The 60,851-nt window shown below is 40.2% G+C and overlaps 1 protein-coding gene across 1 annotated transcript; it reads left to right on the forward strand.

Annotated features, from left to right (window-relative positions):
• Positions 1 to 596: 596 nt before the first annotated feature.
• LOC122550720 (adrenodoxin-like) lies at positions 597 to 31,719 on the forward strand. Its single transcript, XM_043691870.2, has 5 exons — positions 597 to 878; positions 12,249 to 12,373; positions 14,042 to 14,171; positions 19,734 to 29,353; positions 30,594 to 31,719. The coding sequence occupies exons 1-4, from the start codon at positions 673 to 675 to the stop codon at positions 19,846 to 19,848; spliced, it is 576 nt and encodes a 191-aa protein (XP_043547805.1). The 5' UTR covers positions 597 to 672; the 3' UTR covers positions 19,849 to 29,353; positions 30,594 to 31,719.
• The last annotated feature ends 29,132 nt before the right edge of the window (positions 31,720 to 60,851 follow it).

Raw genomic sequence — 60,851 nt, forward strand, 5'->3', positions numbered from 1 at the left:
AACACTGAATTCTACCCAATGAGAGCACTGACACCTCTCTGCTCATTCCTGAAGAAGAGCCTGTGCCCGAAACGTCGAATCTCCTGTTCCCTGGATGCTGCCTGACCTGCTGTGCTGTTCCAGCAATAAAGTTTCAACTAACCAATCACCACGCTGAAAACCAAAACATTCCGAACACAAGTCCAAAACTGACAGGACACTAAACTTTCGACCAATCAGAAACTGAAACCCCCAACTAATCAGAACACTGTAACCTTTTAACCAATCAACGCACTGAAACCCCAACCAATCAAGGCCCCAAATGCCAATCGATCAGTGCACTGAAACCTCAACCAATCCGAGCACAGAAACCCAAACAGCAACCAATCAGGGTTAGAAATCCCACCCAATCAGAAGACCGAAACCGCAACCAATCAAGGAACAGAATCCCAACCAATCAGGATGTTGTATAAAAGAAAGCACAGAAGTGTGTGTTGCAAATAAAAGCCAAAACAGAAAATTCTGGAAAAGCCGAGCAGGTCTGGGAGCATCTGTGAGGGATGAAAGAGAGTTAACATTTCGGGACTCTGGGCTGGGCGATGCAGTCAATGAAGCTCCGCTCCGCCCCGCCCCGCCCCGCTCCATTGGCAGCCCGGGACTTGCGGTTGTGACGTCAGTGGTAGCAACCGCAACATGGCGGTGACTGGGTTCGGACGGCTCTTGGTGACCAGTGAGTGTGTCTTACTAAAGCGATTGTGTCAGCCTGCCCCTTCCAGGAGCAGGGACCTGAGCATTTCCCGGTGCGGGAGTAACGGTCTCTTTTCAAGCACCAGTCGCGGTGCGAGCATCAATGATACGTGGGGCCGACGTTTGCTCAACACTGGGGCCCGATTACAGAGGTGAGAGAAGCCAGGGCAACGGCACCATACCCCTGTCATGGGCCTGGGTAGTGTTTGAGGAAAGCAGAGACGTGGTAACTGTGGGTGTCATTGTGTAATGTGCAACAAAGGAGCGTTAACCTATTAGTTGTTGACGGACCTCCTATCATGTTGCTTCTGTGAGGTAGAGATTTGTGAATGGCGGATTATGTCAAAGGTTGTGGAGATGCCTCTGTTGGACTAAATCAGAAGTCGCACAACACCAGGTTATAGTCCAGTAAGTTTATTTATATACTATATATCTGGTGTCGTATGACTTTTGTTTGTCAAAGTTAGTAGCGATATTGACATCGTATTGAGCGATCAGATGTCACACTGCAATTCTGCTTCTTGCCTCAGTTGGACATAAATATCGCATGGATCTATTCGAAGAGGAAAGGGCACTTCCAATATTTATTCTTCAGCACAAGGTCATTAAAACAAGTAATCTGGCTATTGCAATTAATATTAATTTGACCTTGCTGTATGCGCGGGGGCTAACGCCGTTTCCCATATTCCAACAGTACAAGTGGTTGCCGAGCGCTTTTGGACACCCTGCGGTGATACGTGACGGAAATATAATTTAGTTATGATTTAAAGTTGAGATAAACTTTTTTGTACTTTGACATAGCTTCCTTTGCAGTATAAGTGTAATTTAGTCAGGAACTATTCTGGGAACTGGCATACAGAAATGTTGTATTAAGATATGAAGAGGTTCAAACGTTTTATTAAACTGTTAGGTGAGAGTAAAGCGTTTATGCACAATTTAGAATAGCGTGTATTGTAATTTTTAAAACTTTAATTTTGCTGAAAAGTGGGACATGTCACTGATAATTTGCTGAGGATTTTTCAAAGCAAATGAATGATTGCCACAAATGTTAACAATTTATACTGTAGGAGAAAAGATTGCTGATCAGTTGGTAATTTGAAAGTATTGCTTTATTTAAGGTCACTGAACTTAGAAACGTGACTCACTTCTTGCTGGAAGCAGTACATTTTCACAAGCAGAGAATTGCATTGACAAAGCTTTAGCTTTATGGTCACTTACTCAAATGAGTACAATGTTAAAAATCACACAACACCAAGTTATAGTCGAACAGGCTTATTTGGAAGCAATAGCAGTGCTCCTTCATCAGGTGATTGTGAAGTATAAGATCGTAAGACACAGAATTTATAGCAAAAGCTTAGTGTGATGTAACTGAAATTATACATTGAAAGAGACCTGGATTGTTTAAGTAACTTGTAACTTGCCATGTAACTTGCCCTTCACTTGTCCCTAGAACATTTTGACACCAAGAACAGCTACGTAAGAATCCTACTCTGACTACAGTTCAACCTTGAGACTGATTACTAAACTTAGTGGTCTCGGACTAAGCCCCACTCTCTGCAACTGGATCCTCCATTTCCTGATCCACAGGCCACAATCAATGAAGATTGGGGACAATATTTCATCCTGACTAACACTCAACATTGGAGTCCCCAGGTGTGTGTACTCAGCCCCCTAACTGTACTCACTGTATACCCATGACTCCGTCGCCAAATACCAGACTAATGCAAGTTCGCTGATGATACCACCATAGTCGGTCGAATCTCTGGTGACGAAACAGACTACAGACGGGAGGTGGAAGACCTGGAAAAATGGTGCACTTAGAACAACCTAGCTCTCAATGCTGGCAAAATCAAGGAACTCATTATTGATTTTCGGCGGGATGTTACTCATGCACCCTACACATTAACAGCATGGAGGTGGAACAAGTGGAGAGTGTCAAACTCCACAACAAGCTTTCTTGGACTCTTCATGTGAATGCACTTTGTACAAAGGTCAAACAATGTCTCCTCAGCTGTCCAAGGAAGAGGAAATTTGGCATGACGGTGAATACCCTTGCCAGTTTTTATAGGTGTCATCGAGAGCATTCTGTTTGGATGCATCACTACCTGGTATGGCAACTGTACCATTCAAGATCGGAGATGGTTAGAGAGCGGTGAACCTGGCCCGGACAATCACAAAGACTGACCTTCCATCTATCAGGTCCGCTGTCAAGGAAAGATCTCCAGCATTCTGAAAGATCCAGCCCACCCTGGCAGTGTTTTATTTTTACAACTTCTACCATCGGGGAGAAGGTACAGAAGCCTGAACACGCACCAGCTGGTTTCATAACTAACCGTTTCTACCCTACTGTTAGAATACTGAATGGACTCAAACTCTTAACACTCACCTGTGCCTATGTTTTTGTTTTTTGCTGCTGTTTACCTATTATTTACTTATCTATGCTACTTAACTGTGATCTGCCTGTATTGCTCACAAGACAAAGCTTTTCACTGTGCCTCTATACACGTGACAATAAATTCAATTCAATTAGTGTCTCCACTCCGCGCACCTGACCCAGTTTTGGAGGCCAGGAGTCAGGAGGTGGGTGTACGAAGCCGAGAGTCTGGGAAGACAAGAGAAGAAAACCCACAGAAGGGAGAGGGATAAAAATGAAGAGGCAGAATGGAAGAGCTCCAGCTGGAGTGTCCTACTCCACCATCACCTTACCAACAAGACCAGATTGATTCTCTGCAAACAAATGTGTTCAAGCTTTGCACCTTTTTTTTTTATCCAATTGTTCACTTGTGAATGCCACCACTAGGTAGAATAATGAGTGCACACTGCATTGAAGTGCACCATTGACGGACAACAAGATCTGCAGCTGCCTGTCTCAAAAGCAGTACTGTGGAACAAAACCAGATTGCATGCAGGGCCAACTCACGCTGCCACCTGCACCCCTGGCCAAGACTAAATTGGTGATAGAAGTCAGGAGGGAGCGTCAGGGGAAGCAACTGAAGCCAAAAGGGGAAGCCTTTTATTTAAGGTGGGGCGGAGAGAGAGAAACTGAGCACACAGACCTGCTGTCAGTTGAAACCCATGCACAGATGAACGCTGAAGCCTATTGTGGCTGGCTGACCTAATTGGCACCATCTACATGTGTGCCATTTATCAGCGAGCACAGCTGTCTCAGCACCAGGGACCCAAGTTCTGTCTGGTGTAGAGTTTGCACATTCTCCCAGTGTCTGTGTGAGTTTCCTCCAGATGCTTCAGTTTCCTCCCTCAGTCCAAAGATGTGCAGGCTATGCTAAATCACCCATAGTGTCCAGGGATGTGTACTCTAGGTGGATTACCATAGGAAATGCAGAGCTACAGGGATAGTGTACATAAATGAGTCTAAGTGAGGTGCTCTTTGGAGGTTGGTGTAGACGTGATGAACCAAATGGCCTGCTTCTGCACTTTAGGGATTCTTTAATTGTCATCCAGTGAGTGGGATGCTCCAGAGGGTCAGTGTGGACTTGATGAGCCAAATGGCCAACTTCCACACTCAGGGTTTTATGATTCAATCAGGTACATGGAGTATGGAAGTATTGGCTTGTGGTGGAATCGCTCTGCATATCTTTCACTCAACCATTTATCATTTTGAGGCAGATTTGGCTCTTCGCTTACTGAAGAGGGAGGAAGAGCATTGCAGGAGTAACACACACTACAGATAAAACAAAATGCCAGCCTAGTGAAGGTACAAGACAGGCTGGCAGTTGGTTAGTTCAGTTGGCTGACTGGTTTGTAATACAGGGTGATACCAATAGTGTGGATTGAATTCCTGCACCATCTGAGTTTACTATTAAGAGGTCTTCTCCTTTAATGTCTCCCCTCACCTGAGGCATAAATCACCTCCAGCCATCTCTGTCACTCTCTCATGCTCTCCCTTGCAGGACAGGATTACATATATGCCAGTTAATGAAAGAGGCAAACTATAAGGTGGATGATTGCAGGATAGCTCAATAAAGAAGATCAAAATACTACAGTCCTGTCACTTCTAGTTGTGAATGTTTATTGGTCAATTAAGCTACTGCCCTGAGGAGGAGGCTCCATAAACATCTCCATCCTTTTGAATTCTATTGCATCTCACAAGCTAGTCTTCAATCCCCTCTTTTTATAATTTATTTGGACACTGTTTCAGAAGGCAGTTTACACCCCTTAGACTAAGGTCAGGGACAGGAGGGTGTGATTACAAGCCAAGCAAGTAGCAGTGGAGGAGCCTGATCCTTTGAGCTTGTCTAACAGGCTTATGATTACCGTAGCCTCTGTAGATGAGAGCTGGGCTGTAGGGAAGATGAGCAAACTGACCAGACCCCTCTAGTAGAGGGAACTATTTAAGAGAATGAGAAAGGGAAACATAGTTGTAATCAGGGATAGTACAGTCAGTGAATATACCTGACTCTCTGAATAGAGTGTCCCAAAGGTTAAATTGGATGTTTGGTATCAGGTTTCAGGATATCTCATCTGGGGTGTAGAGGAGCTTGGAGTAAGTGGGGAATGATTCACGTAGGTAGCAATGATATAGGTGGAAAGAGGTTTTGCTGAGGGAGTGTGAGATGCTAGGGGCTATTTTAAAAAGCAGAACCAAAAGATGACCTCCGATTTACTACTTGAGACACCAGCAAATTGGCACAGGGTCAACAGATTAAAAACTTAAATGCTTGGCTCAAAGATTGGTTGGAGAAATGGGTTTGACTTCATGGGACGGTGGCACAGGAAAGGTAGGAACTGTTCTGATGTAACAGCTTCCATCTGAATCATGCTGGGGCCAGAGTTCTGGCACGTGGCATAACTAGGGCTGTAGATAAAGTCTTAAGCTAAATACTAGTGAACAGGTTCTGTTTATCATAGAATCTCTACAGTTTGGAAGGCAACAAGCCATTTGGCACAGTGAGTCCACACCAAACTTGTGATGCAGCATTCCACCTTGTCCCAACCTCCCTATTCTATGCCTGTCATTCAGCATTTCCCATGTTAATCCATGTAGTCTACACATCCTTGGACAGTTTAGCATGGCCAATCCACCTAACCTGCACTACTCTGAACTGTGGGAGGAAACCTTAGCATCTGGAAAACCCATGCAGACACAGGGAAAATGGGCAAACTTCACATAGACAATCGCCTGAGGGTGGAATTGAACCCAGGTCACTGGTGCTGTGAGGGAGCAGTGCTAACCACTGTTGCACAGAAAATTATAAAATCAAAGATAAAGGACAAGGTAGGATTGCCGATTGGTGATTGGATTGATGATTCCCAGAAAACGGGAAGGAACAGAATGTATGAATATCAAATTGCACCAAGGAACCAAAGAAGGGCAGGGAAATTGATAACAGAAGAAACATATGGCTTTGAATCTTAATGTACAAAGAAGTTGGAATGAGATAGACACTGGTACAAATCAAGGTAAATGAATATGATCTCTCAGCCATTATAGAAACATGATTACTCCGATCAAAGCTGGGAACTTAACATTCAGGGACATTTGACCTTTTGAAAAGACACTTGGAATGGCAAAGATGGTGAGATAGCACTATTATGAGATTTTAAAAAAAACACAGCAAGAGAAAGAAGGCATTGGTATGAGTAGAACACGAGCAGCACCCTCAACAGTAGCCACTCTGTGTAGGAAAAGCTGAAAGTCAACAAATACGAGCATTCAAAAAGAATAGAGCAAGAATTGTGGGTGATTTTAATCTTGTTGACTGACTGGGTTAATAAATTAAAGAGCACTTAACTCAGCGAATTTAAATGCATTAGGAATAGTTTGAGAACAACATATCGTGGAGCCTCTTCAGGACATGTGCCGAGACCTGGATGATGGGTTCTGATGGCATCACCCCTGGGATGGGTGAATAAGCCTGCTGTTATGGGCCTCATAGCTGGTGTCCCAGCCTTGGGAAATTGGCTTCAGGGCACCTGATCCCGTGGTCACGGTCCTTCATTACCTCATCCTTTTGCCCAATAATACTTCCTAGAGTGGTTTGACCTTCTGCACTTTGAACATCTAACTCTTTACCCAGTCTACATTCCTTTACCATATGCCACAGTTGTAACAAGGGTGGTACGGTGGCTCAGTGATTAGCACTGCTGCCTCACAGTACTAGGCACCCAAGTTCTGTTCCAGCCTTCTAGCAACTGTCTGTGTGGAGTTTGCACATTGACCCAGTGTCTTTCTGTGGGTGGTTCACCACGTGAGTTTCCTCTGGGTGCTCTGGTTTCCTTTCACATTTCAAAGTTGTGCAGGTTAGGTGAATTGGTCTATGTTTTAGAGATGTCTCTATTAGGTGCATTAGTCAGGGCAAATGTAGAGTAATAGGGAGGGAAATGGGTCTGGGAGGGTTACACTTTGGAGGGTCGGTGTAGAACTGTTGGGCCAAAATGGCCTGTCTCGACACTAGGGATTCTGTTATTCCAGGCATGTCTCTGCCCCAGGTTGCGGCCACCCGGCCTGCCCAGGGAGCAAGCTGTCTTGGATCTGATATTGGATAACAAGTGGGTTTAATAAATGACCTCCAAGAAAATGATCCCTTAGGAAGTAGTGATCATATCATGTTAGAATTTAATATTCTTTTTGAGACAGAAACCTTTTTTGGTTAAAACAACTGTTTTACCTTAAGGGGAAATACAATAAAATGAGAATGCACTTATCTAAAGTGAGCTGGGAAGGTGGATTAGCAGGAAAGATCAGTAAGCAAGCAAGACAGATAGTTTGTGACTGTCAGTAATGAAGGAGGGACAGACGAACCATACTTAACCAAGGTAATTGAGTGGAGTACTAAATTGAAAGAAAAGGCAGTTAAGGAGGCAAAAGTCTGTAATAGGTCTGAAGATTGTGATCAGTTCAAAATCGAGCAAAGGAGGACTACAAAGAGAATAAACAATGAGGGCAAACGAGTGAGTAATATAAAAACTTATATTTTTAAATATATAAGAAGGAAGAGAGGTCAAAGTGAATCTAAACCCCTCAGAAAATGAATCTTGAGGAATGGTTATGGGAGCAAGGAAATAATGTCAGAGTTAAACAGATTTTACATTAGTCTTTGAACATCCTATTAACACTAAAAGATATGGGGGAGGCAATCATTACCATCACCATTGCATGAGTAGAATTAGTCCAATAATGAGGCTAAATGCAAATAAGTTCTGTCGCTGACACTTTGCATCCTAGGATTTCTAGAAGAGGTAAATGCAGAGATAGAGGATGTATTGATTTTAATTTTCCAAAAAACCTTGAATTCTGGGAAGTACCAAAGGTTGGAAAACTGCCAATGTGACACCCCTATTCAAAAAGGGAAGGAGGTAAAAAGCAGATAACTATAGACCGATTTAGCCTAACATCTATTGTTGGAAAAGTATTGGAATCAATTAAGGAAATAATAGTATAACTTTTGGGAATTCGTAATCTAATCGAGCAGAGTCAGCATGGTGACCTCAGAAATAGTGTCTAACTAACTTATTAGTTAAGTCATAAAAATATACAGCATGGAAGCAGACTCTTTGGTCCAACTCTTCCATGCCAACCACGTCTCCTAAATTAACAGTCCCATTAACCAGCACTTGGCCCATATCGCTGTAAACCCTTCCTGTTTATATACCTATCCAGATGCCTTTTAAATGTTGTAATTATACCAGCCTCCACCACTTCCTCTGGCATTTCATTCCATACGCACACCCCTCTGTGTGAAGTTGCCCCTTTTTAAATGTTTTCCCTCTCAACTTAAACCTATGTCCTCTAGTTTTGTACTCCCTATCCTGGGGAAAAGACCTTGACTATTCACCCTATCCATGCCCCTCATGATTTTATAAACTTCTATAATGTCACCCCTCAACCTCCAACACAACATGGAAAATAGCCCCAACCTATTCAGTCTCTTCCTATAGCTCAAACCCTCCAACCCTGGCAACATCCTTGTAAATCTTTTCTGAACCTTTGCAAGTTTCACAACATATTTATTTAGCAGGGAGACCAGAATTGAACACACTATTCTGAAAGTGGCCTAACCAATGTCTTGTACAACCACAACATGACATCACAACTCTTCCACTCACTGCACTGATCAATAAATGTAAGTATAGTTTTGGGGGGGAGTTTCAACCAGTGGATTATCACTGTGTATTGAATTTGGATTTCCAGAAGGTGTTCAACAAAATACCCCTTTAAAAGGTTCAGTCAACAGTACAAGACTCTGCAACGTTGGAGGTAGTTTATTGGCATGGTTAGAAAATTGGCTAATGGGCAGCAAGTGGAGATAATGGGATATTTTTCAGGTTGGTGGAGTAATCAGTGGAGTTTCACAACTTCAGAAAGTTTGATTTCAAACAAACCTATTGGATAATAATCTAGTGTCATGTGACTTCTGACCAGTTCCACATGGATCAATGCACAAACTACAACTGTTCACAATATTTATTAATAATTAGAGGAAGGAAAGGAATGTTGATTATAGCCACATTTGCAGATGTCACAAATAGGTGGAATTGCAGCTTGCAGGAGGGATACAAACAGTTCACAAAGATATTGACAAGTAGAGTAAGTGGGCAGAAGTTGGCAAATGGAGTGCAATATGGAGAAATAAAAAGTTTCATTTTGAAATCGAGAACAAAAGTGCAGTGTACAGAGGAACCTCGATTATCTGGCATTGTTATCCGGATTTCAGATTATCTGGACAAGATCGCAAGGTCCTGCTGCCTGGCTAAACTATTATCCCGCATTCGATTATCAGAACAAAATACTCCCAGCCAAAGGCGATCTGATAAGAGGTTTCTTATTGTTTAATTGGAGGAAAACTGCAGAAACTTGGATACTTTTGTACAAAACACAAACCTAGCACACAGGTGCAGCAGGTAATCAGGCGAATTAAATATTGGCCCTTTTTTTAAAGGGGTTGGAGTATAAGAGTAGCGGTGTCTTATTGCAACTGTACAAGGTACTGGTGAGGCCATATCTGGAGCGCTGTGAACTGTTTTGCCCCCCTTATTTAAGGAAAGATATTTCATTGGCATTTCAGAGATGGTACACTAGGATGATACTGGTGTGTAGGAATTGTTTTATGAGCAAATGTTAAACAGGCTAGTACTCATTGAAATATATAGGTTTCCTTAGTTGCTTGACAAGGTAAATGTATAGAGGATGTTTCTCCTCATGGGAGAATCTAAGACCAGAGGGCATAGACTCAAGATTAAGAGGTGCTAATCAAGACAAATGAAGAATTCTGAGAGTTGTAAAGTCCTTGTACAGAGAACTGTGGGGACAGAGTTCTCGTGATATACACAATGTGCAAGCTGCTCGCCATCCTGACTTGGAAATTATATGGTTGTTTTTTCAGTGTTACTGGGTCAGAATAGTGGAACTCCCTCTAAGGCATTGTGGGTTTTTCTGCACCGAACAGATTGCAACTCTAAAGAAAGCACCCTATCACCTTCTCGAGGGCAATTGGAGATAATAAATGCTGACTGCATCCTATGAATTAATATAAAAGTTTAAGCTGAGATAGGTAGATTCTTTAAGTAGAGGAATGAAAGATTGAAGAAAGTGCAGGAAAGTGAACGTGAGGTGTCTGATCAATTAAAATTCCTGCTAAGCTCTGTGGCAGAGCAGATTTGAGAGGCTGAATAGACAAATCCTGTTTCTATTTCTTATTCTAACAGCATTGTTTACCTGTACCATTTGGACTACAACAGTTCAAGAAGGTGCTCTTTACTACCTTTTTGAAGTGCAATTATAAATGCAGAATTTCTAATAGCCTTGTCAACAATACCCAGTTCCTGTGAAAGAATAAGCATGTTCCCTCCCACTATCCAAACAGTTCAAACAATTCAAATTGTTTACTAAACACTTGTTGAACATTGTCAGTTGCTAACAAGTGAAAGAATGCAGACAATAAGATTTTAGTGTGCTGGCATATTTCATAGTAGGACTGTACATTACCTTTTTATTTTTTTTTTGTTTACAATGCATGCATTTTCTTCACAGCTTTCACATCTTAAGTCTGTATGTCCCATATATTTGCCACTACAATTTCTGCTGTGTTTTCACTAATTCATTGATCTCTTTATCATTCTAAAAGAATGAAAAGGAATATGGATCAGCCTTGGTTGTACTGTTGCCTGTACCTCTCAGCATTAAAGGTTCGATCCTTGATTGTGTTTTGGATGAGATTAAACCCATCAGGTGATGGATGTTAAATATCTAATGCATTTTTTTTTTTGAAGAAGTGTGCTCATTATTCATCCCTCACCCAATACCCCAAAATTATCTGTTGATCTATTTTTGTTTAAATTTGTGGAACCTTTTGTAAATTGACTGCCATGTATCCAAGGAGAAAATGAGGACTGCAGATGCTGGAGATCAGAGCTGAAAATGTGTTGCTGGAAAAACGCAGCAGGTCAGGCAGCATCCAAGGAGCAGGAGAATCGACGTGCCCGAAACGTCGATTCTCCTGCTCCTTGGATGCTGCCTGACCTACTGCGCTTTTCCAGCAACACATTTTCAGCTCTGCCATGTATCCAAGTCTCATTTCCATTTTTCAGTCAGCTGAAGGGCAACTGTATGGTTAGTGGTCTGATTTGTGTTGGCTCTGTTATGGAGCTTAGCAGGAATTTTATTTATGGGCAAACATGGACAAGTATTAATGCTTCCCTAGCCCCAGAGATTTAATAAAAACAACTCCATACAGCATTGTACAGCTTTCTCTATACAGATTACTGCTAGAGTTGGTCACTCGTGTTGCAACTCTCTCCTATTGCTACCTCGCAGCAGTGTCTGGCAACTAGCTGGGATATTGGAATTATACTCCACTATGTAATAAATGTGTAGATGCATAGGTCATGTATGACCTATTAAGAAACGGCAAACTAATTGAACTAGTGAGAATAGGCTGGTAAATAAGTCTTCTGTTATCAAGCTAAACCATTCCAGCCACATCAAGTGAAAGAGTTAATTTCATTGTGGATTCATTAGGAGAACAGAATCTGGTCAGAAACCTGGAAAGATTTGCCAAGTAATTATTAGTTGTCTGCACTTTATGGAGTGTCAGAATGTCTTTCTCCCACAAGGTATTGTAGCAAAATCTGTTCTTTGCCTTTCGAACACCTATGCGTCCATAAGGTTTGCTGGTTAATCAGGAGTGACAAGTCAGTGGATTTCTTTGTTCTCTCTCTCCCTATTCTATAGCATTCAGCAGTGAAGCTCTTTGTTACTGAATAGTTAAATAAATGTAACAACAATATTCTTAAAACTACTTCAATGTATAAAATTGTAATTCTGAAGTTTTTGATTTGTTGGTAAAAGTTATCTTGGTCTTTGAGCAATTTGAGTGAAAATATTGTTTTACGTTGGTTTAATTATCTTCATAATCACAAAAACCTCTGCGATGATATTATACAAATTCCTTTCACTTAACATAAATATAAAAATCATTATTTTTCACTGGCAGAAAGTGAACCTAGTTATTCATTCAACTTCAGCCTGCAAAGTAAACTTACTAATCTTGTCCTTTTTACAGTTCAAAGGATAAAGTGTCTGTTAATTTTATTAACCGTGATGGAGAGAAACTTAAAGCAGAAGGAAATCTAGGAGATTCACTTTTAGATGTTGTTGTTCATAATAACTTGGACATTGATGGTTTTGGTAAGTTTTTTTTTTAAATTCACCAGTATTATATAACCATGACCTGAAAAGTAAACAAATGTAATTCCTATGCCATGACTGTTGTTTAATCACCATTTTCCATTCAAGTGGAAGAAATAGCTTTGTTATAAAGGTTGGCAACATTTTTGGGAGCTAAATGTCTTTTGTTTTCTTTGGAAAGCATATTTTGAATAATATTATTTGGCAAAATGTGCTCATTGGGGTGAATTCAAAACATCTATACAATTAGCTTGTGCTTCGCTTGAAATTTTAAGGTGATTAATTTTCTTTTTTTTATTAACATCTAAAAGCAATATCCCAATTGTATTTCTCTTGACTTAATTCAATTTCAGATGGGTGATATTTCAATTAGAGTATCTTGTGTTAAACCTATAGTTATATCTAACAACTAGCTTTTTGGTAGAAAAAGAATTTGATTATAATTTTAAACTGTTGGGATAAAACAAATGTTGCTGCTGGTTGCAGTGATTTTTGTTCTTTGCTAGCTTATTTTTCTTGTACAAATCCTCCTTCTCCTTTTGTGCAAACTTTGTAGTTTCATGTTCATGTGCCATCACCAAATTGCACTGTAATGCAAGCCACTGCATGTTAATACAGGCTCAGCAACAGAACTTGTGTTCAGACTTGCAAACTCAACAGTTCAATAATTACAGATTGTAATGTCTAAAAGGTGTTCTTTTGGGTAAGGAGTATTTTAAAGGAAACTTAAGGTGGAAACGTGAAGAGAATACTGCCAAAACAGCTAATCAAATGGTCTTGATTTTGGTGACCAAGAATCCATGAGTTGCTTGTGCCTGTTGAAGATGCAGGTGAGTGGAGAGAGTTTAAAGAGGATGGTTTGCAGTCAAGATAAGAAATCAATGACTTTTTTTGTTCCATATCATTTAACACGCAATTCTACCTCTGGGTGTAATATTTAGAGAATAGCAGCAGGTGTGTGGAGTTGCTTATGGTAAAATGGTTTCCATGCCATTTCTGCTCCTGTATCTAATTTCAAATGCTGCAGTATCTCCAACACAAAATTGCTAATTTGAAGTATGTTGACATGGCATTAACTTCTTTAACTACCTCTTCACGGTCTGTTTACTGGCCAAGGATCATTTTACTAAAAGCACTGCGTAATTTGCTGTTCTCTCCCTATCAGTAAATCTCTTTCCAAGTAGCCTTTAGAAACCATCAGTTACCACATCATCGGGCCTGTTCCTTTTCCTTCCCTCTGGACTGCCACAAGCTCTCGAATCTAATTAGCATTGCAGTCCATTAGCAAGAGTGCAAGAATTGTAGTGGAATTGTTCTTTTATGTAAATGAACTGATCTAGGAAACTTCTAGGTTCGTTAGTGAGGAAATTTGACTGGGTTTAGTGCAGGGCTAACATAATAGTACCATGGTCAAAATGCAGTAATGGTTGGAAAATATGAACTGTAATGTAGAACTGTGTATTGTTTGTCTATTACCCTTTAGTGATGGACTAGTTATAGTACTAGTCAACTTATTTCCTGCTAAATGTTTTGGGATTTTTTTTAAATCTGTATTTCAGAAAATTAGCTTCTGTTTGTAGTTTAGTCACCAAGGTGGCATTATTCCAAAAATAGATTGTCGTGCAATTGTAGTTGCAAATACAGTTGGTATATTTGCCTCATTCCTAGGTGCATGTGAAGGAACCTTGGCATGCTCCACCTGTCATCTAATCTTTGAAGAGCCCATCTACAAGAAATTGGATGACATCACTGATGAAGAGATGGATATGTTAGACCTAGCCTACGGCCTCTCAGAAACGTAAGATTTTCAGTTTATTTTACACTTATTACAAATCTTGATGTTAGTATCTTTAAATCTGATAACCGATACAACTTTGTTTACTGCCTCCAGTATAACTCAAGGTGGTTTACAAATTGGCATGAGGCAAACTAACGTTGAATCAGGTGGGGAAGAGGTTGGAAGAAAAGTTGGAAATTTATTGCAGGACAGCAGTCTTGTAAAGGTACTGTAAAGGATGGGTGGGTAGGCAGGTAGTAGTAATGAGATAGCTGAGAAGATGTGTACAGAAAGTCTGAAGATTACAGCCTTGACAAGGAAAAATACACTAGAAGTGATTTGCAGTGTTTCTGTTGTGTATGGTGCATGGAGTATTTGTAAGTGAGGATAAATTTTAATTAGACAATGGAACCACTGTTGCTATAAATGGGGTGGCAAAAACTATTGGAGCTCTGTGCTTTCATGCAGGAATCATTGCAGTTTTCAAGCCTCAAATGAAAATGTTTGTTAAGCGCAGGACTGTACCCTTTAGGAGCTGAAAATGTGTTGCTGGAAAGGCGCAGCAGGTCAGGCAGCATCCAAGGAGCAGAAAAATCGACGTTTCGGGCATGAGCCCTTCTGCTCATGATCATGCCCGAAACATCGATTCTCCTGCTCCTTGGATGCTACCTGACCTGCGCCTTTCCAGCAACACATTTTCAACTCTGATCTGCAGTCTTCCCTTTCCCCTGTACCCTTTAGGATGCAAGTGGTATCCAGGAAGTCTTATTACGACAGCATTGGATGTTTAATTTCTTCATGTGTGGGGAAGATACAGAATTGTTCCGTTCTGGTTTCGTTCTTAAAACTGTGATATGGCACATGAATGCTGGTTATATATTGACCGTGACTGGTTTCACAGAGAAGTTGTAAAATTGTGCCTTGTGGATGTGGGCAGACTTTGGAGAATTAGGAGATGAGTTACTCACTGCCGTATTCCTAGCGTCTAACTTGCTCTTTTAGCCATGTGTTTGTGATGAGTCCAGTTGAGTTCCTGGTCATTGGTAACACCCTTTAGAATGTTGATCGTGAGGGATTCCGTGATGGTAACACCATTTAAATGTCAAGGGGTGGTGATTTAGATTGTCTGTCTCTGTCTCTGTCATAGTGAGTGGAACAAATGTTACTTGCCATTTGTTAGCCCAAGAGAGGATATTATCTAGATGTTGTTGCATTTGAATATGGGCTGCTTCAGTATCGGACAATATGCAATCATTGGTGAGCGTCCCTACATCTGGCCTTATGAAAGAAAGATCATTGAAAAAGCAGCTAAAGATGGTTGGGCCTTGGCCATTATCCTAAGGAACTCCTGCAAAGATGTCCTGGAGCTGAGATGGCTGACCTCCAACAGTCATGACCATCTTCCTAGCTGTCAGGTATGACTCCAACCAACCAGTGGAGATTTTGACCCCTGATGCCTATTTATTCCAGTTTTGCTAGGGTACCTTAAGGCTACTAGGTTGAATACAGCCTTGATGTCAAGGGCGATCACTCTCTCGCCTCCCCTCTGGAGTTCAGTTCTTTTGTCCAAGTTTGTACCAGGGCTATAATGAGGTGAGGGCTGAGTGGCTCTGGGCATCATGAGCAGGTTACTGCTGAGTAGGTGTTGCTTGATAGCATTATTGATGACTCCTTCCATCACATTGGAGAGTAGCAGTAATTGACTGGGTTGTATTTGTGCTGCTTTTTAAGTATATATTTTTCAAAGATATTTATTTCAGTATTATAGAGATTAAATGTATCATGTCCTGGATAGTATTTAACTATTTTGAATGTTCTGCTTCCCTCCTAAGATACAAATCTGCAAAAGCACTTCAAGCCTGCTCTATTCCCACATTTCTATCCCCCTATAATAACCTTGGATTGTGTGTTCCAAGGTTGTAGAACCCTCCATGAGAAAACATCACCTTCCTCTCTGTCCTAAAAGACCAGCCTGAAGTTTTAAAACTGTTGGTTCTGGTTTTGCCTTTCCATGTTCACCTTGTCAGGACCATTCAGGATCTTCTACACTTCAATCCAATCACCAATTATTCCTTTAAAGTCCAGTGAAAATAATCCAACCGCTTATTTCATTCAGTCTCTCTGTGAAGTGCCTACGATGAGTGCTATGATGTGGATATGCTGGTGTTAGACTGGGGTGAGCAAAGTTAAAAATCACACCAGCTTCTGTAACTTCCAGCAACTTGATGTAGGAGCAGCGCTGCAAAAGCTTTTACTTCCAAAAAACCTGTTGGACTATAAGCTAGTGTTGTGATTTTTAACTTGTCCTTTAAGACCAAAGCTGCACAGTATTCCAAATGTGATCTCCCCAATGCCCTTTGTAATTGGAGCATATCATCCTTACTTTTACATTTTTAATTCCCTTCATCATGAAGGATAGCATTCCATTAGCCTTGATCACCAGCTCTCCCTGCATAAAACTTATTGATTTGATGCATTAGAACAGCTAGATCCCCATGCACCTCAGAATTCAGTAACTGTTGAAGAACATTCTGCTTTCTTTACTCTTACTTCCAGAGTGAACAACTTTACACTTTTCCACATGCTCCATCTGCCAGATTTTTGTTAGACCATAGACTTGTCAATGGTGAAGGGCTTTGAAGGCTTAGGTGGTGAGCAGGTCCTGCTTTTTAATTTTGGTATTGGTGCTGTTTTAGTTCAGCTTGTGCTGAGTACTGGCTGTCAAGATATTGATCAAGGGAAATACTGTGATTCCATTGAAGATCATTGGCAAGTAAATGCGGTTTTCTTTTTCCCCACATTCAAATTGGTCATGATGTCGCACTATGTAACACAAATGTTTTCTAATAGTGTTACTAATTAGTTAATGTTACTACTAGAGTCTAAAACCCAGGGACACTTATTTTAAAACAAGCACTTAACACTTATATCAAGAGAAATAATTTTTACTTTGAGGTTTGTGAAACTTTGCAGTTGTCTAACCCAGAGATCTGTGGATACTCAATCATTGGGTATATTTAAAATAGAGATTGGCATTTAGTGATCTGTCAGTGACAAAAGGGTTTGAGGATAGTGTGGGGAGGGGAGGCATTGAAGTGGATGATCAGCCATCATCTCATTGAACGTAGGTTTGAGCTGAGTGACTTTCTGTTCCAGTGTCCCTACGACATGTTTTCCCAAGTTGGAAGAAAGGATCCTGACCTTAAAGACTGGAGTGAGTGTTTTTCTGGCCATTCAGTTATCAGAGTGCTTTATTATAAGATTTTCAGCTGGTATCTGCTGAAGTTTAGATTCTGCAGCAATTTTATTGAAACTTATAAGATCCTGAGGGTAGATTTGGCGAGGTTATTTTCTATTATGGGAGAATCTAGAACAATGGCCCCTGTTTAAAATTAATGGCCCACCCATTTTAGAACAGAAAGCAATTTTCTCCCCCATGGTGGATTTGAGATTGTAGTTGGTTCAGCCATGAAATTGTGGTGGCACAGGCTCAAGTGGCTGAATAGTCTTTCTGCTCCTTGTTTGTATCTTCAGTAGGTTACTCTGAACAAGTGGGAGTTTCTATTTTCGGAGTGGCCAGAGGAAGCGGTGGAGGTGTGTACAATTACAACATTTAAAAGGCACATGGAAGGGTTTAGATGGGTATGGCCAAATGCTGGCAAATGGGACTAGGTCAGATTAGGATGTCTGGTCAGTGTGGGCAAGTTGGTCTGAAGGGTCTGTTTCTATGCTGTATGACTGAGCGCTAATTTTTAGTCATCTTACAGGAAAGGAAATAAGCAACTAGATGGCTCTGCAATTAAAACAATCTCTCAAAGATGTTCACAGAATTGGTAGGTAGTTCAGAGTTTGAGTCAACCTGAACTAAATATGCAAGGAGCTCACAAACCTCAAAACTGAAACGAAGGGACAATATGTAATGTGTTGGAATATTAAACTGGAAATTAATAGGTGTGAGAGGGGTGGGGAAAGAGGAGAGAGTGGAAGGTTAGGTGCATTAGAACATAGAACAATACAGCACAGTACAGACCCTTCAGCCCAATATGTTGTGCTGAGCATTTATCTTAATCGAAGAGCAACCTAACCTACACAACCCTCAATTTACTGCCATCCATGTGCTTGACCAGCTTTTGCTTAAATGTCCCTAATGTCAGTGACTCTACTACCACTGCTGGCAGTGCATTCCACGCACCTACCACACTCTGTAAAGAACATATCTCTGATATCTTCCCTATACATCCCTCCGATTACCTTTAAACTTATGACCCCTCATGGCAGCCATTTCTGTCTGGGGAAAAGTCTTTGGTTACCTACTGTAATTATGCCTCTCATTACCTTGTACACATCTATCAAGTCATCTTTCTTCTTCCAGTCAAGGGTAAACGTAGAGTATTAGAGTAGAGGAATAGATTTGGGTGGGTTACTCTTCGGAGGGTTGGTGTGGACTTGTTAGGCCGAAGGGCCTGTTTTCATACAATACTGAATCTAATCTAATCATAAACCTATGCCTTCCAATTTTGAAATCTCCTAAAATGTGGCAAGTATTTGAATATGAAATTTAGGTTGAATGAATTATGGTTGCCCCATGAACTACTATTCTTATCCATTATTAGATTAGATTCCCTACAGTGTAGAAACAGGCCCTTCGGCCCAACAAGTCCACACCGATTCTCTGAAGAGTAACCCACCCAGTCCCGTTTCCCTCTGACTGATGCACCTAACACTATGGGCAATTTAGCATGGCCAATTCACCAGACCTACACATGTTTGGACTGGGGGAGGAAACCGGAGCACCCAGAGGTAACCCACGCAGACACTGGGAGAATGTGCAAACTCCACACAGACACCTGAGGCTGGAATTTGTTTGACTGTGGCAAATTTTTTTTTTTGTCTAATCTACATGGAGAAATACATGAATGGAATATAAAATTAAATCTCTTCAGCTTGGGCATAATTCATTAGTCATTTTGTTACTTATGTCCAGTCAATCTGTGATGTGGTGACGTCTATCATAGCTGATTGTAATCGACCTGTACTTGAAAAAAATTCTAATAACTTTGAAAAAGTTTGTGGATGTTCTGAATCAGTGATTTTTGTCCAAAACTCAGCATATTTTACTACACAACTAGTAATAGTTTAGAGACCGAGGGCAGACTTGGCTTGCTGGAATATAAAAGTTTTTTTCAACAAATGCAGGATTTGCATAAAGATTTGTAGCTTGGGTGCCGGTTGCCATGGTTGTGGGTATGTTTGCAGAGCTAGGAAGTTGATTTGCAGACATTTTCGTCCCCTGTCTAGATGACCTCTTCAGTGCTCTGGAGCCTCCAGTGAAGGGCGGCTGTACGGTGTCTTCTGGAATGTATGCACTGAAGATGTCAGCTAGACAGGGGACGAAATGTCTGCAAATGCAACTTCCCAACTCAGCGATCATATCTTCAACTATGGTAGTCATTTGATATATCAATTATAATTGTAACACAGATACTGCAGAATCAGCTCTTTGGAATATTTCCCAAAAAATATTTTGCGATAAGCTTATTTAAAGATTCTTGTTTTTAAAATATAATTCAATTTTATTTTCAGATCTCGTTTGGGTTGCCAGATCTGCCTTAAGAAATGGATGGATGGAATGACTGTGGAAGTACCAAGTGATGTTGCTGATGCTAGAGAGACCAAGGACATTGATTCCGGCTCCTAAAGGGATTAATCTAATTTACAAAATCAACATAACTGAAGTTAATTTCTCAAACAATAAATCATACTTTATTATAAGTGATAAAATCTTTAGTATAGATGGGTTACTCAAAATTGAATGTTTCAATGAGTTGTCTCTAATTTCTTGATGGCTTAGAACCACCGATATTGTAAAGCTGTAGAGATTCTGGGAAAGTACATTTTACAAACTGTTTAACAGACAACTTCTCTACTGTAAAGAAAACCATTTTACTTTTTGGAGAGCATTGTAAATGTTGTTCAAGTGCAGCTTTGTCCTGTTGAGTGCTGGAATTCCAAGGATTACAGTTCAGAATTCAGACCAGTTTTGTCTAACTCCAATGGGAATAAGACTGAAATTTGAATCCGATTCCGTTGATAATAACCATTAATGTTACATTGATCATCTCTGAGAGCCTTTTAGTTAATAAACTAATTGAGTATTTCAAAATGTATTTCAGTAAGAAATTAATATAAGAGAAGGTATTTATAATTTGTTTTGTCAGCCTTTTCATCAGGCGCTAATATAGTTTCTCCACATTGCTGCAAAATCACTCAAAATACAAAAAGTGCCTAAAATGCCTTCCTCTACATTTTTAAGTTTCACATTCTTAAACTGTTACTGATTAAAATGAGTACAGCACTGGGTCAGGGTGGGGCACAAGGGAACTTGTATACAGCACAATGCTATGTTTATATCTTGCCAAAATTATTTTTAGTTTTGGAGTTAAACTTTCAAATACCAGTTGTCACTGTATTTATGTTGACCATTTTAATTCCATCAGTGATGTGTAGTTCAATAGAAGGTATGCCTTTCATGAGGTGAGGACTAGATGATTTGTTTTTCTTGTGAAAGTTCAGCCTTTTCAAATAGCAATACTGTTGAAATAATATCCAATATATCAATTTTTTTGCCTCTAGTAATTTCATTGCCTGCTTTTCATTAATCAAAAGTCCTTTTAAAATACTTAAACATCTTTCAGTTCAAGACACAGGTTTTTAAAAGTAGGTGAATAGGTTGGGTCTTTAAAACAAATAAGTGATTTTATAGGTTAGATATTGGGATGATTCTATTCTTGAGGGAGTCCAAAACTGGAGGATGTAAATATGTCATTACTTCTATATTCCTCATGAGATTTATTAGCTTATTCCTCTGATTATGGTTAGAATGTAACATTCTGTAGTTGAGGTAAATAGCATTGGTGCATTAAAGAGGGCCAACAGCATGGCCAACTTGTATTTATATAATGCTTTTAACATAAACCATCTCAAATTACTTCTCAGGAGCCTTGTTAAACAATATTTGACCCAAGATTATGCAGGTGACAGTTGGACATCCAGTCAAATTCCAGCCTTGGGTGACTGTGCAAACTCCACACAGACATTCTCCCAGTGTCTGCATGGGTTTCCACCAGGTGCTCCGGTTTCCTCCCACAGTCCAAAGATGTGCAGATTAGATGAATTGGCCATGCTAAATTGCCCATAGATGCATTAGTCAGAGGGAAATGGGTCTGGGTGGGTTACTCTTCGGAGAATTGGTGTGGTCTGGTTGGGCTGAAGGACCTGTTTCAACACTGTAGGGAATCTAATCTAATCAAATATAATCTCAAAGTCTTGGCCTAAGTTGTTTAGGGAGCATCTTTAGGGGAGAGTGGTTTAGGGAGGGAGTTCTAACATTTAGGCTATTGAAGAGCCACTAATGATGGAGCAACTAAAATTGAAGCTGTAAAAGCTAGGCTTTGAAGGAGCTTGGAAAGTTGTGGGACTGGAGGAGATTATAAAGATGGGGAGGCTTGAGGCCATGCAGGGATTTGAAAGTATGGATGAGAATTTTACATTTGTGGTGTTGCTTATCTGAGAGCTAGGGAACCAAAGTAAGTTACTGAATGGAGGGTGTACAGATTTTTGGGCAAGTTCTGTAAAGAAGAGCTGAATTTTGGATCACTCATGGAAGGTAGAAAATAGGAAGCTGGCTTGAATGTGTTGGAATGGTAAAGTCTAGACATGACTGGCATGAGTGAGATTTTTCAGCAGCAAATGAATGGTTTGTATGTGTCGTATAAAGGAATAGAGGATATACTGGTAGGGTTCAATGAGCTTGTAGAATATAAATACGTACATATACTAATTGAGCTAAATGAAGTCACACAATTGTACAAAAGCAAGTCACAATTATTTTCTTAGAAGGAATAATTACAGCCATAAAACTGTGCAAAGATGTTAATATGCACTTTAAAATCTTGCTTCTTGCCTGCTCTTTTTCTTTTCATTGGCTCTGTAAATGTGATAAGTAATAACTACTCCAACGTTACTTGGAATTGCAAACCTTGATTATAACTTGACTAATGACAAAACTCATGCAAAACATTTCGTAAGTTATGTCCAGCAAACTTGCAATTAATATAGCTTACAATAATTGCTAACTGAAGATTATATCAAGTCTTTAATTGCACATGTATTTAATTATATTTAGATTTTGGAATTACATTTTTTTCTTAAGGAAGTTGTAAAATGCTGGAAGAAATTTACAATTTCAAATGAAAAAGACATGTTGAACCTGTTTTGATTTCTTTCTTTGAAGCAATTCCCCAAGTTCTATGTTTGTCCACTTCCTGCTATTTCTTGATCAATTGCATGATTCACATAACTAAACTTTATTACTCGTTTCTCATTGTCACTCAATATCTAGAAATTGAAACATTTTAATAGTCAGTAACACTGCACTGAAGGAGAACATTCAGCTCATCATGTCTGTCCTGCTGTCTGGGGAAGTTAAGTAATTAATCCCAGGTGTACATTCTGATAGAAGCTCTGGTTTCAAAGTTTTTGTTTAAGGTAAGGGAAAAGTTAGCTGGTAATTCATCATCATTTGGTTTGTTGATTTTTGGGGCTTGGAATGTAGGTGTTAACTAAATGGTATTTGCTTTGACCATTGTATATTAAAATATATCTTTTATTTTAAACCCTGGAATCTTATGGCTTAGTTGTCTCAGGAAATAACCAGGATTCCAAAATCCTAATTTTCTTTCTTCCTCCTCCCCCACCCCCATCAATTCTCTTTTGAACGTTGCTTTTGAATCTACTTCCACCACCCTTTTCAGGCAGTGTTCCAGATCTCAACAATTTTGCTACATAAACAAATGTTTCCTGTCATTGACTGGTCATGTTACCAATGTCCGTAAACATGTCAGTAAACCATTCTATCACTGCAAGTAGTTATTTTTAATGTTATTGAACTCTGATATCTACCTCCCTGCTGTAGGCCCTTACCACTTCCTTTATCATTGACTCAGTTTAAAAAAACATCATTGCAAGTTCAAATAAACGTTAACCACATTAATCCATGTGAAGTTTTTGTAACTTTATGTAAAAATATTTGACTGCAAGTATCGATGGCTGTTGAATCCATGGATATGGTGAGTACAATTCTTATGTGAATTCATTAACTTTGATCTCTGAAGTAATTTCTTTCTTTCACATTATTCTTAATAATCATACTGAATAATTGAACATATATTTTCTTAGTCATTGAAAATAAGTGCAGAAGGAGATCATATGACCCATGAAGCCTGCTGCTGTGCCATTTGGTATGACCTCAGTTGAACGTGAGCTTCAAGTCTGCCTTCCTGCCAGTTCTTAATATCCCCCAAGACCAAAATCTTGGCGTCTCCCACAGCCCTCAAGTAGAAAATTCCATAGTTTCACTACCCTCTGAGTACTTTCTCTTTGGCATTACCCTAAATGATGAACCTCTTATCTTAGGATTGTTGCCATATTTTAGATTCCCAGACCAGCAGAAATAATCTGTCTATCCTATCAAGCACCTTCAGATTGTGAGATAAAAGCCAAGTACTGGAGAAACTCCGCAAGTCTGACCATGTCTTTGCAGAGAAAAACAAACCATTTCAAGTCCAATACAATACTTCGGAATAATCCAGCATCGACAGTACTTGGCTTTTATGTGAGCCTTCAGAATTTTGTCTCTATAAGGGTCTTTCATGCTTGTGAACTCTAAGGAATATAGGCCCAATTTACTCATCCTCTTATCCTAGGATGACATGCAAACTCATTCCAGAGACTAAGTCCATCTTCACTGTGCCATTTCCAATGTAAGTATTTCCTTTCATAATGGAGACCAAAACTGCGCACACAATTCCAGATATGGATTTGCAAAATCCTTTTGCAATATTAGCAGCAGTTCCTTCTTTCTATACTCCAATTGTTATCCAAAAAAGACCGACGTGCTTTGTCTTCCTAATTGCTTGCTGCACCAGCATTCTGCATGTTCCACTTCTTGTAAAAGCATGCTAATGTTTCTTTGAGCTTTAAGATGTGAAAAATTGTACCTTTTTTGTAGATAAGTGCCTTTCTGTTCTTAAGACCATAGTAATTCCCTACGTTATACTCCATCTGCTATCTTGTCTCATTTAATGTCTGTGTCTTTGCAGCCTCTGTCCTCCCCACAGTTTATCTTTCCACCTAACTTTGAATCAAAAGCAAACCTCAACACATTGTCTCTTTATTCATGTTTTCAAGGTCTTAGTGCATGCCAATCCTTGCAACACTCCACAATTTGCTGTCCGCCAATATGAAACTACCCCATTTATGCCCACTCACTATTTCCTGTCCAGTAACTCATTACCCCCAATTCCATGTCCCTTGGTCTGCTTATTAATCTTCTGTATGGCACATGATTCAATGTTTTTTGGAAATTTAGGCACACTGGTGGCAGTGATTTAGCACTACTGCCTCAGTGCCAGGGACCTGGATTCGATATCACCTTTGGGTGACCTGTGTGGAGTTTGCACATCTTCCCCACGTCTGCATTTCTTCTGGGTGCTCTGATTTCTTTTTACAGTTCAAAGATGTGCAGGTTAGGTGAATTGGCAATGCTAAATTGCCCATAGTCTCCAAGGATGTGTAGGTTAGGTGAATTAACCATGGGAAATGCAGGGTTACAGGGATAGGGTAGAGGGGTGGATCTGGGCAGATGCTCCTTGAAGGGTCATTGTTGACTTGCTGGGCCATATGGCCTGCTTCCAATCTAAGGATTTGATATTCTATTGATTTCCCTTTCATCTGCCCTTCTGGTTACATCCTCAAAGGACTCTAATTTGCTAAACATGATTTTCTTTTAGAATTTTTACTACTTTATACATTTTTACTACTTTTTTTTGGTTTTCTACATGCATTTTTAAAACTTTGACTGGCCAATGGTTTTCTCTCTTTCTCTTTCCTCCCCCCCCCCCCCAATCCGTCCTTGGAAAGTACTGTAAAAGTCTGTAGCTTCCAAATTGATGGGACCATTCTCTAATGAATTTTGGTACTGAGCATATGTTCTGATATTTTGTGCTACTAAATTATCGGTGCTATCTATATATGATCCAAAGACATTAATTCCATGTGAATGTCTATTTTGTGGGGATTATTGTAAACTGAATTTTTAAGTAATGCATTGTTAGTTAAAATAATATTCAAACTCTGGAGCATTTAGATTTTGGAATATAAATAAATGGTGCACGTTATCCATTGTTACTCAAGAATTCTTTTGAGATAATGACCCCAATTATATCGATACTTCTGATACTGTGATACCATTAACAAAATACTCATTTACTGTACTTACTTTGAAATATATCTGGAAATAAACCTTAAGTATTGTCAAAACTTTAGATTTAACTTCTGAATGTCATGAAAGAAATGACATAGCATGTTAATGATAAAGATGACAATTTCATGTGAGGACTTTTCCATTTTTACAGAAAATATCAAAAGCCTTTGGTCTTGTTCAGCTGTGAAAACAGTTTTTTGTTTAAAATGCCAGCTTTATTAGTGTATCTTAGCAGCAATGATAAATCAATATTCTTATAATATCCAGAAAATGAGATTGCTAGTATTTGACCAGTCCAAAGGTCAAAAATGAGGGTGTAAAGAGATTAGTGATGGTGGATAGTTAAGGAGAAAGCTTACAGCACCAACAGTAACCCCAAAGACTGTCCTTACCTGGAGGTTTTAATTGCACAAAAATAAAATGTCTTGTAGCTCTTTTCAAATAAATTGCATCCTAGGATGAGAAACTAAGTTGAAATATTCAACTTGTTAAATTCCACATTTCAAAATGAGCACCCACGCACACATTGCAGTGCACTGTTAAATGGGATTATGTATATTATATGAAAGTTCAGACATTAGATCTCAACCCATTATCCTTGAATTTGTTGATTCCATGACCAAGTTGAAAGTTTCTCTCACTGTTTAAAATAGTAAATGAAATATTAAAATCATTCAATATTTTCAGGTGTTTTGTTCCTTACAGAAATCTGCTTTTAAAAATATGCAAACAAATTTAAACCAAGTACAGGGTAAACAATCTTACAGTATATTAGTTCCTTATTTGACTTTTTAGGCCATCTTCCTTGAGCAATAGAATGTAGCAGCTTTTATTATAAGCAGCTATTTCTGGAAAGTGAGTCACAAAGATATTGATTATAACTTGAACAGGATTTTAAGGATTCATTACATTCAGAGATGCTGAGCAATAGAGAATAAGTGTATAGAACCAGAGTGGAAGGGTACTGACTCCTGTCCCCACTCCTTTTTCGTCCTTTTATTATCTGTATTGGGCAGCAATATACTAGAAACTAAATATACATTGGTTTGTGTGTAATACAACATTCATCAAAATACAATAGTATTTTTTTTAAAGTTGATTTTTCACTTGTGAATATCTTGCATGCCCTCTTGCTGTGATAAGTTATGACCTCTGAAATTGCATTGTTTCTGGCTTCCATTCTTGTTACTGATACCACATGAGGTTTTCACTACAAGTGACCTTAATTATAAATCTTTTGTGATTTGCTGAGTAGAAGATTGCATGTTTCAATTTAAGCTTTCCATTGCCTAGTGACGACTACTCAGTAAATTCTGTTGTCCATATAAGCATAGTGTTTTCTCAGTACACCTAGAGTTAATTTCCTGTTTTTCTTGTCTACTATTCTTCCTGCCAGTTTACTTAAAACTGGAGAAGTAGAATTTGATTTTTCAGCCTTGATCATTTGACAAGAATATCAATCTTGATTCCTGTTTAAAACCTTCCTTCATTGCAAGGGGTTAATCTTTCTGATCCAAAACATCATAACACAATTTAAAGATTGCATCTTCCAATTAATTAAAAGAAAGATTTACTGCTTTAATTACTGTTCAACATGGTATTTTTTTTTCATGAATGGTCTGGTAAAGTGACGGGAATACTGTAAAACACTTACTTTTGCAAAGGGCTGTGTAACAATCCTTACCCAAAAAATATCCAGTCGCTGATGTCTTTCTTTGTTTTTGCCTGTGATTTACAATACCAAGTTAATTACAAAGCTGATTTGTTTGATCATTGATCAGTGTGGGTCATTTAATGTGCAATTGGTCACATGCATGCTATAATTTCCAAAATGCTTCTGGAATGGGTGTGAAGTGTCAATGATATCTGATACTGATTGCTGTTCTTTAGCTCCTGTTTAAAATGCCGGGTGTTAATACAGAGGGACATTGATTATCCGTACAAGATGGGTGGGCATTATTTCGTTTGGATAATTGATTATCCGGATAATTGATTTTACCTTGGACAAAGGAAGCCATGCTGATCTAACGCTGTGCTCTACTGGAGAATTTGTTTAAATCTATAATTTTAATGTGTTGAGCGCAAGAGGACACAGATTTCACATGAATAAAATAAAGCAATGATAACACGAAAAAATGTTTTAATGCAGTAGCAGTTTGCATTTGGCACGGAGTGGTGAAGACAGCATTAAACAAGGTTTCAAACAGCTCCTATGATTGCAAGACCGTTTCAGTTTCTGGGAACTCAGTCTCACAATAGTAATATAGAAGCACCACCTTGCGCATGCGTTTACGTTCTCGGCTTTTTTTTTTCATGAATGGTCTGGTAAAGTGACGGGAATACTGTAAAACACTTACTTTTGCAAAGGGCTGTGTAACAATCCTTACCCAAAAAATATCCAGTCGCTGATGTCTGTCTTTGTTTTTGCCTGTGATTTTGCATGTTCTTTAGTACAGTTACCTCTTTGTTGTAATGTTTTTGCAGGGCCTTGAAATCCTCTTCTGATTAATCTGAAATTCATATTATCGAGGTTCCTCTGTACAGGAGTAGTTCCAAAAGTGAACTACCATAATTATCTGTATTGGAGATCCAGAAACGTCTAGGCTGCCAATCAAACTGGTTTTCAGTTGATTCGCTGAACCAAGAACTCTGCTTACCTGGAGCTTCCTTATCCCTCTGACATTTTCACCCTGAGCTAGCTTTTGTGAAACTATTGCTATTCTGTAATTACTGAACACACCAGCACAATGGTTATTTTGCAAGGTTCTAATTTTACAAGGACCTCATGCCAGTTATTCATGTAAAAGAGAAGACTCTTTATAATAGTGACATCAGAATTTTAGGGACATGGTTGCAATGTGACACATCAGAAAGTTAAATATTCCAGGCTACACAACATTTTCAAAAGATAGGTAGAATGAAAAAAGGAGGGTAGTCTTGATTTAAAGCTATGAGAATGGAAGGATCTTTGCTTAGAGTGAATCAGTAGGGATGTGGAATTAGGAATAAACTAGATAGTTATATCATTGGACAGAACTTTAAGCAAGAAATTATAGTAAATTTTAAACAAAGATGCTATAATAATCATTGAGGTAATTGGTCTCTTAAAAACATAATATTGATGCTGGAAATCTGAAATAAAAACAAATACTGGAGAAACTGTATGTCTGGCAATATCTGTGGAGAGAGAAACTTAACATTTTGCCCTTAAAATCTCAAATGAAGAGAATTTGAAGGGTTTTGTTGCAGACCACATTCTGGGTTAAATCTGAGAATAAACAAGGCCAAACCAAAAAAAAGTACCTTGAAGAAGGTGAGGTAAAGAAAACAGATTACCATAACTCATGCTGTTCCTAGCTCCATTGGTCGTAATTCACAGTTTAAAAGATGTTAATGCCTTAGAGTCACACTTACCATAGACTACATGAATATATTGACACTCATGATGCCAGCTATTGATATTACTGGTCAAGTCAGATTCTAGACTGAACAATGGCTTTAAATATTTCAAAACTCATGGTGAAATGCAATGTGTTAATCCCAAAGCACTCCTTTACAGTACTTATACCAAATAGAATTTCCTTCTCTATCACAACTATAGGGCTTAATTTTACTGCGACTTCAATTCTGTGTTGAGAATCTGAGTGCCTCTTCCTGAAGGCTGCATACCGATTTAGAAAAGAAAGTCGAACCAATACTTCTGACCTGGAGTTTTAAAACTAAACTCCTTACTCTGAAGTAGTCCCCTTTTTTTTCTAAACAGTTCTAAACTATCTCCCTCCTTTTTTTTTAGGAGCAACTGTTTTCCACATACAACTTGAGCTAAGAATTCTGGGAGCGTGAAACCAAAATGACTGACTTCAAGCTATGGGTGTTTCATGTAAGCCAAAAACAAAACTACTATCTCTAGATCCTTCTACCTGAAACTTAATGCTCAATTGTACTGTTTCCTGGTAAACTTATCTAATGAAAACAAAGCCTTATTACTTCTCAGGAAGTCTCTTTGTATTTTCAAAGAAATTGCCATAGCTACAAATGTTTTCAGGTTAATCATTTTCATCAAATTCAAGTTTAAATTCTAAAATAAATGGTATTTTATACATTATATATTTCTTTTTAAAAAAAACTCCTTGTATCACTACGCCATTATAGTAGGTTGTATTTAAAGTGCATAATTTCATCCATAGCTAGCTGCTGGATATTTGTCTTCATTTGCAATGCCAAATATTAAGTGTCCGAAACTGAAACTGGATTAAAGTGTCATGACTTGGATGCTGCTGTCGGTGGCAGTGCTGTAGTATAAAGTGAACATAAGAGCCCTCTTCCTCTTTCTTTTCAACCCCCCCCCCCCCCAACTCACCACCAAAAAGTGGGCACATAGAATAAATGAAGTTTTGCAGCATAGGCCATGCAACTGCTGTTCCTATTACATAGGAACGATTGATATGAAAGAGCACCCCCCCCCCCCCCCCCCAATTCTGTAGATAATGAAAATAATTTCATTGCATTCAGCTACCAATTTTTGCTGTCAAGCTGCTGATTGCTAATAGCTTGGCACTGCCAATAGAAATTATAAATGAAATCCTTGCAGGCTTAGCAGAAAGGGTACAATGGGTATTTTCTAGATTATATCAGTCATCAAACATTCATGAGGATTATATTGTTACCTATATTGATTGATAAATTCTTGATGTCACAAGGAATTAAGGGCTACGGGGAGAATGCGAGTAAGTGGAGTTGAAATGCCCATCACCCATGATTGAATGGCGGAGTGGACTCGATGGGCCAAATGGCCTTACTTCCATTCCTATGTCTTATGGTCTTGTATGCAGATAACACAAAGTAACTTTGTCCTATAAATTATAAAACCCTATTACTTATACCGGAACCATCCCGTGTTTTTATTTCAGTAACCATCCTCCAATATCTCATTAAAATCTGCAGTCTGTGTGTCTAAACAAATGAACATTCCCTAGTGTTTTTTTAAGTGAACGTAACAATAATTTTATTTCTGATTCTCACCTGCCTCCTTCCTGCTTGAACATGGAATTTTAGCTGGGGGGATCACCTGAATACCAATGACATGTTGGAATTCTAATTGATTCCTCCTTCCTAAACAGACACAGATCATTTTCTTTGGTCTGTCTAACAAAAATGGGAGCACCTTACTGTGATGAGCAGTCTCCAGAGTGGTGACTTCAAAATCCATACAGCCATGTAGTGAACACAGAAGAACATGGAGATTAACCAGTTGCTTGGCAAGGGAGCCAATGTGGTCAGGAATGTGTTGGCTATAACCAACGATGGTGATATGTAACACTATTTGGATGGTAATGAAGGATGTTCTCAAATGGGGCCCCCCTTCATCAAGATGATCATGTTGGAAATATATGGATTCAAAGCTATGGATATTACCTCAGCACTGGAAACTTAGCATGATGTTCAGGAAAATTGCAAACTATATGGAGTTCTTTAAGGGCATCTAGGAGAAGAGCCTGTTGCAGCCAAAGATTTTCATGACAGAGCCTTTGTTCACTGTTATCCTGATAGGACTGATGCTGACAATGTAACTTTTGAACTCACCATTCACCTCCGTATGTGCTCACCTTCCTAACCAATTACTTCAAGTTTGATTCTGCATATTGCCCTTGAGGCTGTTATCCAACTCCTTATAGAATGGCTAAAATCGCTGTCTCTAGATAATGTTTAGACCGAACAGGTCTGTGACATACAGCTCTGTGCTGTATTGATTGGTCTCAGGAATTTGCACTGAGGTAGACACCAACTGCAGTTGGAAGACTAATCAACCTGATAAAAGACATCCTTTTACTACTTGAAACCTATGGCTTCAGGGACTCTGAAGCTTGGGGCAGCCGTTGCAAAGGCACAATAGGTCCAAGGCAGTGACCTTTCCTTATCAGCCATCATACACTGACAGGAAACTGATACATTCTTTGTAAGTCACACAGCCCAAAGGGTATGTTATAAATCAAGAGTATTAAAAATGTATTGAGTCTCCTCAAAATGGAACATGATTTATACAGGAAAAATATATCTTTTGGACTTCCAATATGAAATATTTTGCAGTTCAGTTATATACTTGATGGAACGTACTTTGTAAATATTACAATGGTATAGAGCCTTGAGATAAGTAATTACTGTAAAATCTATATTATTCAAGGTCAATGTTTTGTAATGTGTTTATTTACAAATTTTATGAATAAAATATATTTTTAGAAAAACGTTGTACAGTTTAGCAAAGCAAACTTCCTAGTGTTTGTTCAGCTAGGATCCTATATCTTGGAGCTTTGATTACAAGATTATCTGAAACTACAGAAAAAGAACTTCAGTTCTCTATTTTTAAGTCAGGTTGGCTAATCAATCGCCACAGTGCCATGGAGTTGATTGAACCAACTTCCTTCAGGTACTGGATCTTTGAATTTTCTAACAACTTATGCTGGATGTACTCCATCTCAGAGTGCAGTTATAGAGTTATGCAACATGGACACAGACCCTTTGGCCCAACTCATCCATGCTGACCAGGTTTCCCAAACTAAACTAGATTCATTTGCCTGCATTTGGCCCATATTTCTCTTTTCTATCCGTGTACCTGTCCCAATGTCATTTAAATGTTGTAGTAGCTTCTACCATTTCCTCTGGCAGCTCATTCCATATACGCACCACCCTTTGTGTGAAAATGTTGCCCCTCAGGTCTATTTTTAATCTTTCCCCTTTCACCTTAAAACTATGCCCTTTCACATTTAACTGATAGGAACATCTGAAGCTGCAGCAGGGAGATTACGAAAGTGTATTCTTCTCCTCCTTTAGCTCTAAGGGAGTGACTATACTGGTAAGAAGAAACCTCCATTCCAGATAACTGAGCAAATTAAGGATGAACATGGATGGTTCATCATTCTTAAAGCTCTAATTCATGGAGCAGAGTATGGCATCCTACATGTTTACTGTCCCCCGGCACACCCTCTTAAATTTCTAATTGATGCAGTTGTTAAATTGATAAATCTTGGTGTGCCGTATGATCATAGGAGAGGATTTTAACCACCTCGTGGATCCTGGATTAGACAGGATGTCAAGGGCCCCGGCGGGCACATCAATGCAATCTAGATAGTTGTTGGATTTGTGTGAGGAGTTGAGATTGGTGGATGTGTGGAAGTATCTCCACCCTCCTGGAAGAGAATTTACCTTTTATTCCAACCCACAAGTGTCACACATGAATTACTCCTTATGCCGTCAGTCTGTTGGGACAGAACATTGGCTTGCAAAATAGAGAATATAACTATCTTGGACCATGCAGCAGTGTATTTAGATGTTAAAGTCAAGGGTGGCAGAATAGATGCACAGCACTAACGCATTGACCCGTTCTTGTTCATGGATAGCAAATTTGTTCAGTACGTTACAAGAGAGTTCAGGGCCTTCTGGGATATCAACTCAGGTACGGCCAGTAATCCGGCAATACTTTGGGAGGCCACTAAGGCATATTTACGAGGCCTGATCATTTTGTTTTCAACGACTAGAAAGAAGCAGAGAGGAGAGCAACCATGTATACTGGAGACACAGCTGAAGGCAGATGAGGGAGCATATTATAATAGACTTTCATTGGTCAAGCTGCAGCCAGTCACAGCTCTCCGGGCTGCTCTCAACTCAATGCACACACAGGTGGCAAAAAAAGAGGTCTCATTTGCTAAACAAAGATTGTTTGAATCTGGAGATAAGCCAGGTAGATATCTGGCTAGAAAGAAAAATGCTTCCCAATCCATTATGTCTGTAAGAGAGAGGGCTGGCACAGTTACCTGTGAGTTGAGGAAGATCAATGCTAGATTTCAGGAATATTTTGCAGAGTTATACTGGTTGGAGGGTGGCGAAGATGGTGCAATGAGAATGCAGTCCATTTCTGAGAACCTGGACCTCCCCAGTATAAACACTGAACAGGCCTCCCTGTTAAATGCGCCAATGACAATACAAGAGGTGCAGGAAGCAAAAAAGCATCTCCAAGGTGGCAACGCACCGGGGCCAGATTTTATAAGAGTCAGTTTTATAAGAGTCTTAGAGATATACAGCATGGAAACAGACCCTTCAGTCCAACCCGTCCAGGCCGACCAGACATCCCAACCCAATCTAATTCCACCTGCCAGCACCTGGCCCATATCCCTCCAAACTCTTCCTATTCATATACCCTTCCAAATGTTGCAATTGTACCAGCCTCCACCATATCCTCTGGCAGCTCATTCCATACACGTACCACCCTCTGCGTGAAAAAGTTGCCCCTTAGGTCTCTTTTATATCTTTCCCCTCTCACCCTAAACCTATTCCCTCTAGCCTCCTGTGGGCTTCACAGGAGGCTCCCAAGCACTGAGGATGTCACCTAGACAGGGGATGAAACATCTGCAACACAAATTCCCAGCTCGGCAAAAAGAACCACAACAACGAGCACCCGAGCTACAAATCTTTTCACAAACTATGTCCTCTCGTTCTGGTCTCCCTGACCCCAGGGAAAATACTTTGTCTATTTATTCTATCCATGCCCCTCATAATTTTGTAAACCTCTATAAGGTCACCCCTCAGCCTCTGATGCTCCAGGGACAACAGCCCCAGCTGGTTCAACCTCTCCCTGTAGCTCAAATCCTCCAACCCTGGCAACATCCTTGTAAATCTTTTCTGAACCCTTTCAAGCTTCACAACATCTTTCCGATAGGAAGGAGACCAGAATTGCATGCAATAGTCCAACAGTGGCCTAACCAATGTCCTGTACAGCCGCAACATGACCTCCCAACTCTTGTACTCAATACTCTGACCAATAAAGGAAAGCATACCAAATGCCTTCTTCACTATCCTATCTACATGTGACTCCACTTTCAAGGAGCTATGAACCTGCATTCCAAGATATCTTTGTTCAGCCATACTCCCTAGGACCTATGGTCTTATGGTCTTACCATTAAGTGTATAAGTCCTGCTAAGATTTGCTTTCCCAAAATGCAGCACCTCACATTTATCTGAATTAAACTCCATCTGCCACTTCTCAGCCCATTGGCCCATCTGGTCCAGATACTGTTGTAAGCTGAGGTAACCTTCTTCGCTGTCCACTACACCTCCAATTTTGGTGTCATCTTCAAACTTACTAACTGTACCTCTTATGCTTGCATCCAAATCATTTATGTAAATGACAAAAATTAGAGGACCCAGCACCGATCCTTGTGGCACTCCACTGGTCACAGGCCTCCAGTCTGAAAAACAACCCTCCACCATCACCCTCTGTCTTCTACCTTTGAGCCAGTTCTGTATTAAGGAATTCATAAATGTGTTGGAGGAGCCACTTTTGGGGATGCATAGCTATTCATATACACAGGATTGTCTTCCACCCTCTCTTAGGGAGGCTAATATACCCCTCATTTTAAAGAAGGGGAAAGACCCTGAAGAATGTGCTTCATACAGACCAGTTTTGCTGTTGAATGGAGACTTTAAAATTCTGTCAAAGGTGCTGGCCCTGAGGTTGGAAAACATATTGCCTGATATAATAAAAGAAGATCAGACAAGTTTTATTAAGGGCCGTGGCTCTTCCAACAATATTAGGAGAGTACTGAACATAGTGCACATATGCCAGCAAAGATTGATCCCGGGTTTGGTGGTCTCCCTGGAAGCGGAAGAGGCAGTTGATCAGACAGAATGGCCGTATCTGTTTGGGTCCTTGAACGCTTTGGTATGGGGGAGCCTTTGCTAAGTGGGTGGCGGTGTTGTATAATGATCCTAAGGCAGCAGTCATCACAAACGCACTAAGTCGGATAACTTCATTACTGGGAGAGGTCGCCGACAGGGATGTCTTCTCTCACCGCGGTTATTTACCTTGGCAATTGAGCCGTTAGCTGAGGCTAATGGAGGGACCATGAAATAGTGGCACCAAGGGTGGGAATGGAGGAGCATAAAATCACTTTCTACGCTGACAATGTCCTTTTGTTCTTGGCCAATCCAGAGAAATCCGTAACCCTGATAGATACAAAAAATTAATTTATTTGGCAGTTTTTCAGGATATGGGATCAACTTCACAAAATCTTAAACTATGCAGGTGAGGCGATTAGTGGAGGTGCCTGAACTGAAGGATAGAATGCAGTTCCATTAAGATGGTTGTCAAAAGAGTTTTTGTATTTGGGATTTTTTATTACCCCTGCCTTCCATCAGCTGTATAAAGCTAATTATGCACAATTACTGGAGAGGATAAGACAGGATTTGCAGCGGTGGGAGGGATTACTGTTATTATGGTTGGGCCGAATAGCCCTGATTAAAATGAATGTTCTTGCTCACCTGTTGTATCCCATGAGAATACTTCCGTTGTTGCGACCCAGACGAGTGTTACAGAGGCTCAATAGTTGGCTAGAGTCCTTTATTTGGTGTTGCAGGCGCCCCCTAAATAAATTTACTAAATTGCAGCTCTCACAGGGTTGGGGGGTGGTGGGGGTGGGTGGGTGGACCTTCCGGACTTGAAAAGATATCAAATAAGCTCCCTGTTAGTGTATGTGGGTTGTACTGGGCACAAGGGAGTTCGGGGTCGATTTGGCTTGGCATTGAAGCCTTGCAGTCGAGATGTCCCCTAGTTAATCTATTATTCATGGATAAGGGCCGGGTGCTGGCAGGTGGGACTAGATTGGGTTGGGATATCTGGTCGGACTGGACGGGTTGGACCGAAGGGTCTGTTTCCATGCTGTACATCTCTATACTCTATGACTCTATGGGTGAATAAGGGGATCTCTTGTTTGGGAGATTTATTTGAGGGGGTGGTCTTGATGTTGTTTAGTCAACTAAGTCAGAAATATGGATTGTCTAACCGGGACCTTTTCCGGTACTTTCAAATAATGGATTATATACAGAGGCAGACATGGAGAAACCAGTGCTCCAGTGCATGGGCGCACTTTCAGTTAGTACTTTGTATTATTTACAGAAAGGGCGTGCCTTAGGAGATGTGGAGAGACTCTGTGGGAATTGGAATCAGGAACTAGAAGAGGATATTTTGTTGGAAACATTGGAAGATATATGGGAAAATGTAAATAAAATTCTCAATATGTAACAAAGCGCAGGCCATGCAATTGAAGATTTTACACAGGGCTCATATGGCGCCAGAGAGGCTAGCTAAGTTCAAGAGAGGAGCGTCTCCAGGGTAACCCAAATGTAAAATTAGTATAGGCACTCTCACACACTGCTTTTGGTCATGCTATAAGATCCGGAGATACTGCAGTGCCATAGTAAGGGAGCTGAAGGAAATCCTGGGAATTGAAGTCAAGGTGGATTCGGTATTTCTTCTTCTGGGATTGCCAAACTTGCCCTCTCTGAGGGAACATGGGAAGAGACTGTGTAACATTCTTACCCACTGTGCGAGGAAGAACATTTTAATGAATTTGACATCGGAAAAACCCTCAGCTCTAATGGGATGGTGCAGACAGGTGATGGAGCATCTCCCCAAGACCAACTCACAAATATGGTGCACCACAAAATGGAGCAATTTTATAAGATTTGGCGGCCCTTTCTAAATTGTATTGACGCAGACTTATCGGCAATATTAATCAGGGCCATGCTATAGCTGTGGGAGTCAGATTGGGCACCCGTGGGGCCCTGGGAGGGGGAAGCTGGGAAAATAAGGGTATGATGACTAGTGCTCCCAGAAGTGAGAGCTTCAGTGGAGGTGTGGTGAGTGAAATAGAAAGAAGTAGTGTGATGTAATTTAATTTAAGTTAATTTGAATTCAACTTAATTTAACTTTAATTTGATTGTAGTTTAATTTAAGTTGAAATATTTGTTCTGGTAGAATAGTAGGTAGCTTATTGTTAATAATATTGTGATACGACACTGTTGTATTACCAGTTGCTTTTGTCAAAGATTTGAAGAAAGTTGCTTTTGTCAAAGATTTAAAGAAGGTTTTAATAAAAATATATTTAAATAAACTATGCCCTCCAGTTTTGGACTCCCCTATCTTGGGGGAAAATTCTTGGCTATTCATCTTATTTATGCCCCTCATGATTTTATAAACCTTTACAATAACAACCCCTATACTCCTATACTCCGGGATAAAAAGTCCCAGCCTTATAACTCAAGCCCTCCAGTCTCAGTAACATCCTATTAAATCTATTGACCATCCTTTCCAGTTTAATAACATACTTTCTCTAGCAGGGTGACCAGAATTGTACGTAGTACCCCAAACGTAGCCTCACCAATGTCTTGTACAGATGTGACAATCTTTCATGTAGTTGCCAAATGGTCTCATTATTCTGAGCACTTTAAAATGTGAGTGCATTCTAGCCACTTTATTCATAGAATTCCTGCGGTGTGGAAGCAGGCCATTTGGCCCATTGGGTTCACACCAACATTCCGAAAAGCATCCCACTCAGATCCATTCTGCCTACCCTATCCCCGTAACCCTAAATTTGATGCCCGAAACGTTGATTGTCCTGCTCTTTGGATCCTGCCTGACCTGCTGTGCTTTTCCAGTGCCACGCTTTTTGACTCTGATCTGCAGTCCTCACTTTCTCCTACATTTACCATGGTCAAGCCATCTAACCTGCACATCTTTGTACTGTGTGAAAGAAAACCAGAGCACCTGGAAGAAACCCACAGAGATATGGGAAGAATCTGCAATCTCCACACAGACAGTACGCTGGACGGTGGAATTAAACCCAATTCCCTGGTGCTGTGAGGCAGCAGTGCTGACCACTTAGCCATTTATTCACAAGAGGATAGTAGCACACTGTACTACCGTGATTGTCTATACTCATTTTAAAGACAGCAGATGCTAAAATTGCCAGAGGCCTTTCCTCAGTGAGTTAATTATTAGTTTAACTGAAGCTTTGTATGACCAAATCATGGGCAGGGAAGGGGGCCAGAAGTCAAAATCTTAATTTCCTGTCTGGAGATGTAATAGAAGAACAGAGAAACAAATGTTTTAAGTTGGCTATAAGCTCTGCTGAGGAAGCAAGAAAGAATGTATCCTATATTCTACCAAAAAGGCTGCAGCTCTAGAACAACCCTAAGGTTAAGTGTGATCAGGGCTGAACAAGACAAAAAGAGTTACATAATTCATTAATTGAGACAATGTGACATAGTTTGATTTGCCCCATTTCCAAGGAAGATAGCAACTTAGAGTAAGTAAACTTTGCTGTAAACAATTCTCTTGTTCACTTACTATAAAAGAAAGCATTTTAACAACTTATACCTGGCTTTGTATTGTATAAGTTATAGCGTCGCTGGGTAGCGTAAAGAGTACTGAATATTTAAGTCCCTTAAACACTTCTTCACCTCATCGAATGTCTTCCTCTTTTGGACCAGAGCTGGGAAAAAGTCCTGGAATAACATGATCTTGGATCCTTTATAGAGCATGGCTTGGGGACCTTTTCCAAGATTTCTAGAGGCTTCTTTCAATGATCAGAAAGATTTACCTGAGGAGAGGTATACTTTAAATGATAAGTTAATGAGGCAAATGGTTCATTTTTACAAGTTCTAATCACATTGTCATTACTAACTAGATGTTGGGTGAACTTCTGATAGGAAAAGGAATCGGCCATGCAGTTCAAATCGACACCACTATTCAATGAGATAATAGCTGATCTGATAATCCTCAAATTTGTGCAGTATTTTGTCTCTGTTCCAATACTGAATAAAATCATTGCTGATCAGGTTGCGGCCTTAACTATTTTCCTGTGTGCATCTCATAATTCTTGACTTTCTAGTCTATAAACATTTAACTTGAATAAATTTCAAGACCCAGCATTCACTACAGACTGGAGAAGAGAATTTTACATTCTAGCAACCATCTGGGAAGAAGAAATTCATCTCATCTCTTTCTTCAAAGAGAGACTTCATATTCTTAAACTATGTCCCCTAGTTTGAGACTCCCCCACAAGATGAATCAAGCAATTATATCTTTTTCCAAATAAGGCATCCAAAACTGAATACGGATGTGGTCCTAACAATGACTTGTCCAAATGCACAAATACCTCTCTATTCTTGTATTCCATTCCCCTGACAATAAACAGGAAGATTCCATTTGCCTTACTAACCACTTGCAGTATCTGTATACTAACTTTCTGTGGCTCATGTACCAGATCCCTCTGTGTCACAAAGTCTCTCCATTTGAATAGTATTTCATACAACTGGATGCAAGGTTAGAGTGTTGCCATTTATAAAGAAAATTCCAAATAACATGTATGTTGTCACCTGTGCCACCAAAGTGCCTTCATGGTACTCTCTTCCTCTCTCTCCCACAATGTCTTAGTGTACTGCTTGGTTCCACAAGTGGATAGAGGGAGGTTTCTTTCCTGTGGAACTTTGTTCAGTTGACCACAGAGGTTTTTGTGGATGGGCCAGACATACCGAGGGTCACAAGTTAACCCACCATTGTATGAATATCCAAGATTTGCAGATGGACAGGAAAGTAGAGGTCAAAAGCCTAGCTACTACCTTGTGTCCTGAGTAAGGACTTCTGAGGGGACTATGTGTGGTTTTTTCCTGTGGCTGGGTGCCTCCTGGCACTGCCCTCTGTCCCTGTGAAGAAGGCACCTGGAGTGGGCATCATGATCCCAGTCACCACCCCATCATCCTAAGGACCAATAACTGGGGCGATGAAGTCTGGCTATGTGCGCCTCTCCAGCAGACCTTGAAGATGCATCTTTGAGGCCTCAGTACTTTTGTCCTCAGAGGTGCAATTGGTTGCTTTTGGGTGAGCTGACTGTTCCATCATGATGGGGTTAGACATGCAGTTAGTGGGGGGATCCAAGATGGTGGCGACCCAGCAAGTCTGACTCTACAGTGCTCCTCCCAAGACTTGGGCAAAGTCGGTCACCCACCCCCACGACACTCACCAAATCATTTAAAATAGCTGTTTAATTTAATTAGTTGTTTAGTATTGAATTTAAACAATTTAATCTTCAGTAAAAATGACTAAAGGGAAGGGAGCCCGCAGCTCTCAGCAAGCAGGAACCCCTCCCCCACCCTCTCCAGCTGCAGCTGAGGCATCCGCAGCCGCCCCGGGGGACTTACCTACAGTGGCGAGCCTTGTGGAAATCATCTCCAAACTGGATGCGAAGATCGACGCTTTTATTGAAGAATCCCCGAAGTCGATGGGACTCAGTCTCGGCCGCGCTGCAAAAGCACGACCGAGACATTAAGGAAATCGAGCGCCGAGTCGGCGGGGCGGAGCTAAAGGCCGCGACCTCCGAAACTACAGCACAATCGGCCGTGGATCAGATCCGGACTCTCAAACAGCGAGTCTGGACCTTAGAGAACCACATTAACGATCGAGGTCGTCGAAAAAATATTCGTTTGCTGGGCCTCCCGAACGGGAAGAGGAAGGCCAGCTTACAGCGTTTCTCGAACAGTGGCCACAGCTGTTAAATCTGGAGGTTGGATCAGGCCAGGTAAGGGTGGAATGGTCCTACCGGGTTGCAATACGCGGGCCCGGCTCGAACCAGTGCCCCGCCCGGTCCTGTTCCGGCTGCAGAGCTATAAGGAGAGGCAGATACTCCTAGAAGCCTCTAGAAATCTTGGAAAAGGTCCCCAAGCCATGCTCTATAAAGGATCCAAGATCATGTTATTCCAGGACTTTTTCCCAGCTCTGGTCCAAAAGAGGAAAGCATTCGATGAGGCGAAGAAGTGTTTAAGGGACTTAAATATTCAGTACTCCTTACACTACCCAGCGATGCTACGCTTTAACCATGAAGGATCCGTGTATAACTTCGGATCGCCGGAAAAGGCCAAGGAATGTTTGGACTCTCTTAGATAAATTGTAAGAGATAATTGATGTTGGTTTTCCAACCCCCCACTCCGGTTTATATCCCCCCTTTTTTTTACCTTACTGTTTAATATTATCTTGGGGGGTGGGGAGAGGGATTTATTTATTTGTTCTCTACTTAACGATTTTCTCCCCCACTTGTTTTTTTAAAATTATTCTATATATATGTATAGGCCGGGGGGTTTAGTTAATGTTGGTGGGGGGAGGTGGTTACCTTATTCTATTTTAACACTGCCTCTAGGAACGGGATTGTTTCCCCTTGTTATCTTGTATTATTATATTTAATTATTACTTGTTGAGGTTGTAATTTTATAGTTATATATGTTTATACATGGTATTAACATTACCAAATATATCCAGGTGGGGAGGTGGGGGTAGGGTGCTCACTGTTAACTCTAGCTCTGTAGTATATTTGAATTTTCCTCATCCTATTGAGGAGCGCCTGGGTCAAGGGTGGGGCACTGGTTGGGAGAGGATATGATGGACCTTTGGAAAGGAAGTGACACCCCCTGGGAACAAGGGGGAAAATCTCTATTTAAATACGTTTTATATTTTTTTTATTTAGAAAGTTTTTTATTATACTGTTGTGAGTGTATTAGAGAGCCTTTATTTTTATGAATTTTATATGCTCTATGCTCGGGATGTTCTGGATAGGGTTTCCCCTCCCAAGGGGTCTCGGATTTGCCCGGACAATTATGGTTGATCAGTCGGTTAAGTGGTGCATCTGGAATGTCAGGGGGAGTAATTCGCCAGTCCAAAGGAAGAAAATATTATCAAATCTCAAGAAAGAAAGAGTTGATATAGCTCTCCTACACACTTGTTGGATAAAGAACACTTGAAATTACGACAGGGTGGATTTGATCAGGCCTTTTTTTCTTCTTTTAGCTCAAAAAGCAGGGGAGTTGTTATTCTACGGAAGAATTTCCCTTTCAAAATCCTAAATCAGATAAAAGACGAATCTGGACGATATATTCTGATTAAAGCCCTTATAAATGGAGAGGAATATGGGATTTTAAATTTGTATTGCCCTCCGGCACATTCTTTAAATTTATAACGGAAGCCTTCTCAAAATTGATGGCTCTTGGTGCCCGTCATACAATTATAGGGGGAGACTTTAATTGTATTATGGATCCGGAAATAGATAGGATTCCCAAGAGTACTGCAGGAGTATCTCCCAGATCTAGACAATTGGTGGATCTGAACAAAGAATTAGGATTAGTAGATGTATGGAGATGTCTTCATCCACAGGGCAGAGATTTTTCTTTTTACTCCAGTCCACATAAATGTCATACCAGAATTGATATGTTTTTTTCCCCCTCGATTTTTAGAAATTCCATATCATCCTGTAAAATAGGTAGTATAGCAATTTCCGACCACGCTGCTGTATATATGGAAATCAAAGCGAGGAACAACGGGACATCCCCTCGGCATTGGCGTATGGACCCCTTCCTGATGAAAGATAATAAATTTGTAAAGTACTTCTCTCAAGAATTTAAAACTTTTTTAGAAATTAATTTAGGTACAGCTAGCAACCCGTCAATGATGTGGGAGACCATCAAAGCTTATGCGCGAGGTTTGATCATCTCATACTCAGCGATCCAGAAAAAAATTAAAGGGAGAACAACAGCGTCTGCTCGAAGCTCGCTTAAAAGCAGTTGAAACAGCGTACGCTGATAGACCTTCTATTATCAAATTGCAAAGGATTACGGCCCTTAGGACAGCTCTAAACACTACGCTTACCCAAACGGCTAAGAGGGAAATATTATTTGCAAAACAAAGGTTATATGAATTTGGCGATAAACCGGGTAGATACTTAGCATTTCTTGCAAAGTAAAAAAAGGCCCCTCAAACTATCACGTCTATCAAGGAAAGTATGGGTATTTTGACTCATGGTCATAAAAGGATTAATGCAATCTTTAGAAAATTTTATTCCGATTTATATAAATCACAGGATTGTGAAGACAGGACTAGGAGGATGCAATCATTTCTTAAAAAATTTGACCTTTCCGGACCTAACTCCGGAACAGGTATTGGTCTTAAATGCTCCCCTAACAGTCCAAGAAATACTTGACGCAATCAGGCAACTTCAGAGCAGTAAGGCACCTGGCCCAGATGGTTTTCAAGCTGAATTCTATAAAGAATTTACAGGAATATTGGCTGGTCCACTTATGGACATGTATAACTATGCATACAGTCAGGGCTGTCTCCTGCCTTCGTTGAAAGAGGCAAATATCTCTCTTATCCTTAAAAAAGGAAAGGACCCAGAAGATTGTGCATCATACAGACCAATATCCTTGCTAAACGTAGATTTTAAAATCCTTTCTAAAACGTTAGCATTGAAACTAGAAAGGGTATTGCCACATATCATAAAGGAGGATCCGACAGGGTTTATTAAGGGCCGTAGATCATCCAATAATAATAGAAGGGTTTTGAATATGATTCAAGCCTGCCATCAGGGAAAGATACCAGGAGTAGTAGTCTCATTAGACGCGGAAAAGGCATTCGATAGGGTTGAATGGTCATATTTGTTTTACCCATTGGAAAGGTTCAGCGTTGGAAAGGTGTTTACCAAATGGGTCTCAACATTGTATAGTGATCCCAAAGCAGTTGTGGTTACCAATGGATTAGGCTTGGATAGCTTCAGTGTGGGTAGGGGCTGCCGTCAGGGATGTCCTCTCTCGCCATTGTTATTCACGCTAATAATCGAACCACTAGCAGAAGCTGTACGGGCTGATCCTAATATAACGGCCCCAAGGATTGGTACAGGTAAACATAAAATTACCCTTTATGCAGATGATGTTCTTCTATTCCTCAGTAATCCTCTGATGTCCATGCCTCGCTTAATCCAAGTTATTAATACATTTATGCATTCTCAGGCTATAAAATTAATTTCTCAAAATTGAAGGCTATGCCAATGGGTGGCCTTGCTATGATACCCCACTTAGTGGATGGATCCCACTTTCCCTTTCAATTGTCCCTGGAGGGTTTCTTATATTTAGGCATTTTTATTGCCCCAGTATTTGGTCAGTTATACAAGGCTAACTTTGTGCATTTACTAGAAAGGGTAAGGCAGGACCTCTGGCGATGGGGAGACCTTCCAATTTCCTGGCTGGGTAGAATAGCACTAATTAAAATGAACGTCCTGCCTCGTCTCCTATGCCCTATGAGAATGCTTCCGGTAATGCTGCCGAGGCTGGCACTACGTAAATTATATGGCTGGTTGGGTTCCTTTATCTGGAATCATAGACGGCCCTTCATTAAGCTGAAGAAGCTACAGCTTCCACAGGCAAGGGGAGGATTGGACTTCCCAGATTTTAGGAAATATCAGTTAAGTTCCCTATTAAGTTACGTAGCTGATTGGTCTTATCTGACCCACAATCAACCTGGCTGGACATCAAGGCTTCTCAAGTAAAATGCCCACTTATTAACCTTTTATTTTCAGACAAGAGGAAAATCATTACGGATCACTGTAAAAACCCTATAATACTAAACACAATTAAAGCTTGGAATATAATGCGGCAAGTGAGGGCAACTCACATAAAACATCCCCCTGTGCGCCGATAGTGGGAGCATGGGGATTCCAACCGGGGTTTACAGATGCCACTTTTAAACTCTGGAGATCCAGGGGTATCTCATGTTTAGAGGACCTATTTAAAGAAGGGGTCCTGATGTCTTTTGAACAGCTGCGTCAGAAATTCGGATTACCCAATGGAGACCTCTTTCGATGCTTCCAAATTCGAGATTATATACAGGAGAAGACTACGTTATTGGATAGTCTTTATAAATCAGATAGAGAATGTAGAGTACTACGACCAATGGGGGTATCTTCCGTCAGTACTATTTATCATTTACTACATGATGAAGTATCGGGAGATATGGACAATCTGCTTAAAACATGGGACCAGGATTTGGGACTAGAACTTTCTATAGAAACATGGAATGACATTTGGGAAAATGCTAGAAGAATCACTATCTGCAACAGAACTCAGGCTATCCAGCTGAAGATACTTCATAGGGCCCATATTGCACCGGATCAATTGGCAAAATTTAAGGCAGGAGAATCTTCAATGTGTCCCAAATGTAAAATAGAGGTGGGCACTCTTGTACATTGCCTATGGACCTGTCATAAGATCCGTAGATACTGGACTAAAGTAGCAAGTACCCTGTCAGAAATTTTAGGAACGGAAATTAAAGTGGACCCTGTATCTCTCCTTTTGGGCTTTTCGAACTTACCCTCCCTGGATATGTACGCGAAGAGATTATTTTCTATTCTCTCTTTCTGTGCAAGGAAATATATTTTGGTAAACTGGGTGGCTGAGGGCCCCTCTGGGCTTTCAAATTGGCACAGATTAATTATAGACTGTATTCCCCTTGACTTCCTTACAAATATGGTGCACCGAAAGACCGAATTATTTCATAAAATATGGCAGCCCTTCTTGAATTATATAAATACAGATATTTCGGCCATCCTAACAAGGGCTTTTATTTAATTGAGAATACGAACCTGGCTGGTCTGGGGACCCTTGGGAGAGGAATCCCGCACGAATACGGGTTTTGTTACATTTGATGTTAACACATTCCGAGCATGTATCTCACTACCCAATTTCTGTGTTATCCATTTTTTTTCTCTTTCTCTTTCTCTTATTTGAATAATGTAAGAGACTTAATTATACACTCTGGTTAGTTGTAGGTTAGATTAGTAGTTAGTTGAGTTTTGTTTTTTTTCTCTCGGTATTTTTCTTTTGTTAAATTTTGGTTATTATTTACTTAAGATTTAATTGTATATCAATGTTTGTACTTGAGAATTTTTTTTATTATTGTAAACTTGTAAAAATGCTAAATTTCCAATAAAAATATCTATTAAAAAAAAGAGATGCAGTTAGTATCTGAAAGACAAATGAGAGAGAATGCATAGCGGCCAACAGATAGAGTGGTGTGCAATCAATGAGTCTGTTATGGGGGTTCCTATGAGAGTTGCAGTGGGATGAAGAGTGATATGAATGCAGTGGGACAATGATGTGTCAGTCTGCCTGCAGGAACAGTCCTTGTCTTCTCCAGTGAGGGCCAGGATTCTTTCCTCAAAGAAAGTGAGAACCCCAATGTTGGGCACCCCTCCAACCATACAAGCTGTCTCTGCCCTGTTACATGCAGTTTTCACCCATAAAGAGAGAAAGACAGAATTGGGTGGGATAGGGTTGGGGGTAGCATGGCTGTTGGTGCTGGTGCAGATGGGCAAAAAGCGGTGAGTGTTCCAAGCAAGTGAGTAAGCTGAATCATACCTTCTTTAACGGTAAGCCATTCTTCAACTACGGTTCTTTCCACCAACCATTGGTTCTAGCTCTATTTTTGTCTCACTGAAGTTAGCTCTCATCCAGTTAATTTGCCTTACTCTGGATTGTCAAATGTTCTCTTCCACCATAGTCCTAACCTTAGAAAGCAATGATCACTGTGCTCTAAATGCATCCCACTAACACTTTATGTACTTGGCCTATCTCGTTCCTAAGAACAATGTCCAGCAATGCCTCCTTTCTTATTAGTCTGGGCGCTTATTGCTGTAGAAAATTCTCCTGATCACGAGTTGAGAATTCTTGCACACTCTGCTCTTCATATTACAATTATCCCAGTCTACCATCAGATAATTAAAGTCTCCCATTATAACTACTGCGTCATGTCTGTAATTTCCTGAAATTTGTTTCTTTACATCCTTCCAACCAGGCAATGTAATAGCACTTTTTTTTTATTCCTTAGCTCTAATCAAATTAATACTCTCTTTAAATTTTCAGGGAAATTCTCCAGACCAGCAATGTACTCCTTAACCACCATTGTCACTCCTCCTTTTCTTCTTTCCTGAACCCCTTCTATCCAGGAATATTTAACAACTAGTGCTGCTCTTCGTTGAGTTAGGTCTCTGTTATTGCTGTAATATCATTATTCGGCATGACAATCTGTAACACAAACTCACCAATCTTATTTACAATACTCCACAAATTCACATTCAGGCAGTGTAACTGGTTCAGAATGTTTTAATTACTCCCTTATTCTGACAGCATTTATTTAGTCACTGTTCTGTGTTCTACAGTTGATTTTGAATATTTTGACATTTTCCAGGGTTTTCTGCTAAAATATGTGAAAACAGATGATAAATGATTTGACAATGGAATGAAATTATGTCATATGCATGAATATTTGAGCTGCAGTGATTTCAGTTGCTTCCATCCTGTTCAGCTGCAATGTTTACTTCCTTCACATTGGCTTCAGAGTTTGAACAAGAAATAACGTAAAATAAAATATTATATAAAACAACCTGCACTATTGGAAATAATAGATCTTCCTGGAAGAAATAGGCCATTTGTGTCTTGCAGATAGTTTGTGGTCCAGAGCCTGTAGTTTGCCCTGGGCAATGGCAAATAGGCATTGTTTGCCTGACTGCACACTGATTTCAATTCAGACTGTAACACTAGCATCTGCACTGCTGGAGTCGAGCTATGGCCTGCAATAATTTAAGCTGTAGCCTAGTTGTGAACATATTAACTATATTTAGAGATTTAGGGAGCATCAAAGTGGATACATGACAATCTTATTTCTGTATCCTCTTTTTCTGTAAAAAGAATGAAAAAAATTCAGTTTTGATTTGAAATGCATGTAAATTATATAATAATTGTTCACGAGATGACCTTTGCTTTTCTGTTTTCTTACAGATAAGAAATTGTATCTGTACCTATATATTCCATTATATTTTGCCCACAGGCATGTCAAAACAACCATAAACCTCTGTTGCAGACCTTGGTCTAGTCAGACATTGTGAACAACTCTCAGAAAATGTAGTTTATCACATCTATTTCATTCTGTCAGTTTGGTTGGCATTTGGAATAGTTTCCATAAATGATGTACATCTCATTCAGAGATAATATAAAGGAGCCTTAAGAAAATTAAGTTTTCCTTTGGAATCAGCAAAGTGCAGAAATGAAGCATCACATAGGTTTTCAGAAAAATAAGACGTCGGATAGTGTTGTGGCTATCAGTTCCGTGTACCATTTAGGCGTTCCGATTTTCCACTTCTACTTTTCCTGAACTCAAATTGTTAATGAATTGGATGAAATACATACCATTTCAGTTAAAATAATTGCCCCCAGAAAACTTAAAACTTAATTAGAAGCAGAACTTTGCAAGAAACAAATAAACAAGAAAAACCACAATTCAGTTCACGAAGCATTATACTCCAACAAGGTAAGTTACCATGCTTGCACAACTGTACATCAATTTTGTACATTAAAGAAAAGTGAATTTCCCCATGTGTTAAACAATTATAGGACTGTGCACATCACAACAGATTTATAGCTTGCAGACATTTAGAGGAGTTAATCCCATTTAAATACTTATCTCTCAGTGTTTATTCTGTGACGAAACGTATGTGGATTACCTTTTTTTAAAATTTGGATGCTAATGACATAATGTTGGTCTTATTCTAATGAGATTCAATTGTTTATTAGGTCAGTCTTTTCAGGACCATGATTTTAAACAAGTATGTGTCAGAGCGCAACCGACTGAAGGATCCTGGAGGACCAGTGGAGATTTGTTTATATTATGGGTTTATTGCAGGAGAAGTAAAAATATATTAAGTCATTAGATTAACACAAGATCAAATAAGCAATGTTTAAAAATATATAGTTAAAGGCTTCTGGATTTAGTTTGAAGGAGATATGACTGATGTCAAACATATCAGTAGTTTATTATAGAAAAAGGAGTTAGTTCAAAGCAGCTAAAGGACTAAGTTACTTCAGTGTAAAGGTTTGAGTTTGTGAAAATGCTTGGCTAGAAATCTGCATTGGTTATTCAAAGCTGAGAAAGTTGAACATCTTAACTGTTTGAGTCTAAGAAAAAAGTCATGCCAGCTCACAGGTCAGAACTGAAAAGGAGCAATTAAGTCAACCTACAAATTTGCTAGGGAGGGACAATTTCTCTGGATTTTGGTTAACTGTAAAGTGATGGTAGGAGAGAGTGAAGACTACAAATGCTGGAGATCAGAGTCTAAGAGTATGGCACTGGAAAAGCACAGTCAGTCAGGCAGCATCTGAGGAGCAGGAGAGTCGATGTTTCAAGCAAAACCTATTCATCCTGATGAAGAGCTTATGCCTGAAACATTGACTCTCCTGCTCCTCAGATGCTGCCTGACTGACTGTGCTTTTCCACCTTCACACTTTTAGACTGTAAAGTGATGTTTTTGAGGAGTAGATGGGATTTTATTTTGTTGGGTATTCATAGCGTCATACAGCACTGAAACAGACTCTTCGGTTCACTTCATCCATGATGACCAAGTTTCTCAAACTGAACTAGTCCCACTTGCCTATGTTTGGACCATATCCCTCTAAACATTTCCTATTCATTTACTTATGCTTTTTTAAATGTTATAACTGTACCTGCACCTACCACTTCTTCTGGCAGTTTATTCCACATATGAACCATCCTCTGTGTGAAAACATTGCCCCTCACTTTAAGAGTTTTGAACTCACCCACTCAAGGGAAAAAACCTTTGCTATTCACCTTATCTATGCCCCTCCTGATTGTATAAACCTCTATAATGTGACCCCTCAACCTCCTATGCTCCAGTGAAAAAAGTCTCAGCCTATCCTGCCTCTCCTTACAATATACCCTCCAGTCCAGGCGACATCCTGGTAAATCTTTCCTGAACCATCTGCAGTTTAATAATATCCTTCCTACAGTTGGATAACCAGAACTGTACAGTACTCTAAAGGCATCAATGTTCTGTACAACCTCAACATGAAATCCCAAATCCAATACTCATATACTCTGAGCAATGAAAGCATGTGTACTAAATGTCTTCCTCACCACCCTGTCAACATTCAAAGAATTATGTACCTGAACCTGTAGGTCTTTCTGTTTGACAACACTACCAGGGCCCTACAATTAATTGTTTGCTTTACCAAAATGCAATAATTTGCATTTATCCAAATTAATTCCATCTGCCACTCTTCAGTACATTGGCCCAATTGATAAAGATCCCTTGTCCTTGGTAATCTTACATAACCTTCTTCACTGTTGACTATACTATCAATTCTGATGTCAGTCACAAACTTACTAATCATACCTCATAAATTCTCATGGAAATCATTTATATAAATGACAAACAACACTGATTCCAGCACTGGACCCAGCACTGATCCCTGCAGAACCTACTGGTCACAGGCCTCCAGACCGAAAAACAATCCACCATCACCACCCTCTGTATACTACTATCCAGCCCATTTTGTATCCAATTGGCAAACCCTCCTTGAATCCCATGTTATCTAACTTTACTAACTATTCTTTCATGCAGAACCTTGTCAATGGCTTTACTAAAGTCCATGTAGACAATGTTTAATGCTTTGCCCTCATCAAATGTTTTTGGTTATGGTCCCAAAAAACCCAATCAATTTTATGAGACACAATTTCCCATGCACAAAGCCGTGCTGACTATCCCCAATCAGTTCTTGCCTCTCCAAATGTATGTAAATGTTATCTCTCTGAATCCCCTCCAACAACTTACCCACAACTGATGTCAGGTCTATAGTTCCCAGGTTCTCCTTACAGCCTTTTTAAAATAAAAATATACCATTAGCCACCCTCTAGTCCTCTGGCATCTCATCTGTGGCTATAGATGATACAAATATCTCTGCTAGGGGCCCCGCAATTTTTTCCCCACTGTCCCACAATGTCGTGGGGTACAATTGATCAGGTCCGAAGATTTATCCATCTTTAGGTTTATGAGACCTCCAGCTTTTCCGCTTCTGTAATGTGGACTGTGTTCAATACAACAGCATTTATTTTCCTGCGTTCCCTAGCTTCCACTTCTTAGTCCACAGTAAAAAATGAAGCAGAAACTCAGAATGCTTTATAGCTCGTTATTACATATATTCCAAATAACTGACAAAGAGCAAAAAAGTATCCTTTATTTCTTTTGCACAGTTTGAGATTCTTTTTCAATAAATATACAATTGCAAGTCTTTTAAACTATGTTATATGTAGATAGCTTGTTTTTTTTTTCAATTTCTCTTGTGTAGTAAATTTTTGTTTTTTTGTTAAAAGCAAATCTGCAGTCAGGTATGTTGATGTTTCAGTGAAAAGCTGTCATGTTAAATTAGAGGAAAGATCCATTAGCCAGATTCCATTCTGAGATCTAACTTGTTTGAACTAACATCAGTTGAAATCAGAACAGTTATCAGATTGAACCCACCAAACCAGAAAGCTGATTGATCCACAAACTGTATATATTTTCAAGACTGGATTTCACGATGGTACGAAAGGCACACTTCTTGCAAGTGTACTCAGGACCTTCAGCACCTACATCAAAGATAGACAGAAGGAGGGAGCTAGCTCTGTGCTGGCTCCCAGGCAGTGTGCAGTGGCTGGATACAGCTCTTATTTGGAAATGAGTACAAAACACTGATTATAGTTACCTTTGTATTGAGTGGTCCATTTTGCAATGCAGTGACTGGGTCACAGGAGTGAATAAAATTAAACCTTGAACTGGAAACTGCAAACAATGTTGCATGAGTTTTCAGAAACTGGAAATTTAACTTCTAGTTATAATTTGACAACACAATCAAGGCCCTACCATAAATTGGATAAATCCTGCCCTTGATCACTTGAATGATAATTACTGCGTTGTACTATGTCTTTGTATTATAAATGCTGAATACAGGAGTCTCCAGGATAGTTATATGAAATGAGATTTCCAATCCAAAAACCAGATTTTAGTCCTGAATTAGATTAGAGAATTAGGTGTGAAGTCCTAGCCAAAGTGTGAGAGGAGCCAATAGACTGTAAATGATAACAGCTGGAAACCGGAGCACTGTACAGCACAGAATGTAGCAGAAGGGCAGCCAAGAAGTGTTGCAGGGAGAATGCCAGTAGTGAACAGAGTTGCTTCCTGAGCACCAGGCAGTGAGAGGCAGGGAGGGGATGACAGGTATATTTGGAAAAAGAAACTCACATGACAGCAACGTGCTCTGACTGATAGGAGTGCACCAATTACATTAGCAGCACGAGCAATTGTAAATGCTGGAGGATGCAGTACAAACTGAGTTCACACATGCAATTGAATCTGCTATACTGTTTTGCATTAAGGTAAGCTGACTGATCATTATACTGAGATCACTGAAACAAGTCATAAATTCAACCTTCAACTATTGCATTTAGAGCGGCACAGTGGCTCAGTGGTTAGCACTGCTACTTCACAGTTCCCGGAACCTGGGTTTGATTCCGGCCTGTCTGTGTGGGTTTCCTCCAGGTGCCCCGGTTTCCTCTCACAGTCCAAAGATATGCAGGTTAGGTAGTTGGCCATGCTGAATTGCCCATGTTGTTCAGGGATGTGTAGGCTAGGTGCATTAGTCAGGGGAAATGTTGAGTAATATAGGAATGGGTCTGGGTGGGATACTCTTCAGAAGGTCAGTGGTTAGCACAGCTGCCACACAGCACCAGAGACCTGGGTTCAATTCCAGCATTGGGTGACCATCAGTGTGGAGTTTGCACATTCTCTCTGTGTCTGTGTGAGTTTTCTCCAGGTGTTCCGATTTCCTCCCACAGTCCAAAGATGTGTAGGTTTGGTGAATTGGCCATGCTAAATTGCCCATATTGTTCAGGCAAATTGCAGGTTAGGTACATTAGTCTGGAGTAAATGTAGAGTAATAGGGTAGGGAAATGGGTTTGGGTGGGATGCTCTTCAGAGGGTCAGTGTGGATTTGTTGGGTCGAAGGACCTGTCCCCACACTGTAGAATTCTATACGATAAAAGATTCTATTCTATTGTTGAAGAGTGGCTGAGATCACTGAAACAAGACATAAAATCAGCCTTCAGCCATTGCAAATAATCAAACTGTAAGTTCACTTTCTAGCAGCCATAGGCATTCAGAACTAGGGGATAAGAAATTCTGCTGATTGCCAGAAGTTTTCATTCTTCTCATTCTGAACTATTGCTTTCCAACCTATCTTTATGCTTTCTATGTTGTCACTCCATTTTTTAAACACTTCCCTCAACTCACAAGATCCAACAATGGATTTCTTATTAGAAATGCCGTATCTCTAAATAACAAAAATACAAGAGGAAGGGGCCAAACATAACAGGAGCCACTGAGGCATTTAGCAGATATGGCATTTAGCGGTACAGTGGCTCAGTGGTTAGCACTGCTGCCTCACAGCACCAGGGTCCCAGGTTTGATTCCAGCCTCGGGCAACTGTCTGTGTGGAGATTGTACAGTGGCTGTGTGGGTTTCCTCCGGTACTTGCTTTCCCCATCACATATTGTAGATTGTGTCGAAGCAATGAACACCATAATGCAATATGTTGTGTATAAAAAGCTTTAAAAACATTTATTCAGTACTTTACAGTTTTAAAGAAAACTCCTTTAGCAACAATCCAATAAGTGTCATTTATTCAAACAGAAACTATAAGCGAGTTTTGAGAATATTTGTAGCTCGGTTGAAGTTTTGGATGTAGGTTTGCTCACTGAGCTGGACATCTAGAGCGAACAGCCAATGGGGAACTTCAAACCAGCGTCTACAGGAACTCAACACATACGGACCAAATATTGAACTACAGAAGCAAGCATCCCAACATCCACAAACGAAGCTGCATCAGAACATTATTTCAATGAGCCAACACACACTGCAGCACAGAGCAGAAGAAAATCACCTATACCGTGTATTCAAAAAGAATGGGTACCCAGTGAACACAGTCCGCTGATTTCTCATCAACAAACCCAAACAAGCTGACAAAACACGTCCAGAAACCCTAGCCACTCTCCCCTACATCAAAGACATCTTAGAAATGACTGCCAGACTACTTAGACCCCTTGGCATCATGGTAGCCCACAAACCCACCAACACACTAAAACAGCAGCTAATGAACTTGAAAGACTCGATACAGACAACGAGCAAAACTAATGTCATTTACAAAATACCTTGCAAGGACTGTAACAAGCACTACATTGGACAAACAGGCAGAAAATTAGCCACCAGGATACATGAACACCAACTAGCCACAAAAACACATGACCCTCTCTCACTAGTATCCTCACATATGGATGAGGAAGGACACCACTTTGACTGGGACAACACATCCATCCTAGGACAAGCCAAACAAAGACACGCATGAGAATTCCGAGAAGCATGGCATTTCAACCTGAACTCTATCAACAAACACGTCGAGTTAGATCCCATCTACCACCCCCTGAGAAAAGGAACAGGAAGTGACTTCACCACAAGATATAACATCACCACAGGAAATGACATCACCAACCCAAAGAAACTCAAACATATAAATAGAAAGCAGGAATTTTCAGCATTACTTCGCTTGAAGCCCACTGAAGATGTTACCTAGTAGAGTAACGAAACATCTGAAAATGAGCCTTCCAGCTCAGTGAGCAAACCTACATCCAGAAACTATAAGCACTTGAAACTTCTCAATTTTGTCTGTATTCTTGTGAAATTGACAAACACGATCAGGGAGACAGAGTTGTAAATAAAGCAATATTCCCTGGTGCTCAGGTACTTTAGCACCCTAACAGATGCCTGGGCTCTCTGCCAAACCCCAATATGCATTCTTGACCTTTTAAACAGTCTACTTCTGCACACTATGAACCCAGAGTTGGGTCTGTTCAGTTTGTTAACCAGAAACCAGCTAGGCTCCTTATAAATCATAAGCAATGGGAAGAGTGAACTGTCGCCATCATTGTTATTTGTTTGTCGTGTGGTGGGAAACAATTCCATAGGCAGGAAAAATGCCCGGTCAATAATGTAGTGTGTCATGCCTGTAGTAAAAAGGATAATTTCAAATTTGTCTGCAGAAGCAAAAGAACAGTACCTGCAGAAAATCAAAATAGCAAAAATAAATTCCAAAAATCTGTCTGTCCAAGCAATAGATACTAATGAAGACTAAGATGCCCTCTGTTATGAGATAAGGTATAAATCCCATGTGATAGCTGGTACACAGATATTTTTGTGAATGCTAAGAAGACTCATTTTAAATTAAACACTGGGGACACCTTAACAATTCTTTCAATACTATATTCTAGCTTAAGCCTTACCTTCCTCACCTTTTAAATGTCAGTCTATAAGGTACAGAAGATATTTCAATGAAATTCAAGAGGCAGCTATAAGCTACATTTTGCTGTAATGGATAAGAGTTTACATATAAAGTCTATGTTTCTAATCAACTGTATTATTTACTGAGTATTTACAGACCTTCTATATTCAGCAACATATTTACCTTTTTTATAATCTACATGTCATCCACATGATGCTATGTTAGACATGGTTGATCACTGGTTCTTTGGTGGCAGAGTGCTTGAGAAGGAAGATGCCACTCTAACTGATAATCTAGTGGAGGTGGCGGTCCTGGATCTTGCCATGCTCTTTCAGCACAGCACAGAAACTGACATTTGTCACACAGTGCCTATTGACCTGCATCAACTGATCCTGCTGTACTCTTGTCTCCTGGTCCAAGAGAACACTCCAATGTGGTACAACAGGAGCCACACCTGCATGCCATATTCCTTTCATCTCAAGAGACATCCTTCCTCAATATCCGCCTGAAGCCAGAGCAGCTTACATGGAAGCAATCCTTTCTGATAACATAATTCAATGACAGCTCCCTTCCTATTGTCCTACCTATCAGGTACCTGAGTACAGAGCAGAGTCATCTCAGTCTGTCATTGTATCTGCAAAGCAGGGTAGCCCAGTGTTTCTTCAGTGAGATACCACTGAATTCTTTAATTTGACAAGTCATACTGTAGAGCAATTTTGTGTTGAGTCTTTGGAGTTCTTTGACCAGCCATCCAACATCCTCCATCCCAATTTACCTAAATCTCCTATGACTTCAAGCAAGACATTTAAGACCCTTCTGAAGTGCTGCATATTGATCCTTCTGTATTTTCAATGCTTCAATCTCAGACTATAACTTGGAGTATTACACAAGAGTCCACTTCAAGTACTACTCCCAGGGGGATTGATCATCTATAGTCTTCTCCCTTTTACAGAGCAGATGATTTGTCCTCTTTTGAGGTACAGCCTCAGATTCAAGAGTTGTGGTAGCCCTTACGCCACCTCTTGAACAGCCAGTCATCCCTACAGATCCATTGTTGTATATTTCCACTCCAGAGGTAGCATGTCTAACCATCTTGCAGTTACCTACGCAAGGGAAAATCCTTAATATAAATGCTGGAGAAACTCAGCAGGTCAGGCAGCATTAGTGGAGAGAAAAAAACAGAGTTAACATTAAGTCCAACATGAATACTGCCAAACCTGCTGAGTTTCTCCATCATTTTCTCTTCTTATTTTGATTTCCAGCATCCACAGTATTTTGCTTTTATTTCTGGGGAAAGGCTCTATTCAGGATACAGAGAGAACATCCTTAACCCTAGAGCATACCTTGTCCTGAGGGTTGACAAGCTACCTTACTACCAAAGCAACTGACATACCCATCCTTAGAGTCGCATGGATTGGCTCCACAGTGGGTCTGTCCATTCTGGCCAAGCCTTTTCTGGTTCCAAAGATGGAGTTCATGTTATAAGACCATAAGACCATCAGAAATAGGATCAGGAGTAGGCCATTCAGCCCTCCGAGCCTGCTCTGCCATTCAGTAGGATCATTGGCTAATCCGACATTGCTTACGACCACCTTCCTGTGTTTTCTCCACAATCCTTGATTCCTATACTGATCAAGAATATACGTCTTAGCCTTAAATATACACAAGGACTCTGCCCCACAACTCCCTGTGGCAAAGAGTTCAAAAGACTCAAGTCTCTGAGAAAAGAAATTCCTCATTTCTGTCTGAAATTGGTCCCCCTTTATTCTGAGAATATGCTCTCCAAGCCTAGACTCTCCCATGAGGGCAATCATCCACTCAACATTTATCCTGTTAAAACCTTTAGGAATCCTGTATGTTTCCAATGAGGTAGAGTGAGCGAAATGCAAATGGAGTATGCAGAGGACTCATGGTCACTTTTTTTCCCCCTTTTTGTTTGTTTCTTCTTCACATGAGATCTTTACAGAGGTAATTACAGTAAAACAATTAGTGAAGTACTCCAGGTTGAGAATATTAAAGGAACTATGCTGACAGCATTGACGGCTGACAATGCACTTGATTTTACAGAGAGTGAACAGACAAGCAGCTGACATGCTTAACAAAATTCATATTCGGTAAGTGTAGCTGATCTTGTTCACAGATTCAGTAGGTAATAAGGCAGACGCATGGAATTCTGGCATTAATTACTTTGGTGAGACAGTATCTGGACACCAACATACAGTTTTGGTCCTCTTACTTGAGGAAGAATGGAGGCAGTTGAGAGAATGTTCACTAGATTAATTCCAGACATGAAATGTTTGCCTTATCAGAAGAGATTGAGAAGTGTAGGCCAATACTCACTCGAGCTTAGAGGATGACAGGAGATCTAATTGATGCTAAAGGGGGTTGACAAAGTAGATGTAGAGCTGATGGCATTGCCCTTGATGAGAAGGACACTGCTTGTCACTGGCCACTCAGGTGATTTTTCCTTCCTGGCAGAGGAATAAGAATAAAGTTTTCTGCACTCGCTGTTTCTTCACTGTGTCCTGCACCTACACGCACACAACATTGATGCTGGGGAGAAATAGGTGCTACTGCTGTTTGGCAGTAGTGTGGAGGATTTTTTAAAAAAACAAAATAGACATAGAACTGATGTTAAACCAGTGGGGCATTCTAGAACAAGAGGTCACAGTTTTATGATAAGGGGTGGCAGATTTAAAACAGAGATGTGGAGAAATTACTTCTCTCAGAAGTCTGTGGACACTAGAACTCAAAAAAAAATGTAAGGAGGAGATAGACAGATGCTTGTTGCTTAATGTGCAAAGGGTTATGGAGAGCAGGCAGGAAAGTGGAGTTGAGGCTGAGATGAGATCTGTCGTGATCGTATCAAATGGTGGAGCCCGCTAGAGCAGCTGAACTGCCTATTCTGCCTACTAAGAACATCAAATGTTCTTATTTGGTCAGTTAAGACCATTAAAGATTTTGCAGCACTGACATGTCAGTCACATGTGGCTTCTTTGAGGAGGAACTTGAATCCACTGAAATCTCTCTCCATTAATTGATTCGAAAATTGAGGACTGTGTACTTTGCAGCCAATCTCTCAGATGTTCAGTCCTGTTATCAAAATAAAAGGGTACTCACCCATCTCTTCAGACTAATGCAGGCATCCGAATCATGCAATTTATTTATTCCTATCATGTGTTTTGTGTCCAGTTCTGAATTTCCCATCAAACAGAAGAAAGCAGCATGGAGCCCAGCTGCGTTACTTAAGTGAAACCAAAGCCACAGGAATTGTTGGGTTCAGTGCTGGGTCAGTCAGGTGGGCAGCAGATCTGCCCAACAACGCATAACAATAATCCCACCGGAAAGGATCATCTTGCCTGCAATATACTAATATTCTCTATTTATCATTGAAAGCACGCATTCCTCCGTGATATCCAGTTGAAGACTCCTCCAGATGTTCATTGTGCAAAACACCGCAGCGAATTTACTGTGGTTCACTTATTTGCCTCATATTGCATAGTCCATTAACTCCAGTCACCTAGACATTTAAGTGAAATTAAATTGTAAACGTGTTGTATATGTGACTGACAACATTCCTGATCCTTTCAAACGCCAGCTTTTCAGTTAATCAATCAATCTGCTGAAATAACTAACAAGTCTGAGGATGAAGAGATCATTTATTGACCTCAGGAATTTGTTATTCATTCTCGGTAGGTGCATTACAATTACCTATGCACTGAGGAATAGAAACACGTCTATTTAATGACTACCATTGGACTGACTGACTACATCTCTACCGCCATCTGTATACAATAAACCGCACCAAGACTGCAGGAGAGCCAGCAAAATATAACCTTTTGTTCCTCAACAACCATCATTTAGAAATTCCTGGAAAAGTTACATAACTCCTGCAGCAATCCAAAGCAATGTCATCTCCTGAATAAACAATTGCTTAACAAGGAAATTTACAGTTGCTGCCACTTTCCTGTGGAGAAAGTGAGGACTGCAGATGCTGGAGACTAGAGTCGAGATGTGGGACTGGAAAAGCACAGCAGGTCAGGCAGCATCCGAGGAGCAAGAGAACCGATGTTTCGGGCAATTCCTTTCCTGATTTAGGGCTTATGCCCGAAACGTCGATTCTCCTGCTCCTCAGATGCTGCCTGACCTGCTGTGCTTTTCCAGCTCCATACCTTGACTGCCACTTTCCAGATAGAGCAGCTGGAATTACTTACTGAAGATCCTTTAATATAGATGTGCAAAATGACATGGATTAATAACTGAGATGTTGTTCCCTGCAGAGGTGAAACCATTTTTAAAATCTCTGAAACAATTACCAGAGGGCTAAATCTTTAAAGGAGTGACAAATCATGTCAGATTGACCCCTGCCCCTTTTTACTTATTCTACTCTGGAGCTCTATCTTTCTGACCTGAACTCCCAATTCTGCCTTTTCATAAAAGTGAAGCATATCTGATGTGGGAGTCGTCCAGTGCAGCACAGGATCAGCATTGGAGGCTAAACATTGTCCTATTTTAACAGCAGTAACTGCCCTATTCTGAGGTTGAAAGATCCCAAGGACATTTTGACAAACTAGGCAGAAAGAAGTCAAGTGTGCAAAGTCATAGGGAGGCAGGTAAGTGGGTGAGTGGTGGCGGATCGATGGGGAGGTATGTACAGTGTCAAGCACATTAAGGGTCAGTGTAGCTGTTTAATAGTTATGGGGATACAGTTGCATGAAAGAGTCTATGATGGCTGGTGGATGGGTAAAGGGCTTGGGGGTCTGTAGTGGGGTAGAAGTGAGGGCTTGGGTTGAGAATGTTCAGATCTGGAGATATCAGATCAGATTGAGTTGGAGTATATTTTGGGGGGATGGTGTTGGATATCAAGTCAGGTCAGCTTACAGGGTTTGCTAAGGTTGTCAGCAGGGGTGGAGGTGAGTGGTGAATTAAAGCAAAGTAGTTTTATAGCTCCCCAGGATTTAGAGCACGGATTAATTCCTCTAAGTGTTGTTGGGTGACTATTTCAGTAAGTAATTCAGAACCCTCAGAATTCTCTAATTCTAATCCAAAGCTGTAGACTTTATTGGAGGGTTCCAGATGCAGGGTAATTGCCAATCAGAAGTTTAAACTTCCCCAGCAATCAGTACATAGGGATTTCCAAGTGATCCTGTAGCACATCTTTCAGCATTCATTGTCAGAAAATCTGGGTGGATGTCTCAGAGTAAAATAGGCCTATTGGCTCTCCCAACACATTGATGCATCTCCACTTGTCTTGGATCTCTGTCTTCTGAGTCAGAAGGTAGTGATTTCTAAGTCTTACCCCACAGTGCTGAGCACATGAAGCTAGCCTGACACTTTGCTACACTGATGAGTGAAGGATGGAGTGTTGAAGGTTCGATCTTTCTTACGGAACTTTAATCTCAGGTCCTATGAACACTTTCAGATGGATGTAAAATGTGTTGAAGGACAGCTGGATGAACTGATGTGATACCCTACAAGCCCCTTTAAGCAGTGGTTTCTGCTACTTTAATTGCAGCAGC

Source organism: Chiloscyllium plagiosum, unplaced genomic scaffold (assembly GCF_037043375.1).
Source record: "Chiloscyllium plagiosum isolate Xiang-an unplaced genomic scaffold, Cpla_swu_hap1 HiC_scaffold_6, whole genome shotgun sequence".
NCBI lineage: Eukaryota > Metazoa > Chordata > Chondrichthyes > Orectolobiformes > Hemiscylliidae > Chiloscyllium > Chiloscyllium plagiosum.

Bases quoted from the DNA above. Each gene is read 5' to 3' on its own strand.
- LOC122550720 (XM_043691870.2), top strand. From the start codon at position 673: ATGGCGGTGACTGGGTTCGGACGGCTCTTGGTGACCAGTGAGTGTGTC. The intron at 879-12,248 runs GTGAGAGAAGCC...TCCTTTTTACAG, and splicing joins ACTGGGGCCCGATTACAGAG to TTCAAAGGATAAAGTGTCTG. The intron at 14,172-19,733 runs GTAAGATTTTCA...TTTTATTTTCAG, and splicing joins GCCTACGGCCTCTCAGAAAC to ATCTCGTTTGGGTTGCCAGA.